Source organism: Felis catus, chromosome F2 (assembly GCF_018350175.1).
Source record: "Felis catus isolate Fca126 chromosome F2, F.catus_Fca126_mat1.0, whole genome shotgun sequence".
NCBI classification, from domain to species: domain Eukaryota; kingdom Metazoa; phylum Chordata; class Mammalia; order Carnivora; family Felidae; genus Felis; species Felis catus.
The window spans coordinates 11,220,018-11,292,106 of record NC_058385.1 but is presented as its reverse complement, the minus strand read 5'-3'; the positions used below and the strand labels follow the sequence as shown (position 1 = coordinate 11,292,106).

Sequence of the window (72,089 nt, the reverse complement as noted above, 5' to 3'; positions counted from 1 at the left end):
CATTGAGTTGGGATAGATTGAAATTATGCACAAATAAAGAAAAATGAACATTTTTGCAGTTTTCAGTATACCCAAACACTAACACATTACAGCCCCCCATTTACTTTAGTTTTCTTTTATGTTACTACTTAAAGATTAACAGATATATTTTCTAAAAAGTCTAGTGTATTTCCTGGTAAACACTTTTTCTAGGAATATAACTTTGTTATCTTTGCTTTTAGATAAAAAAAACCCTACTAATTAAAAAAAGTACTGATGTAGTCATAACGAAAAATACGTATACCCTACGTATACAGCTTGATGAATTTTTCCAAACTAAATCTACCCATGCAAACAACAGTATCAGATTAAGATACTGAATGTGATCATACTTCAGAGGCCATACTATACTTCCTTCTGGTCAATATCCCAATCTTGATGACTGGTCACTATCCTGGCTTCTTACAGAGTAGATCAGTTTTGTCTTTTTATAATTTATATGAAAGAAAGCATTCTGAGTATATGTGTCTGACTTCCTTTATTCAGGATTACATAGATGAGTTTCATACATACTGTTGCATGTGGTTGTAGAGATTTCAATCCATACCCTTGCTGTGTATTAGTCCGCTTTATGAATATATGAAATATCGAATTCTACCATTGTTAAGTGTCATAGTTTTAGTCTATTATGTATAATATTGTGTTGAGTATTTTACTCAATGAATTTTGACGAACTTTTTTGGTGCATTTATCTTGGGTATGTATCTAGAGGTGAAAATGCTGGGTCATAAAAATACATATGTTTATCCTTAGTAAACATTGCTAGTTTTCCAGAATGCTTGTGCCAATCGGCACGGTCATGCACAGCAACATAAGAGGAATCTGTTTACTTCACATCCTGGATGACAATGGGCATTTTCTGTCCGGTTGTTGTGTAGTGGTATCTCATTGTGATTTTAATTTGCATTCACTTAATGTCTAATAAAGTTGAGCTTTTTTTTTTCCTATTTTACTGCCATGTTGACAGTCTCTTTTGTGACATGTCTGTTCAAGCCTTTTGCCATTTTAAAAATTGCTTTGTCTCTCTTTTTATTAGTAATTTGGAATTTTTTCATATTTTCTTAAAATGAGTCTTTTATTTGATATGCTTTGTCTAGGTTCTGTGTTGTTTCTCCACCCTCTTAATAAGGTCTTTGAAGAAGTTCTTAATTTTTAGAGTTCTTAATTTTTAGAGTTCAATTAAACTTTTCTTTTATCATTACTGCTTTTTGAGTTCTGCTTAAGAATATATTACCTATCCAGGACCATATTTTCTCCTATATATTCCTCTGAGAACTTTGTTTTACCTTTCCTATTTAGATCTTCCGTCCATTTGGAATTCATTTTTTTTTTCTTTTAGGGTGAGGTAGGAGGTCAGGATTCATTTTTTCCAGAATGAATATCCGATCCATCTGGCACCATTTATGAATAAGACCATACTTTCTCTTATTACACTGTGTGTCATGTTTGTCATAAAGAAAAACAGTGGCTAAATATTCTAGACTCCATTCTGTGCCAGCGATCCCTTTGTCTATCTTGGGTTGATATTACACTATCTTACTATAACTTCGGGACAGGTCTTGGTAGCCGGTAATGTCAGTCCACCAACTTTTTTCTACTTCTTCTAAGATGCCTTGGCCATTCTCAGATTTTGCATTGCAAAGCTTTGCATTTCCATCTGAATTTTAAAACCAGCCGGTCAATCAAAAGTATTGCTGAAATATTGACAGGAATTGCCTTGAATCTATTGTTTAATGGGGGAGAATTAACATCTTTACAGTGGTGAGTCTTTCAATCCACAACTTTGGTGTATCCCTCAATTTACTTAGGTCTTTTAAATTTTCTTGGAATATTTTTTATAATTAATTTTTATAATTTTTAATACTTTTATATTTTTAATAATTTTTAAAATTTATACTTTTATAAATTTCCGTATAAAGATGTACATATCCTTTGTTAGATTTTTCAGAGTTATTTTATGTTTCTGGGTGCTACTATAAATGGTTACTTTTTTTTTTTTGCTGGCTGGTATATAGAAATACAATTCATATTTGAACATTGACCTTGTATCCAGTGACTTATTATACTTTTCAACTCTAATAGTTTGTCTACAGATTCTTTTGGATTTTCTTGGTAAACAAACATGACTTCTGTGGATAATGACCTTTCATTTCTTCCTTTACAAACCTTAGATCTTTAATTTGTTTTTTATTTCACTGGCTAGAGCCTCCAGTACAACACTGAGCAGAAGTTGCATTCTTGTCTCATTTAAGGGAAGAAAGTTTCAGTATTGAATATGACACTTGCTATAGATTTTTAAAGATATTATTTTTTGATATTAAGAGCATTCTTTTTCATTCCTGTGTTGCTAACACATTTTATCATAAATGGATGTTAAATTTTATGATATACCTTTTATACATATTTTGAGGTGACCACATGTAATTTCTCTCTTGTTTTAATGCAGGAAATTACATTGTTTTCTAATATTGAAACATACTTGCATTTCTGAAATAGACATTAATTAGATGAGATATATTGGACTTAGTCTATATCACTGGATTCTTTGTTCTTATACCTGATTAAACATTTTTGCATCTCTGAGTTAATAAATTCACCTGTAATTTTCCTTTATTTTAATGTTCCGGTTAGGTTTGGAACCAAGTTTTGTTATTCTCATAAAGAGAGTTATAAAGTTTCCCTATTTTGCTAATACACTGAGAGTTTACGGTATGTTATGTCTTCCTCAAATTCCTGGAATAAATCAAATTCCTGGTAAATGCTGAGTAGTCTTTAATTTTTTTTTTTTATTGATGAGGATTTTAATTACAGATTAAATTTCTTTTGTACGTATAGGATTATTTAGATTTTCTATTCTATCATTTTAGTTATTTTTAGTGAAGATTGGATCTATTCTTTAAAATAATCAGATTTATTGATATTCTTTTAAAAAAATTTTTTTTTTAATGTTTACTTATTTTTGACAGGGAGAGAGACAGAGCATGAGCGGGGGAGGGGCAAAGAGAAAGGGAGACACAGAATCTGAAACAGGCTCCAGGCTGTCAGCACAGAGCCCAACGCGGGGCTCGAACTCACAGACCGCGAGATCATGACCTGAGCTGAAGTCGGACACTCAACCGACTGAGCCACCCAGGTGTCCCTATTGATATTCTTACATACTTTTATTTTCTTTAAAAGTTGGCAAATCTATATATAATGTCTACTTTAAATTTGTGATATTGATAACTTGTGTTTTTTCTTTTTTTTTTTTTTATATAGATCAGTCTTACGAAGGGTAAGTCAATTAGTCTTTCCATGAAAAAAAAAAACCAGTTTTTGGCTTTGTTTATTATTTTACTATTTATCCTCTTTACTTTGTATGTACCATAAATTTATATTTATTATTTATTTTTACTTCCTTAAGTGTGATTTGTTGTTATTTTTGTAGCATTTTAACATTGAAATTAGAAATACTGAGTTTTGGGGCACCTGGGTGGCTCAGTCGGTTAAGCGTCCGACGGGCTCAGGTCCTGATCTTGCAGTTCGTGAGTTCGAGCCCCACGTCGGGCTCTGTGCTGACAGCCCAGAGCTTGGAGCCGGCTTCCAATTCTGTGTCTCCCTCTCTCTCTCTGCCCTTCCCCTGCTCACACTCTGTCTCTCTCTCTCTCAAAAATAAATAAACGTTAAAAAACTTAAAAAAAAAATAAGGATTCAATCCTTAAACAAAATTGAGTTTCAACTTCTCTTTTCATATATATACATATTATATATAAATTAAATATAATATTTTTAAAATATGTTTTAATGTTTTAAATTTATTTTTAAGGCTAGAATGTCTTAAAAGTATTGCTTTAGCTGCATTCCATAAATTTTGACATGTGGTATCTTTATCATTATTTATTTAAAAATATTATTTAATTCCCATTTTGACTTTTTTTTGACCTATGGTGTTTCTAGACCTATAGCTTTAACTTCCAGACATGTCAAGTTTTTCTACTCATCTTTTGTTATTGATTCTATCTTTTTTGCAATCTGATCAAAAGACATAATCTGAAACTTTTTAATCTTCTCAAGTCTGTTGAGGCTTTCTTTTTTGCCCCGGCCTGATATCCTTTGATAAATGTTCCTTGCACCCGCTTGGGGAAAATGTGAATTATGTTACTATTAGATACAGTGTTCTATCTGGGTTAATTCAGTTAAGTTTTTTAAATGTGTGGGGTTTTTGGTGTTGTTTTTTCTTTGTGTTTGTATTTGTTCTGGTTTTTGTTTTTGATGTGACTACAGATTTAGCACCGTGATGTTTTCTGTTAGGATGACTCCTAAAATGTCTTTTTATTTCCTTATGTCTAGTGATGTTTCTTGCCTTCAAGCCTATGTTGTTTTATAATAATTGTCAAGAAGGGCGCCTGGGTGACTCAGTCGGTTAAGCGTCAACTTCAGCTCAGGTCATGACCTCACTGTCTGTGGGTTCCAGCCCCGCATAGGGCTGGCTGTGTGCTCACAGCTCAGAGCCCGGAGCCTGCTTTGGATTCTGAGTCTCCTTCTCTCTCTGCCCCTCGTCCACTTGCGCTCTGTCTCTCGCTCTCTCAAAAATAAAGAAACATTAAAGAAAATATCATAATTGTCAAGAACTGTGAAGGCCGTGAGACTTTGACATTTCTTGCAAGCTAACAAACTAGGCTGGGATAGTTTCATGGATGTCCGTAGAAGCCCTAAGATAAGAGCAGTAAAGGTAACCAGAGCCTCAGAGTTTTATTGGGCTGTCCCCCTGAACCCCAATTCCCACAAAGTGTTGAAGTCCATTGCATACCTCTTGATCTTAGCCTAGCCAAATCACTAGCACACCCTGCCTCGGCATTTTGGGGGAACTCTGTGAATCAAGGGGCACTTCGTACCCGTAGCTTTATTTCTGGAGACAAATGGAAGAAGAAGATGTGTCGGAAAGGAATTTAGCCTATTTGGGCTTCATTCGGCTTCTTAAAAATGTGGGTTGACAATTTTAATCAGTTATGAAAAATTTACACAGATAATGACTTCTTTTACATCTCCTTGTTCAACTTTTTACTAGTCTCCTTCTTTTCAGCCCTGCCTCACAGTTTCTCTTGCCTCCAATTCCTGAGCCTTTTGGGGGGTTATGCTACATCAGTTGGCTTACTTCTCATTAGCACGATCCTTTTGAGACACCTGATGTTCAGATTTTAAATTCTTCTAAAGTCTCTTTCTGCTTTCCACCTTTGAGAACTGTGTTGATGCCTTTACCCACTGTTTTCTTCTGTTCTCTTTGTCTGTATGCCTGTTTGATTCTTCTTTTCGTTTGAGGGAATTTCTAGGAAGATCAGAGATAAATAATGTATTGATGCCATCATATGCAACTGAAAATCTCCATCCCATTACTTTCAATTTTCCTCTTTTATTTGGGTTTTAATATGTCTCTTGTAATTATCAGTTAACTGGATGTAAATCTAGAATGAGTATCTCTATAATCCAGTTTAAACCATTCACATTACATATTATTCACATTTATCGTCACTGATAATTCATATTGATGGCACTTGTCAAATGTTGGGTGATTTTATATTTTATATTTAAATTCACATTTACAGTTCTTTGCCTCTGTCGGTTTCGACTTGGACAGTCATCCTATGGGATGGCTTGGGAACTACTTGAAGGTTGTGGTCCACTTTGTTTTAGTATCACTGCCTTGTCTCTCTTCCCCAAACTCCTACAAACATTCCTGCTGACAGTATGGTACCTCAAACACTGCTGTTTGGCCCCGGGGTTAGAGGTTGGTATAGGCCCATCTGTCTTTCTGGTTTCTCTCACTTTGTTATTCCGGTTGTGTCCCCTGCTCGTGTCTCTGGATGTTCTTTGCTCATGGGTTCTGCCACCATGGTCATGCCTAAATTTGCTACAACCTGCTGGGTCAGTACAGCCCTATAACCTAGACTGTGCTCAATATGCAGGCCATATTATGAAGCATACCCACCCAATCATTCTGTTTTTCAGTTGCTTATGGATTTTTCATACTGTGAACCACTAAGAGTATTCATTTCCATTTAGAGCAATGCTATCTATAAATTATTTATAGGATTTGGTGTGTGTGGGGGTGAGACTGCTGATGTCAGAGATGATCAGTCTGCCTTCCTAAAACCATATCTCTGAAGCGCAGCCATATTTAGATACTGGACAGCTCAGTATTTCATTATTTCATTAGAATAATATTTCATTATTCTTCAGTGAAAATTAGACTTCTGCTAAATCCTGCATTTTATATTGACGAGTACAGTTTGAGCTCTCTGTTCCAAAAGCTCTTAAGGATTCGATTAAAATTCTCTCATACAGTATGAATATTATATAAAACTATAAATCATTTGGATTCTCTATGATAACACGGCTGTGTCCTTCCCTTTAAGAACATACAGCACAACTTTAATTTCTAGATTAGATTAGACTGATGGCTGAAATCTAATGTCACCTGTGATTGGTTGCTCTTTTTTTTTTTTCAATCTCCGGAATCTTAAAATTCTTACTTATTCCTGATGAAAGTGCATTTTGAGAATGGTTTGGGAGATTGTTCTTATTTACGTTCTATTATAAGCTATTTTGGAGGATGATATGATAATCCATTTCTCTATTAATAAATTTAGGTCTTTTATTACAGTCATTAGTGGATTTAACTCTTCCATTTCCCTAACTTGTTTATTTTCTAGAAAAATAAATCAATTCCCTTTTTTCAGTTTTTTTCCTTTTAAAAATATCCTTATAAAGATTGTTTTCCGTTATATTCTTTCTCCATCCTTGGTCTCTAGAGGCTCTTGGAAGGCTAGACATGGAAGTTACTGTGTGCGAAGACTAGAAACACGTGCATCTCATGTCTGGCATTGACTGGAGTGTTGACAGTTTGTGGTAGATGCAGTGATATTAAATTTAGTCAGGTATAGCTATGCTCTGAGTTATAGAAGACCCAGCTGTATTTAATTTAAATTTAACCTACAAAAGAGTGAAGAATTTTTTTAATAGAATGTTTAAATATGGAGGCTTATAAGAGGCACCGTTAGGATTGCCTGTCAGGCAACCATGGGGGAAAAAGCAAAAGAAAGTGCAAGAAGATGGAGAAAAAGAATGAAGTCTAGAGAGCAAAATATTCTTACAAATCAGCTTCAGAACAGTAATGTTCTTAAATTACAAATTAAAGTGATCTTAATCAAGGGCTTAAATTTGGAGACACAGGTTGTATCTCTATATAGCTACATATAAATAAATTTCTATGTATGTAATCGCATAATCACATTATATATACACAAATGCTTTTGTATCAGTGAAGGTGGAAAAATATGTTTCTTCATATGACCGGAGAAGTACTTGCTGTTGAGAAGAGAAATGAGAAAAAGAGTATTGGTAGAGGTCCCTTCGACATTTTCCCACCAAGGCATCTGTATAGTAGACCGCCAGCCACCCTCATGTCAAAGCCTTCCTTGGACACCAGGTCTCTATGTTGTTTCTTTGTTCTATCTTTGTAATTGATATGTGGATAGCAACATGTCATGGATTATGTGTGTGGTCACATAGAGGCAGAAAAAAAATGTGGATAGACAGGGGCGCCTGGGTGGCTCCGTCAGTCGAGCGTCGGACTCTTGATTTCAGCTCAGGTCATGATCTCACGGTTCAGGGTTTGAGCCCCTCATTGGGCTCTGTGCCGACAGCGTGGAGCCTGCTTGGGATTCTCTGTCTCCTTCTCTCTCTGCCCCTCCCTCGTGCACGTGCGCACGATCTCTCTCTATCTCTCAAAAATAAGTAAACGTTAAAAAATGTAAATAGATATATCTTTTCCCTTTATGATGTTCTGGACAAACCCCTTACCTCTCTAGCCCTGTGCTAATGTACCACACTGGGGTCTTATTCAGAAAAAGTTAGGTCAAATTAAATGACGAATTCCAGGCAACTGTCTTAAAGAAGACGCAAGAAAAGTGCATAGCTGGTAAGTAAGGGAAGTTGGTGCACGTTTGTTAGGCCCCATACCCTCCATAACGGAACTACTAAGTTGCATTTGCCTTAGTTTCAATGTTTTTGTCATTTTTTTTCTCACTCTCCAGTTGCATAAAGCAAACAAAATACTATTTTGGAAAGATGTATGTTTTCCTCTGCCCATCACATGATTTCCCAGACACAGTAAAAAGGCATAATTGTGACAACTAGTTAGCCCCGGAACACAAATTTATCTACATTTACACCTCACTGAAATGTTATGATGAAACAATGTTATTTTTAAATGCATTAACAACATGAAACAAGGGTTAGATGCAGATACATCTGGGAAAAGCCAGCATCTGCCCAAATGGGAAAATGCCTAGCTGCCTCCAGTGCTCTGACTTCTAATTTATTTTAACTTATTCTGGCCCATTTACAACATTTCTATCTTTCTTGAAGCAGCTTCTTGGCCATGCCTAATCTCAACATCCTTTTTGTTTTCTACATCTGCTCCCTTCCCTACAAACAGATGTTTGAGGAGCAAGCAGGGTTTCTAAGATTATAGCGACCTTAGACCCCTAAGGTGTCCCTCAGACATATATCCTGGGTATCTTGATTTCTATAAGATTTTTAGTATTTTAATATTTCAAACATTTTTTAATTTAATGATATTCTAAAACAATTACACATGTATTATGAAAAATTTAAAAATGATGTTATAACAGAATAATGTTGTATAATTTCAGTGTTTCTGTTATCCTTATTGTCACTGTCCTGCTTGTGCCCAAGGAAAACATATATATCTCCATATATATATCTATATCCATATATCTATATCCATATATCTATATCCATATATATATCCTATATATATATATATATATATATACATATGGATCCTGCCACAACATTTTCTGTTCAAGTCACTGAACAACTTTGAGGTTTATATAGCATGATATATGACCATATATATATCCAATACCTGAAAGTTGTTCAGTGACTTGAACAGAAAATGTGATGGCAGGATTCGACCATCACATGACACACGCAAAGTACAAAGCAGAGCATCCTTTGTAGCCAACACTGTGGGTCACGTTTTGAGCGCCGTTCTTGAGCAGATACTCTTTTTGTATACCCCAATTAAATATGAGAATTGTAGGAAATATACAGTGAAACATTGTTTGGTCAACCATACTTTTGAAATTCGTTCACTATTGTACTTTGGATGCAGTATTAAATTTATTAGCTTATAAAATAGCTGACCAATGTTTAAAAACTGCCTCATTGCTAAAACAATAACAATAACCACGGTGACTTATGTGACTGTCCATTGCTAAAGCACAAAAGGACCAAGATGATAGAAAATGAAGCATCAGGCACAGAAAACTGAATTCCCTGATTATTACACCTAACTTAGGTAATGGATGCTTAACAGTGAAACCCCATCCACTACTGTAATGTTTTTACGTTGGAGCATAATCGACTTTGTAGTTTTGTCTTTATTTAATTTTTTAAATGAAAATCTCTAAGGTATGGAAGTACTGGTGAGTCTTATCACTTTTTGTTTGTATGTATTAAAGTTGCATCTGAAAACAAATATTGTGAGTTAACACAGGATATGTCAGAATTAATTTTATCCAAAGCGGAGCTACGTATTATGTGAGTTACTTAACTGCTCTGTATGGTTTTGCCCCACATAAAGAGTAAATTCGTCTTGAGAAGAGATAACGGTGCAGGTAAGTGGTGAATAGATCGTGAAGGGTAGCAGCGGAAGGAAGGAGCTTTATTTCTTGTCTTCTAAAAACTGTACTGACCTTCACGGAATTTGTTCTGTGTCCACGGATATAAGTTGCTGTTACATGGAAACTTATATGACTCTTGTAGAAGAGTTTCAGAAAAGTATGCATACTAAGTAAAAACTGAAGCACCTCTTTTGGCACTAAGTCAAATGTAATTGCACAGTCGTCTCTAATAAACTCTGAAGTCAAGGACAACACCTATTTCTAATTTCGGAAATATTCCTTTCATGGTGTTAGTCACATGTGGGGCCCCAGGTGGTATAACAGAATGAAGATGAGCTTAGGTAAAAAGATGGGTAATGCTTTATTTTGGGAGCAAAGTTAACTTACAGACACAAGTGAAAATGCTTCCCAAAGAGCCTTTACATTTGGGTGGAAAAATAGACGCGTGTTATTACTTTAATTTTTTTTTAAAACCAGAAATCGATTTTTCTGTTTTTAGTGAGTAAAAAATCCATTTTTGAAAAATGCCTCAGGGGAGTTTCCCAAATTATAGGAAATAGCAGTCTAGATAAGTTTACAAAATAAATGAATAATAAAAATATAAATGTCCCCAACTTTTGTTATAGCTTAGATTTAATGGATAATACGTATGTCAAAATTATATTATAGAAAGCAGTACAATTTTCGTAAAGAGAATTTATAATCCTGTTTTAGTCATTGGGAAGTAATTTAATGTACTGAAATTTCCTTTCTGAAATCAAATTTCAGTTCTAATCCAAACTTAGTGTAAGTTGTTTAAAAAAAAATCTGCTGAGTTTTTTGTTCATTTGATGAAAGCTGACTTTACTTGAGCGAAGCATCATTCAAGCTCAGAGGTTTTCTGTTTATTATTCTGAAAAATTATTAGACATAGGTGATGATAGAGTTTCAGGGAGAATTTTTAACTTTTTCTAGAACACTTCTTTACTACCAAATAATGAACACATTCAATTACTTGGGAAACAAATTTTTTTTTTAAAGAAGTGAACTTTAATTCACATGTCCACAAAGAAAGAAATTATTTCTCTTGAAAAGAAACAAGTCTCTTGGGAATGTAGCTCCATAGAAGAAAGTTCCAGGTATAAATATAATCAAATGGCTGATGGATCTAAATCATTTTAAAATTGGTGAAAATCACTGATGCTTCAGAACTCAATAACTGTTATTGGTGATAGATAAAGCTGAGGCATTTCAGATTAGTAAAGGGAAGAAATAAGATTGAATTGGGGCTGTGTGAAAAATAAAGGAAGCAAGAGAGGAAAAAAAAACAACTTCATGGATGAGTTTGTCATCTGTGGTTTCGCTATAACTTGCTCAGAGTTAAATCTGAACATTTGTGGCTAGCTATAGATTAAGGATTGATCAAATTTCACTTGATTAAAAAAATAGAGTCCAGAAAGAAAGAAGCTCGCATCACAATCACAAAAGATTTGGGAACTCTCAGCAATGCTTCCTTTAACTGCAGTGGTGAGAAACAGAGGAAAGTGACACGCCATTTCTGCACACCACGGATGTGCCTTCATCTCACAACTTTGGCTATTCAATGTAAATGACGCTTTACTGAATGTCACCTTTTCAGACCCTTGCACTTCACCAACACCTTGCAAATAAAATGAACTATTTTATTTGGAGAAATCAAGAGCAAGGCGTACTAAAGTACTGATTTTATTCTCATTCTTACAGAAAAGAAGAAAAATCAATTTCTTTATACAGACCAAAGTAACACACCCTCCTGGATATTTGCTCCCATCTGTTGTCCAAGAAGCCAAAGACAGTCACACCTGTAATAGCAGAAAAACAAACTGAAATTGCATTGGAGATCTTGAAAAATAAGACTCTCTACATTATTTGCATATCTTTTTAAAAACATTTTGAAATGTTTTTTTTTTTTTTAATTTTGAGAGAGAGAAAAGTCGAGAAGGGGCAGAAAAGGGCGGGGTGGAGAGAGAATACCAAGCAGGCTCCACACTGCCAGTGCAGAGCCTGCTGCGGGATTTGATCTCACGAACTGTGAAATCATAACCTGAGCCAATGTATCCAGAGTCAGACATGTAACCAACTGAGCCACCCAGGTGCCTCATGATCTGCATCTATTTCAGAGTTACACCCAACAGGTTTTCTTCTCTCCCAGACAGCAGAAGTAGTCTGCATCACTATTGATCCAGATAAGTAAATATCGTTACATTCCTTGTACATCAATTGTTAAAAATCCTTCCCAAACCGTTACAACTGAAACAGGTATGCACTGAAGCACTTACGTAGAACCTGTCACAAAATAGAAATTCAATAAATGCCAGTTATAATACTTTGAGTGTGAATTTATTCTTATAGTTTTATGTACATTTATGTGAATATATAGTTTTGAGGAGTATCTCCATATCTCTCAATAACACGGCTATATTGCTTATATTAAATTCTTCTTGATTTTTTCAATGTTTCACATGATTTAGGAACTTTCCATTCTATCATGGGAAGATTTAAACTTTGCTTTCTTTCATTCCTGTGTTTCTGTCATATAAACTTTTCCTATTACCTGTTCTCTGTGTCTTTTTATAGACACACGCATGTATAATGACATTAATAAATATAATACATAATATATGACATATAAATATATATATTATAGAGAGAATTCTGGTTAAATCAATATTTCCTTTTATATTCATTTGTAAATAAAATAGAAAAGATTTCACTTTATATATTTTTATTACATATAACATAATAGCATTGTTTTAATATTATATTAATTTTCTGATTATGATTCATTCAATCCTAAATCCAGCAGCTGCCTGACACTCTTCTCCCTGTGTTCAGATATGTGATATTTTTATCACTCTCTTTGGGGACCTTCCAACTTGACTCAGTATGGACTGGATCCTCACTTTGCTTATTAGACAGCCATTGTGTTACATTATTGCTTTACCATTATCCTGGATATATTGTTTTACTCCTATGTTAAATCTCTTGGCTTCTAATGCTCATATCTTCCTTCATCTTGAATTATCTTTTCCTTTAAAAAAATATTTTAGAGACAGAGTGAGAATATGAGCAGGGGAGAGGGGCAGACGGAGAGAGAGCAAATCCCATGCAGGCTCCATGCACCGAGCACAGCACCTGAGGCAGGGCTCAGTCCCACAACCCTGGGATCATGACTGGAGCCAGAATCATGTGTCCAACGCACAACCAACTGAGCCATCCAGACAACCCTTACCTATTCCTTTTAAAGGACTACACACCCTAATAACTTCCAGAGAAACAGTGCATGGGAAGTAATTTGTGTGTGTGTGTGTGTGTGTGTGTGTGTGTGTGTGTGTGTGTGCGTGTGTGCGTGTGTGTGTATGCATGTCTGAAAATGGCTTTATTTGATTCTCAGAATATTAAAGGTTTGACTTTGTATAGAAATCTAGATGGAGGGGCGCCTGGGTGGCGCAGTCGGTTAAGCGTCTGACTTCAGCCAGGTCACGATCTCACGGTCCGTGAGTTCGAGCCCTGCATCAGGCTCTGGGCTGATGGCTCGGAGCCTGGAGCCTGCTTCCGATTCTGTGTCTCCCTCTCTCTCTGCCCCTCCCCCATTCATGCTCTGTCTCTCTCTGTCCCAAAAATAAATAAAAAACGTTGAAAAAAAAATTAAAAAAAAAAAAGAAATCTAGATGAAAATTTATTTTGGTCAGAATTTTCAAGATGCCTGTGTAGTTTCCAATGTTACTATGGAGACATTAGAGGCGATAACCATTTATAATATATTTTTTAATGTGGCCTGGTATTTGTAATGAAAAGTTGTAGGAACGTTTCTTGTTCCCAGTGTTCTGAAATTCATAATGTCATGTGTTGATGTGAGTGTAGTGTCATCCATCTAATGAGCTGGAAACACAGCTGCACACAGGGCAAATTTTTAATCTAGAAAAGGATGTTCTTTGATTTGGAAAACATTTGTTTAATTATTTTCCTTTCATGTTTTTTGTTCACTTATGGAAATTCATTATTTGGATGTTGGAATTCCAGGACTGGTCTGGGAATCTGATTTTATTTTATATTACTTTATTTTTATTATTGTTTGAATTTTAAAACTTTTTGATTTACAAGAAAATTGTGAAGATAGTACAGAGAATTCCCTTATACCCCACACCCATATTGCCCTAATATTAACATTTACATTAGTAAGTTAGTAACAAATAGTACATTTGTTACAATTAATGGAAAAATATTGATTGATGCATTATTATTAAGTAAAAATCCATTATTTATTCAGATTTCCTAGTTTTTACCTAATGCCCTTTCTCTGTTCTAGAATCCTATCCTATCCAGAATACCACATTCTATTTAGTGAGCATGTCTCCGTAGGCTTTACAATTTCTCAGACTTCCCATGTTTTTGATGACCTTGACTGTTTTAAAAAATACTGATCAGGTATTTTGTAGCATGTTTATCAAATGGAACTTGTTTGATTTTTTTTCTTATATTAATAATGGAGTTTTGGATTGAGGAGGAAAACCACAAAGATAAAATGCCATTTTCAGCGTATCCCATCAAGGGTAGATGCTATCAATGACTTATCACTGTTGACGTTAACCTTGTCCATCTGAGATAGTTGTGTCACATTTCTACACTTTCTTTTCTTTCCATTTTGTGATCTTTGGAAGAAAATCACACGTGTAGAGCACTCAGGGAATGAGGAATTCTGCTGTACTTCCTTGTGAGTGGGGCATCTACATAAATTATATGACACTTCCTGATGTCAAACTGTACTAAAGCAATCATAGTCAACACAGTGTAGTACTGGCATAAAAACAGGCAGATAGATCAATGGAACAAAATTGAGACCTCAGAAATAAACCCAGGTATATACAGTTAAGTAATGATATTTGGCAAAGGAGCCAAGAACACTTAATGGAGAAAAGGCAATCTCTTCAATAAATGGTGCTGCAATAATCAGATATTCACATGTAAAAAAATGAAGATAGACCCTTATACCATTCACAAAATGATTTGAAATGGATTGAAGACTTAAATGTTAGACCGGAAATCATGAACTTCCTCGAAGAAAACATAGGGAAAAGATCTCTTTGACATGGATCTTGGCAATGATTGTTTTGGATATGATACTGAAAGCACAAGTAGCAAAATAAGAAATGACTGGGGCTACATTAAACTAAAGAGCTTCTGCAAAGTGAAAGCAATCTCAACAAAGTGATAAGACAACCTACAGAATAGGGAAAGAATTGCCAACCACAAATTTGATAAGGGATTACTATCCAAATTATATAAAGAACCCATACAACTAACCCAACAGCAACAATCCAAATAATCTAATTTTTAAAATGAGCAAAGGACCTGAATAGACATTTGTCCAAAGAAGATTTATGAATGGTCAACAGATACATGAAAAGATGTTCAGTATCATGAGTCTTTAGGGGAAATGCAACTCAAAAACTCAATGACACAAAACTCAGAAATCTCATGCTTATTAGAATGATCATCATCAAAAAGACAAGAGATAATAAATGCTGGCATGCATTTGAGAAAGGGAACAATTTTGCACTGTTGGGATTGTACATTGGTATAGTCACTATGGAAAACAGTACGGAAGATCTTCAAAAAATTAAAAATAAAATTATAACAGGACCCAACAATTCCACTTCTGGGAATATATCCAAGGAAATGATAACTAACTTCAAAAGATAACTGCACCTCAATGTTCAAAGCACCATTATTTACAAGAGCCTAGACATGGAAACAACATAACTATCTACTGATGGATAGGTGGATAAAGAAATTACATATATATATATATATATATATATATATATATATATAATGAAATATGAAGAAATTCTACCACTCAATGGACATTGAGTGGGCATTATGCTAAGTGAAATAAATCAGACAGAGAAAGACAAAAATGGCATAATGTCACTTATATGTAAACTCTAAAAAAAAAAAAACAACTCAGAAAAAGATCAGATTTATGGTGATCAGAAGTAAGGGGGGTAATGGATTAAGGTGATTAACGGCACAAAATTCCAGTTATAAGATTAAATAACTATCAGGGATGTGATGCACAACATCATAACTATAGTTACCACTGCCCTATGATATATAGGAAAGTTAAGAGTAAATCCAAAGATTTCTCATTACAGGGAGAAATTAAAAAAAAATTTCCCACATCTTTTTATTGTATTTATTGTATTTTTATTGTATGATGGTGGATGTTAACCACACTTCTTTTGGTAATCATTTCACAATATATGTAAATCAAACATTTATGATGTATCCCTGAATCTCATACAGTGATGTATGTTAATTATACCTTAACAAAACCGAAAAACAATTATTTCGAATTTTTCTACATGTGAAATTTATCTTTTCTCCCCATTAACTAACTTAGTCCATCATTTATTTATATCAGGACTCAGATATTTATCTTATACTTTGTGTTATAATCCAACACTACTTTATTTCTATTTCTGAAATTGGTGCAGCTTTGCACGTTGTCTATGATTGCATTTTATCCAATTTAAGCATTCCTATTAGTCCTGGTTCCAGCTGAGGGCATCTTCTCCCGGGCTTGTGCTCCTGGTGAGCTGTGATTCTCTGTATTTTCCTGTTTCTCCAATTTTAAGTGTGCTAGTTTTCCATCACTTGAGTGCTCGCATGGATCTTAGAGTTGTTGACTCTCAGCTTTTCAGGAAAACTTTTCAGTTTTTCTTGTTATGAGGGTAGGATCGATGCCTTTCAGGGTCTTTACGTATCTGATTAGAAACTGGAAGTTGACCGTAATTTTTTGTACATACTGTCTCTATTCTTTTACTGGGGTTTTGGAAGGAGCGAAAGACAACATGCATGTCAGTTCACTGTTACCTGACAGTCTGTATTCATGTTGTATACTTCCTTTCATCTCATTCTTCTTTTTCTTCCTTCTTTCTTCCCTCCCTCCCTCCTTCTCTTCCTCCCTCCCTCCCTCCCTTTCACCCTCTTTCTAATTTTCTGTTGCTAATAATAAGTGGTCTTTAACTAGACAACAATGCTGCATCTAAAAGGTATCAGTCCGGCTGGAGGCATGTAGTTTCCCAACCTACTCAGATGCAAACTAAAACAAGCAGGTTTAGCCGGTTTTGATTTATACACTGTTTTGGTAGCATACGAATCCTCATAAATGGTAATTTTCATAAACACTTAAATCATAACAGGAATCCGCTCAATCTTAAATGCTTTTGTTAAGCAAATCTCTGTTTGGCAACACTCGTCTGACAAGAGATACAAATATTAATGTTATAGCTCGATGATATTTAGAATCTGGGAAAGAAGACATACCTACATAAATGCAATGGGATGGTGTTGTAATGAGAACGCGAGTACTAAGAAGCTGGCAATGTCCTATTCCGGCCATCAGTCTATGGGGATACATTTACACAGGTGGAGCCATGTGAACTAGATATTTAAAGATAAAGATAAGCTCGCCAAAGAGATAGAGCAAGACCATTTTTTTCAAGAAGGAAAAGAAAATCTGTTTAAGAGCCGAAGCGTGTAGTCACATAATTTTTTTGTAGGAAGGTAATATGCTGATAGAAGATAAAGTTGGTAGGTGTCCTAAGATCAGAGTGTAAATTTTTTTCTTTGAAATGCTAAGTCGTTTGAAATTTCTCAGATAAGCCGGGGGACAGAGTCAAATATGATCAGTTTTGTCATTGTTTACCTTATTTTCGTGAAGAATGGAAAATATGGATGTGATGTAGGAACTGGATGGAAAGGGAAGAAACAGAGAGGGTGAAGAAAGCGAGGACACTAGTTAGGAGTCATTCATAGACCTAGAGCAAAACTGGAGGATTTGAATAAAAGCAACATTTTTAAGCGTGGTGGTAGAACCCCAGAAGGGGCTGCAGGTAGACCTGAGATTCAATTCCGACATAGAGTCAATAAGGCTTGGTAATGGATTCAGTGTGGACACAATGAGAAATAAAGGAGTTTCTGAAATTTCCAGTTAGAATGACTAGGTGAATGGCAAGGCCATTAACCAAGATTGAACTCAAGGAAGAAGAAGTTTATGCAGCTGTGTTGGGCAGAAAACTAAGTTTAGAATATGGTAATTATAAAAATATGAATGAATAAAAAGCAGTTAAAAAAAGGTTTAGGGGCACCTGGGTGGCTCAGTCAGTTAGGTGTCTGAGTCTTGATTTCGGCTCAGGTCATGATCTCAGGGTGGTGAGTTTGAGCCCCTGCATTGGACTCTGTGCTGGGTGTGGAGCCTGCTTAATTTTAAGATTCTCTCTCTCTCTCTCTCTCTCTCTCTCTCTCTCTGTTCCTCCCTCATTCATGCTCTCTGTCTCATTCAAGGAAAAAAAAAAGGTTTGAAGCTCAGGAAACCACCAAAACCAATCCTTTGTTTTTTACTTTGTTAGTTCTTAAGCATCCATTCCTGGCACCAGAATCGATAGATTTCCCTAAAGCTATTAAACTAAAATCTTTGGTGTTTTATTCTCCATCACGCAGGATTTTATCTTCCCCCGGAATGCTACTTGTTAAAGAACATGAATCTTACCTTATTTAGTTTCATTTCCTTCAGAATCTGGCAGAAAATCTGGCATTAGTAGATGCTCTATAAATATTTGACTGAATTGAGATATAATATAACTTCAAAATATTTTTCTTCTGCATGAGAACGGCTATTAAGCAGAGGATGGTAACGGACAATGCGGGCATTCTGGGACATTGGTCAATTGTCAACTGAGGATGTGAACTTTATTTACATTTATTTTGTTATGGAAGTATAGTTAACATAGAGTGTTACGTTAGTTTCAGATATGCACGATGATGATTCAACAATTCTGTACGTTACTCACTGCTCATCAAGATAAGTGTCCTTCTAGTCCCCTTTGTCAATTCCATCCATCCCCCATCTGTCCCCATTCATCCCCCCACCCATCTCTGCTCGCCCTCCCCTCTTGCAACCACCAGTTTGTGATACCCGATCAGATGAGAGTTTGCTTTTGTGGCAAATTGCAAGCAGGTCACAGTGAAGGGGGCAACCGGCCCAAAGTTTCCAAATTTGGCTACTACTGGTATTTTATGAAGATTGCTCGAAAGTTCGTATTCCTCAGGTTCTAGGCCACAAACAATGAGATTCTGATCGCTAAGGGAGCATGCAGTGTATAATCACACAACGAGCCCAATGCTGATACAGAATTTGAATAGTTTGCTTGGTTTCATAATGTGCTATGATTTTTCTGGTCATCTATATATGACCAATGATAAGTAAAATACAGTTCAACAGTTTTCTTTCCTGTAGAATGTTTCAGTTTTTAGTGTGTTAATTTCTTCACACATCTCCAAGGCGGGGACAAAGCACATTGCTTTTATCAGGGTGATTTGATCATCTTCTTCTGCTGATCACCTAATAGGACAAGGGTTTTGTGGAGAAATTCAAATCTGTGGTAGCTAGGTAGGGATCCAATTACTAATTTCAGAGCAGAATTATCAGCAAAGTTAATTTGGTGCTAAGTCAAAGGAGTTACCGACCCAGGGCTCTCTGGAGTTTCCCCTCATAGAAGCCAAATGGATTGTGGTTTGGGGGTGCTGCTTATCACATCAACTTCCTGAATTATAGAGATCTTCAAAGGATGGAAAGCAAAGGATGTCCCAGGAACGGGTGTTTGACTGCCTACCTAATAACCTTAAATCTTATTGTTCCAAATTAGTACATTCAGATGGAATAAAGAGAAGAAAGTTTTACACTATTAGAAAACACGGGGTGGTTCAGTCGGTTAAGCGTCCAACTTGGCTGGGGTCATGATCTCGCGGTTTGTGAGTTCAAGCTCAGAGCCTGGAGCCCACTTTAGATCCTGTGTCTCGCTCTCTGTCCCTCCCCCACTTGCACTCTGTCTCTCTCTCTCAAAAATAAATAAGCATTAAAAAATTTTTACAGAAAAAATGTAAAGAAAACACAGAAAAATGAGTGTAATTTTAATGGAGAGTGTTTTAGGACCAGGACATAATGATTATAGAAATAAACTCACTACAAGTGATCTATCATGCATCAAGATGATACTTCTTGCCCAGAACTAGCAGAGCAAATATTTCATAGAGAGTATTGATAAGTATTTATAGGTTAAAGTAGCATTACAGGGAATAGAAACACTTTTTTTCTCTAGGGTTTTTTGTTTTTTGTTTTGTTTTTGTTTTGTTTTGTTTTGCCTTGGCTTTGTACTATTTACTATCCACATGATGAAAGTACCCCAAACAAATGGTTTATTTTCACATCTTAAGATACGAGATGATGCTTGGGATGCCTGGGTGGCTCAGTCGCTTGAGCTTCCGACTTCGGCTCAGGTCATGATCTCACAGTTTGTGAGTTCGAGCCCTGCGTCAGATTCTGTGCTGACAGCGCAGAGCCTGGATCCCGCTTTGGGTTCTGTGTCTCCCTTTCTCTGTGCCCCTCCCTCACTCTCTCTCTCTCTCTCTTTCTAAAAAATAAACACTAAAAATTTTTTTAAAAAGATACTGGATGATGCCTAAATTGTCTTCATTATGTCCTACTGAGTGCAGCTCACTTACTAAATGAAACTATGAAACTAGCACCTTCAGGGGCGCCTGGGTGGCTCAGTGGGTTAAGCACCCAGCTTGGCTCAGGTCATGATCTCACGGTTGATGAGTTTGAGCCCCGCCTCATGCTCTGTGCTGACAGCTCAGAGCCTGAAACGTGCTTTGGATTCTGTGTCTCCCTCTCTCTCTGCCTCTCCCCTGCTTGTGCTCTGTCTCTCTCTCTCTTGAAAATAAATAAACATTAAAAAAAAAAGCAACTAGCACCTACAGGAATAGGACATGAAAAATAGGATGATTTATTCATAGGAAAAATGCTTTTCCATTTGTAGTAAACATAAGCTATTAATTAATCTGAAATGCTGATATTACTTTTTATGTTACCCCTAAATGATGTTACAATATTATATTAATACACATTAATGAATAAAAAGGTGACCGTTTAGACCTATTTAATCAACAACATACTAAAACCCTTGGGGTTTGAAATGATCTTTGATAAAGTTGAGAAAAATTAGAAGATTAAACTCTTAATCGATGAGCTTAATTGCCTATTTCTTGGGCAAAGGTAAATAATGTGTGGTCAGTCATTTCGTAATAACACCCATTTTAAATCATTTCATAAACTGTCCAAATCAGCACAACTGTTCTCCCACAGTGAGTGAAGAATGTATTCAACACATCCAAATATTTTCTTTGTGTTTACCTCAGGACCGGCTACCAATAGAATTTATGTAAGTGATAAAAATAGCAATCTAAAGCTGCCCCCCAATAAACCATATTTCCACTCCCCAAACCTGGTAAAAAGATATGGTATTAAATTTGTTAAAAGTTGTCACTGAAGATATGGAGATTAGATTTTATGCCATAGCCAAGACCTCGAATGTAAACTTGGTTATAATACCATATTGCCTCATTACATAAATCCTCAGCATCACCGTTTTCCACTTAAAACAAAATCTTTGGAAAGAAAGACACATTTAAGGGTGAATAAAATATTATAACTATAAATACTCAAGTTTTGCATATATGGCTTAAGTTAAATATTGTCTTTTCTGGAATTGTTTTAATAAATTGATTTTAACATTAGAATCTTAGTGTAAACTTGGCATACAGAAATAAAATCTTATGGCTGTGATTATTTTTCTCATCACTCTATGTTATAAATTTCTAAAATGGAAACCATAGGGCTTCCACAAGAAAAACGAGTTTCTAGAAATATGACCACAGGAAAAATGTTACCCGCTTCAGTTTATGTTGTTTTCCCTGGAGGTAATACTTATTTGATAATGAAAATACATTAGAAAACCTATAATGTCGTCAGAGGTAGGTAAAAGTAACATCTTTATATTGCTGAATAGAGCAATTTTATTTTTCACTACAACTTCTTTAAAATATATATTTTCAGTCATCATCTCCTTTAGACCTCAGGTTGCTTTTAAAGCACAAAACCAAATTCAATGGAGTTAAGTGTTACTTGTGATACTTTACAAAGCCAGATTAATCACAGCTAGCATATTAAATTATATCATTCACGCTGTTTATTCATAGCAGATGTTGAAATTACCGTAGAGTGAATATTGGACATCCTTCTTGTTCTCTTCCCTCCTGTCTGTTTTTCGCTCATCAGTTATTAAAAATACACACTTAAATATTAATAAATATTTAAGGCTAGTGTATTTCTTTCACAGACCAGGTTCTTAATAAATATTTTAAGTGGATGAATGAATAATTAAAAATCAATAATAAATCCCAAGAAGGTATTTTTTATGGTACTAGTGGTATTTTGATTATTTAAAATATAAATAACCTGGAGATTATTACAGAGTCATAGTAAAGTCATAGTGTAATATGTAACTCTCAGGTTACCCTCCCTAACCTGAGGAAGGGCGCAAAGCATAAATACTGAAAGTTGAGGGAAGGGTTAACTATAATATCAAGTGGAATGTCACAAAACTGGCCAAGCTTTTGTTAAAAGACTAACTTGGACGACGTACAAAATTTTTAGGGATAGCAAGGAAGCTAATGGGTTAATCTGCGCTAAATGTGAATCTGCTAATGGGTTAATTGCACTAAATGCCTTATTCAACTTTATGTGCTTTTTAATCCTTGTTTCCTTTCCATCTTTATAGATTTATTAGTAGAAAAACTACGTTTCTCTGGCCTTGCCTTCTCCTGTTCTATTAGAATGCTACCATGACTTCCTATACTTAAATGATCTCCTATTCCAACTTACCCTGAAAAGTTTTCCATTGTTGCTGATGGGCCAAGAAGTGGTTGTATTGCCAAGACCCTCTAAGGGTACCACTATGGTGCTTGCTGGGATCTATCAGCGTTTTCTCAAGACTTTAGGTGCTGAATGATGGGGATTCTTATGTCTGTATCAAACAGGGATATTAAATATCTTTCATTGGTGAGGGTATTCCTGTTGCTACAGATTCACATCAACGTCTCCTCACGTCTGTTTGTTATATGTGACATCAAATATCCCGCCATTTGCATGGAAAGCAGCTCTTCTGATCACTGCAGTACGATGCCTTCTCTTATTTTGGTAAAATAATTAATTTTCAGCGTTTTCTTGTTTATTCCTTTGCTTTATCACTGAGGCATGAATCCCTACAAGCTTGATCTGGGAGCAGTACGGAACAGACATGATGCCACGTTTCAGAATCACTGACTTTTTCTTCTTGGAATAAGTTGACTTCCCTGACTCGATCTTTAACACACACTCCTATTCAGGCAGCACCGCAATCTCTGTGTCCATAGAGCCCTAGCCGACCCAAAGGATGGGTTCGCCAGACATCCCGGTATGACTTGAGTCCTAGGGTGAGTCGAGATGGCACTCAATGCAAGAGCATCTGCTATGTATAAAATGCTCTCCAAAACCCAAATCAAATTATGAAATCTTTTATTGCCATTTATTCCTTTCATCATTAGCAATTATCATACCACTCTAACTATAAAAGCGTAACTCACTGAAAACACAATCATAATTTTAAGTAATGGCTAATTAGTAATGTATTTTAATACTGTAGTTTTGCTCACTCTCATTCATAATTAAACCTATTACAGTTCCCTTCTTCTGCCCATAAAGCTGTTATGGCTAAAAACAAATATGGGCTAATATCTGTAAGCAGGAAGGACCAATTAAAAGTACTTAATTAGGTTTTGGTGAGCACTTATCTTCTATTGGTGAGCATCTATTCATCTTCTCAGTGTTTGAAAACCTAACTGTTAAATTCACAGATGAATTTCATTTTGACACAGGTAACGGATTCAGATAATGTTTCCACCTATGATCATGCAGATACATGGTATTTACGCTCCAGACTAACTCTCTCCTCTTCCAACCTCTCTATGGGTGCAGGCTGAACAACATGATTACATTGAAGAGGTGCCTTAGAGAAGGTCCTTGACTTGGGTTTAGCTAATTAAGCTAATTTCCCTGGCAGAAAATTGGGAGGAAGGAATGGAGTGAAGTCAGGGTAATTTATTCCTCTGGTTGGCTGTGTGATTGCTTCTTGCTGGTTATGTCACTTGAAGACTGAAGGTACTGCTTCTATCAAGGTGGTCTTATATGCATATTTCTCTTCCGGTAGGTTCCAGTAACAGCCCATTCTCTGGTCCTTTTGGGCTTATGGGTAATGACAACTTTTCTTTTTCTAGCCCTGAGTGACTGTACTGTCCTTTGTAATTCCTCCGTATTCCAGCAACATTTTGTAGATAGTCCCTTTGTAAATGAACTCTTCTTCAACTTTCCTTGGTTGAAGACACAGTTTTTCTTACTGGGGCTCTGATGAATACTCTGAGCTAAAGCATAGGGTCTTAACATTAATACCAGATTATTAAACTTACATTAGAACTGTACATCCTAATCGATAAATACATCCTCGATGCACACATTAGTCTCTGTGGAGTTCTCAGTCCCCCGGTATACACTCGACACTTTCTTGATGCTGGAAGAAAAATAAGGCGGTCATTGGAAAAGAAATCTGATTAGGAATTTGGTTTCTTCAAGCTGATTAAGGTTTTCTGGTCAGTCACAATCATGTAAAGATACTTTATGCACCTGTTTGAGTAGCGACTCTATTGTGAGAGAATTCAAATTTAGATAACTACTAATATTTAAGATAGCATTTTTTTAAGAAATCTCCATTACCAATGTCTTCACTCCTTATGAGTTTCTTACTCTTCGTCCTTCTGCTGCCATGACAGAAATATGGGTTTTGGCCTCATTCTGTGCTCCTCTTTCTCATTACACAAATCTAATCTAATCAACTGCAGTATCTTATTGGTTCTGTCTCCTGTTCTGGAACTAACTCTCCAACTCCCCTGCTAGCAACCTAGTTTAGGCAATGCAGAATAAATTCTAAAATTGCAAATCTGTTCACCCAAGTCTCCTTAATACCATCAATAATTTCTTTGCCCTTAGGATAAAATCCAAATGTCATCACTCAGATTGTAGGTCCTAATGATTTAGTTCATAGCCATATCTTAGCTTCATTTCTCAAAATGTACATGTTAAGTTCCAACCATATTGAATTTCATTCAATTTTCCATCGTTGCTGTGCTTTCTCCTTAATGTGGGCTTTCACATTGCTCTGCAAATATCTTCCCACACTTGACCCCATAATATATATTCTCCTTGCAAAATCCTGAATTTCGTTGCAAGTCACTGTAGCGTAGTGGTCTACACCATATGGATATTTATGGTTTACTAGAATACCCAGAGGTAAACAGGTCCAGTTTCTGGTTAGGTTTCTGCCTCAGCCAAGAACCCTAACTCTTTCTATCATTCTGTCGTTTCACATCTTCACACTGTCTTCCATCCGGAAATGTGTTGCTCTCTGTTCACATGTTACATACTCCAGTTCCTAACATCAGACAGTGAACAACTGTATTCACAAGCAGGAAGGACAGGGGCATCGGTCTGTTAAGTGTACGACTCTTGATTTTGGCTGAGGCCATGATCTCGTGGTCGTGCGATTGAGCACGGTGTAGGCCTCCATGCTGGGTGTGGAGCCTGCTTGAGATTTTTCTCTCCCCCCTCTACCTCTCCCCCTTCTCTACAATAAAAAAACTAATTAATTAAAAAATGAATTTAAGAAGGAGGGGGGGCAGCATGAGAAAGAGACTACTTTCTCTTCACCTCACTCACCTTTCTAGTATCCGGGAGAAAACCTTCCCCTGAGTCTTCAGCTGAGTTTCTCTTGTGGCTTGTTGACCCGAATGTGACCCTTTGCCCACTGTTAACCAGTCATTTGCAGAAGATTGCTGTGGCTGGTTCATATTAGTCACGATTCACTCTGTAGGACTAAATACAGTTGGGCTTGAATAAGCATGGAGATCTTTAACAAGGAAGAACAAACGATTGAGTTAGCAACTGGTGATGTCTGCTGAGCAGACTTTAGCTCTGCAGCCTTCCTCTTGCTGTTGCAGGATTCATCTCCGTGCTCCCTATCCCCTCAGTCTCTTTCTACCTCAGCTCTATATTCCAGTTATACTGAACTTTCTTCAGTGCTCTTCCATGTGCTCTTGGCCTCCAGGCACTTCTGCACCTGATGCCTACAACAGTTTTCCTTTCCCTTTGCCCAGCTAACATCTATTAATCTTTCAGGTTTCTGCTGTGACATCATTTGCTCGGTCATTACATTGTGCACAAATCAAGTAAAGGGACCCTCCTTGTAGCTAGAAGTTCTCCCAATTGCAGATCCTGCTAGACTACACTGTCTATAGACGATATTCTGATGTAACTGAGAAGTTCCCCTTCCTCCCTCATATTTGCATTGAGCCTGAGATCCCCTTCCTGTTTTGTCAATAAGGAGTTTGTCTCAGGAAAAGGCTATTACAGCAGAGAAAAGTCTTTCGCGTTTCGGAGCTAGGGACCAAAGGAACTCAGAAGACAGAGAGTTGGAGTAAGGACTCTGTCCCAAAATGATTTCCTGGATTGGGCAGGAGGAGAGTTTGCAGGGACGAGGGGCAGCCAGAGAAGATGTGTGCTGACAGGTCTTCCTGCAAATGGAGTTATGAGCCCGACAGCAGAGGGGACAACAGGTGCTTCCCATGGGTCTGGGAGAAGAGAAACCTTGCTTGGCAGACCTGAGAAAAGTGGCAAGGCCTCAGTTTCCCCACATGCGGGTGTGGCTCAGATGGCTCCAGTGTGTGGCTCTTCATTCCAAGTGACATGGGGGCGACAAGGTGGCACTGTGTACCTGAGGGGGATGGCAAAGGGGCAGAGAGCCTGAGAGGGCTATGTGGCCACAACAGGGTCCTCAGGGTGACAAGTGAGGATGGATGAAGGAACATTTAACAGAAGGATATCTCAGGAAATGCTGCTTGCCCAGGGGACAGCCGGAGCCAGAGCTTCCTGGTGATCCCTGGGCGCCACATGAATCCCTGAGGACACCGGCAGCCCCGGGAAAAGCAAGGAGAGAGCAGTAGGGAGATGGTGATAAATTGATTAAATTTCTAGTAACTAATATAATGGGGACTTAAAAGAGAAATTAAATCATTATGGACAAAAAGTTATGTTCCAGCTTATTGAGATTCCTTCCTGCAATACCTTAGCCCCTGCCTAAGTCATAGGGTCCTTGGGCATAAGCCTGCACCTCTTGAGGTTGCTGCTGTAAAGGCAGAACCTGGCACAGGGCAGATGAATGCTTGAAAAGCATTGTGTGAATCAACCAGTCATAAGATAACATGGTGGTAGATCGTAATTTGCAATGTCTGGCAGAGGTAGGGAGAATTGGATGAAAAGGAGTAACACTGTGGATCAAATCTCCATTTAGTTTAGAAACAACATTCAGATTCTTCCCGCTGCAACTTCCGCTATATCGAAATACTTACAAGAAAAAAGTCACTTACACATCAAATGCGTTTGTGCATTTCTATGGAATTCATACTTCAAAGAATATGCAAAAATGCTCCAGAAAGCCACGATACATGTCTTACGATGGGGCTTGTACACTGAAGATAAGCTTTTATGCAGATGTATATGTATATGTATTTTACAAATGTGTACGTACTATTGGAAAGGAGACAATTACACTACATGCATTCATTCTTGACTGAATTTTAGGCTAGAGAAATAGAATAATTTGAGTAGAAGATTAAGCTCTGGCTGAAATACCATCATGTCTCCAATAAAAACTGAGCAAATTTCACAGTTTGAAAAGAGTTGGATATTACGGAAAACCAGCAGCCTAGTAACCAAGATCACGTAGGAGTCCAATTCAACAATTCCTTGTTACGATCATTATGTACCCAGTTCTGTGGTTACCCTTTCTTTACCTTTCACATGGAGGAAAAGAAAAATTATGAGTTCCTGTTCAAAGTATTCCGAAAGAAAAATAACCCACCTGCTTCGAATAAACCTGTTTCCAATCTGAAAACATAACATATTTGGATTGTTCTTCCCAAAATGAAGAAAAAGAACTCAGAAACAGAGGAGGAAAGCAAACAAGCAAAAGAGAGGAAGTAATCACACAGCATATTACAACTTCCCGGACGATGTCAGAGTATTGCAGGAGAGCCAGCTGGTGAAATTATTGGTCTTTCGCTGTTTTCTCTGCTAGTTTCAAATTTGGTTTGAGCCTCTAGGGAAATGAGTTTGGACGTCTCATCTCATTCCTAGAAGCAACAAATCTCAGGGAAAAAAAAAATCAGTTCGGTTCTAGGAAGGAATTTGCACTGAATACGAAGCTATGGAAGGCGGGCAGTGTGTTCAGGGCTCGCCCCGGTGTCTTGCATCCGGGTCTGGTGGGGCCTAGGTCTGTGCCTGCGTGAGTCTTTGAAACAACTAATGAGCTCCTCGGAGCCTCTGCCTCTCCACGTAGATTCGTGGGAGGTCTCCTCTTCAGCGGTGCTAGCACATGCCAGTCTGATGGGGCGCCCTCTCCCGCGTCACTGCTTCCCTCCGAGAGAATGAGTGATGTTTGGCAAAATAAAACAAGACTGGGGTGGATGAGAGGAGAGAATGCTTGTGAGCATTCTCACAGCTCCCGCTGTCCTTCCTGTCCTCCCTGAGGGCCTGGAAGGGGCCTCAAGTTAAGTGTTTAGCCATATTTTAATTGTTTCATAACTGTTACTTCCTTTAAATGTCTGCAGAGCATCCCCATGGGATGAGATACTACTGTTCCTCTTGTCTCATTTTATAGTTGAGAGAAAAAGCGATTTGCCCACTTAATGCAGAGTCAAATAAGAGTTGGCCCGCTCACTCCGGGGCCAGACGTCTCTCATGAGGCCGTGCCGCAAGGTAGGGTTATTTCCGCGGATTCACCAAAGAAGCCAGATATGTAGAATGTGAGTTAAAAGCCAGTAATACATTGCCTGCTGGGATAGATTGCTGCAGTGCTGAACACGCACTAATGTTAATAAAAAGAACGAGATGCCGGGGTGTCCGCGTGTGTTCGGAAATTCGTCTGTGCAGGCCCAGCTTTTCAGCATCAGGTCAGAGCTCGGAGGGCTGTTCAGCCAGGAGCTCAGGAGTACCCGAGGACAGCCATACTTTTCGTGTAATTACACAACCAAACAAGACTACTCCGCGCTGATATTTCTTTCTTCAATTATGTAATTGGATTGTGTTTGAACATTGGCTCCCAAAGCCTGAGCTGTGGTCAATTATTTAAACAACAAAAAGCACAGAGAAATACATTTTTGTTGAAAGAACAAAATATTTCCCATAAATGTGTGAAGTGTTAGCTGAGCCTTGCAATGAATAAAATATGCGAAACATTCCATCAAGGCAGTCACATCTGAGCCATGCCGTGTGCAATATCCTTTTGTTGCCTAGAAATCATTGTTCCATCCTAATAAGGAAATGACTCTGGGTATAATGATATGTTTTTTCCCCCCTTCTTGGTAATGAGTATATTAGTCTGATACGAAAGGAAAATCTGTTTTATATCCTTTCTCTGGCATGAAGCTATAAACAAGTACTCCAGTACCACTTATAAAGAACTTAGCAAAACTTTTGTGTTTTGGAATGTGCAACATTTCTGAGTCATTACATTCCACTGGACTTGTGCAGAGTAGCATAAGCCATGTATTTTAGTCCTAAAGCTATTCAAACGGCATAGGTCTACTCAGTCTGTCTTGACCTTGAGTCACCCCCCCCGCCCCGAGACTTGCTTCCTCTCTGTGTCTGATAAGCAGTTGGCAAAGAGGTTGTGGAAGATGTCAGAGGAACCACTGTCCCCCGGAAGCTCCTTACTCCCCGTTAGCTCCGGCATCCTCTGAACCAAAATATCTTGCACGTTATCATAATGATTCTTTGGTGGTAGTAGAGGCCTTGAGGGTCGTCCATGGAGGCAAGCGTTTATGGTAATCTGTTTGCAAATATAAAAATAATATAATCCTCAGGGCACCCACAGGCATGGTAACTTTCTATTATCTTTGCTAATGACTATTACCATTATCTCAGCCTTACCAGAGTTGTAGCAGGCTGTAAAGTGATGGGCCAATGGCAGTCCCATCCTTCTGGAGGATAACGGACACAGAGATGAAACCGCAAGGTCAAGAATGAATGAAGACACGCAAATACCGTGATTAACTCTGCTGAACATGGAGTAGCTAGGCACCTTGACCTGAGAGTCCACCCTCAGGGGACATTTTTCTGCAACAAGGAAACTGTTTTCTTCAGAGAACTACTGCAATTTGTTCTGAGGGTGCTCTATTCTGCCTTTTGCAGCAAAGGCTCTAACATCAGAAAGGAAGGAGCTTTCTTGTGGAAGTTGCTTTAGCTGAGTGAAGAATATATCTTAGCTTGGACTGCTGTAACAAAATATGGTAGCCCAAGTTGCTCAAATGACAGAGATTTATTTCTTATAGTTCTGGAGTCTGGAGGGTCCAAGGTCAAGGTGCCAGCACATCCATTTCTCCGTGAAAGCTCTCTTCCTGGCTTGCAGAATGTTGCCTTCTCTGGGTGCTCACTGACCTCTTTGTGAGTAGGTGGAAAGAGAGAGAGGGTGAGTGTCTCTTCTTCTCATCACCTTATTGAAACCTGAGTATCTACCAAAGGCTCCATTTCTAAAGACCATCACACTGGGGATTAGGGTTTCAATATATGGATCTTATGGAGACACAAGTTAGTCCACAACAGGTGTGGTGAGTTTTGTGTCACAGAAGGACTCTATCTGTCACAGGTGTTTCCTTTCGGATACAGCACTCCCACTTTCCACAGACACAGTACATTCCACTTCGCTGGGCATTGGGATTCTGGACAGCTACAAAAACAAAACAAAAACAAAAACACAAAAACAAAAGTTTTATACAAGATTTCTAGGTTGATGTTACTAACTCTTCTTCTGAAGAGTTTAGGACTAATTTCATGCCTGTCACAGGGAGAAGACTGCCCTAACTCTATCACTTTCTACTTCACAGAATGAGAGCGTTCTGATAAGATTGTCAGAACCGGGTGAGCATGGGCACTGAAAGGTCTTTAAAATAGCAGAGGCCAGTTTCATAACTTGGCAAGGACAAGTTTTGTGATGATGACAGATGGCTTCACACCCCAAGAGATATGCTATCACTTTATTTACAAATATCAGACTCATAATTGTCAACATGGCAGAATGAATCACATTACTTGGGTTTTCATCTAATCGCATTAAGCAGAAGAAAAAGCAAACATTGTTATAGACTTTACAACACTGGAAACATCACACACCAAAAACATTTGCTCAGCAACCGGTTGGCCCAGGCCTAGGCTTTATGAGTCTCTGGGTAGTATATCTAACTTTTTCCCCCCATTCCTTGGCTTTAAAACTTTATAATGTATTAGAACTGGAAAGGAACATCATCATCCAAGTTTGAGTCCTGGATTTTGCCGTGATACCCTGACTCTTTGACCTTGGAGCTGAGTTGTTCAGGGGAATCTGCTGGGAGGGGGCCAGTTGATGGATAGTCTCCAGCTGCTTTCCCTTCAGATCTACCTCAATGTTCATGCTGAGTCCTCAGGGGCTCCAGGCTGCTCCCAGTCAATGAATGTACACAGTGGGAGTCCTAGACTTTGCCATTTCATGGCAATGGTGGACTCCTCAAACTAACAATCTTGGCTCTGGGTTTCCCCATCGACCTGGCCAAAAATGTCTTGGAGCTCCCCTTGCATTTTGGAATGCTTCTTCCCTAATCCTTCTTCCATCTTTTTCGTTTCACAGAGGTCAGACTCGCACTGCAGCTTGAAGGCTCTGCCCCCCTGCTCCTGCTCCCTTTCACCTTGATCTTTCACAAGTTGTCCCCTCAGCGAGTCTCTGCATATCTAATTTTGTCTTGAGGTGTGCGTTTCTCAGAGGAACTGATGCACTCCCCCAGCTACCATTGGCTCAGCCTTCTTGTTGACTCTCCTTCACAACACTCTAGGTTTGTTTGTTCGTTTGTTTGTCTCTCAGGACCTTTTGAGACCAAGGACCTGGATAGTGTCTTAGTCAGTTCTGACTGCTGTAAGAAAATACCGTAGACTGGGTGTTTTAAACAACAGAAATTTATTTTCTCAAAGTTCTAGAGGCTGAGTCAAAGATCAACATACTAACAGAATTGGTTTCTGGTGAGACATTTCTCATTAGCTGGCAGACAATACTTCATCACTGGGTCCTCACATGGCCTTTTTTCTGTGCGTGCATGTGGAGAAGGAGAGAGCTTTGGTATCTCTAACTGTTCTTATAAGGACAGCAGTCCTATAGGATTAGAGTTCCACCTTTATGACCTCATTTAACCTTAATTACTTCCTTAAAGTCCCCATCTCCAAATACAATCACATCAGGGAGTAGGGCTCCAACATATGAATTTTTGAGGGGACACAATTCAATACATCACAAGTAGGTGCTACAGAGTAGAGGTTCCCCCTCTTAACTGAATTGTAACGAGCCACATGGTTTTGGAAAGGGCATTTTAACTCTGATGGCCCCGGTAAAATAATAGGATTGAGTTGGCTACCAAGCCTATGAGCACTAAGGGGAAATACTCTTCCAGAACTCAAGCTCCCGAGAGAGAAAACTAATGTGGTTACATAATTTTCTCCATTTAAGCAGGGCTGAGAATAAACTGGATAAGCTAGTGCTCAAATGAACAAGGTTCTTGCAGCTTGGAAAGCCCACCTCATCTTGTCACAATGGAACAGTACAAATTTCATTGTGAGCAGAGCATTTTTGTTTCTTGAATTCTCTCCAATGTATTGCCTTGCATAGTTGCTGTTGGGTGATGGACTATTAAAGCTAGTTGTGTGTGTGTGTGTGTGTGTGTGTGTGTGTGTGTGTGTGTGTGTGTGTGTTTTAATAAGACAAGTTGCCTATCCAATGTCATGGAACAATGTTAATGAGTTGGTCTTTGCTCAAAGATGAAGAGATGTTAACAATTAATGCAGGTGTCATATTTACCTGGCTACTAATACCACGCTTTTGTTGAGAATGTGGACAGCAAAATAGGTGTTCAGCATGAAGTGTATACTCTGAAAGTGGTTACTGAATGAATAAAAACTGAGTGGTGAGTGAAATACAGTGAGAGCTTTTATATTTCAGATAAAAACCAGAAGAGACTCAGGACTATAGATGTAGGAGTAACTGTCACAAGGTTTAATACATACACATTGATTGCTCTTCAATTTTTAACTGCAATTAGATGATGTCTTTATCCATTGTCATTTTGATTCCGTGACTTTGCCTAGATTTATTAACTCCGTGATTGCTAAAAAAAAATATTAAGCAATTAGAATAGACCAAATGGTCTATTTTGCCATCTTGCTACTCATTCCTGTATACAATCCACAGAATATAAAATCTCAATAATGGATCCCATTAATTAATATAACATGAAGGTAATTATATTCTTTCTGTTTCTAGCAATATTTAATCGATGCATCCAGAGAATTAGAGAATTTAGTAGCTAGATGCAGAAACTTGAAAATGAGAAATGAAAATAAAATATTCTTTTTCTCAGATCTGAATCTTTTTTCTTATTAGGATCGCAATTGCTTTATATTAAGACAGAAAGCAAGGCTGGGTAATAGGGACTAGGTAATAGTTTCCAAAACAATTGAATGAAATGTTGACGGTGGCCTCTATTTCCTTTCACGCGGGGGACCAATCACGGAAAACTGGTTAGGCCAAGATAGACTCAGAAAGCACCCTTTTTCTCTTAAAATGGCATTTGAAGGCAGCCGATGATTCAGATAGAGGAGAATCCTTAGGAGCCTATGATGAATCACTCCAAATGTACTCCCCCCCCCCCCACTTTTCATTGGAACCACTGTGGAAAACTTTCTCTAGTAGGAGTAATGCCAAGAGAAAGAGAGTAAATGAAACTATTTCTAATGTGTTTTGGTATTGTAAACATACATGCATTATATTCAAACACTCAGGATAACTTACTTACTGCACAAGCCAATTAGATCATCTGCAATCACATGTGGAAAGAGCTCAGGCTAATCTAATCAGTTCAGGGATGCTCCATTTCTTTCTGTGTTTCTGATGCCTTTATAATATTACAAACTGATCTGTAAACATGCTCTCCAGTGAGGAGAGCTCCTGCTCTTAGAAATAGACGTTCAGCAGAATTCAGTTTGGAGAAATGAAATCTTGTCATGGTTCTCAACTTTGGAATTAAAAAGAAATCATTTTCTTGAAGTATGACCGTCATACAAAAGGCTGGACATAATTAATGTATACAGTGTGCTGAGTTTGGAGAGAAGTATATGCCTGTGAAAGCACGGCTACAATCTAGACTACTAGAATATCCATCACATCAAAAAGTTTTCTTCCATCCTCTATTTGTTGTTGTTGCTATTTTGATTATTATTTTATGACGATAATTTTATGACTTTATTTTATGATTTTATTTTATGACTTAACATAAGATCTATCCTCAGCAAATTTTTAAATATGCAATACAGTATTGTTAACTGAGTTCTATACTGTAGAGTAGATCTCTAGACTTCATTCATGTGGCATAACTGAAACTTTGCACCCTTTGACGAATACCTCCCTGTTTACACTCCCCCCAGCTTCTGGCTACCACCAGTCCACTCTCTGCTCCTAGGAGTTTGACAATTTTAAATTCCTCATTCAGTAGCATCATTGTATTCTCTGTCCTTCCGGGTCTGGTTTATCTCACTTAGCATAATGCCCTTCAGGTTTATCCATGTTGTCACAAATGGCAGGATTTCCTTCTTCTTTAAGGCTGAATAATATTCCATTATATTTACATACCACATATTCTCCATCCATTTACCCACTGATAGACATTTAAGTTTCTCTCATATCTTGGCTATTGTGCTGGAATAATGCTGCACTGAACGTGGAATGCAAGTGTCTATTCAAAGTTTTAATTCCTTTGGATTATATACCTAGAAGTTGAATTGCTGGGTCACATGGTAAAGTTCTTTAACTTTTTTTATGTTTATTTATGCTTGAGAGAGAGAGAGAGAGCATGAGCAGGGGAGGGACAGAGAGAGAGAGGGAGACACAGAATCTGAGGCAGGCTCCAGGCTCTGAGCTGTCAGCACAGAGCCTGACATGGGGCTCAAATTCATGAACTGCTAGATCATGACCTGAGCTGAAGTCAGACACTCAACCGACTGAGCCACCCAGGCACCCCGGTAATGTTCTGTTTTAACTTTCTGAGGAAACTCCATACTCTTCTCCAGACTGCCTGCATCAACATACGTTCCCATCAACATTGTACAAAAGTTCCCTCTTCTCCACATCCTTGCCAACACTTGTTATCTTTTGTTCTTGTTGTTTTTGATAGTAGCCATCCTAACTGGTGTGAGGTGTTATTTTATTGTGGTTTTGATTTGTATTTCCCTGGCAACAAAAGAAAAAAATTGACAAGTGGGATTACATCAAACTAAAAAATGGGAGGGCAGGCAGAGGGAAGGCAACAATCAATGAAATGAAAAGGCAACCTACAGAATGGGAAAAAATATTTGGAAGCCATATATTTGATGAAGGGTCAATACACAAAATATATAAGGAACTCCTACAATTCAGTAACAAACAAACAAATTTACTAAAAAACCCAAAGAATGGGAAAAGAAAGTTAAGAGAATTTTCCCCAGAGAAGACATCGTATAGGGTCAACACGTATAGGGAAAGGTACGCAACATCACTAACCATCAGGAAAATGGGATTAAAAAAAAAACTCTTATGAATACGATTTCTTTCTAGAAAGTGTAACATTAGTTTATCACTTAACTAAAAATGTGGGCTTTTTCAGATTTCATTGCACTTTTCTGACCATTTGATACTTTTTTCTACACGATTCTTAAGGCAAATAGGAAGAGGGTTGTGAGGAGGGAAAAAAAAAGTTACACTTTCTAGAAGCTCAGCGACAGTGGTAGGTACTCTGCCCAGATCCCCTGGCTCTCTAGATGTTGTGAAACCTTCTCTTTAGAAAGGATTGAGGTGGGGCGCCTGGGTGGCTCAGTCGGTTAAGCATCCGACTTCAGCTCAGGTCACGATCTCGCGGTCCGTGAGTTCGAGCCCCGCGTCGGGCTCTGGGCTGATGGCTCAGAGCCTGGGGCCTGCTTCCGATTCTGTGTCTCCCTGTGTCTCTGCCCCTCCCCCGTTCATGCTCTGTCTTTCTCTGTCTCAAAAATAAATAAACGGTAAAAAAAAAATTAAAAAAAAAATAGGATTGGGGTAAACCTTCCATCCAGAATACTTTCAATGGCCAGTATCTGTACCTCTTAGGAGGTGTTCCTCAGGCTGCTGGACCCACTTTGTTTGCAGGGGCAGAACTGAAAGGTAAGCACAGTCCATCTCTGAGTAGAGGACCCCTCATATTTTGACTCTTTGTCAACGCTACTTCGCCATCACTTCCTTCCCACCATTACTAATCCTTTCTGTGGTCTCAGGGGTAAAAAACTCCTAGAAGTTAAAACAAAATTTACATGGAGGGCCTGGTTTTCAAGATCATGTTCTTTCCTTCCCAGGCCATGACACTTTAATTAGGTAGCATAAGGGGTTGTGCGGAGCTTTGGGTTGGGCTAAGAGTCAGCTAGGAAATTCAATTTCTAATCCCATAAATCTGGTCTTTTTCATTGGCTTTACATTTAAGAGGAGAGAATCACCACTTAAATATACATCTTAGATTGTGGTCAACTGTTTTTGCAATATATTATATTTGACAGAATAATCATGTAGTGGTATTTGTTAAGAAATGAAGCATTACAGAAAATAGGAATAATATTGTTCTGGCAGGACTTAATTTGTTTTTTAAAACTCTTTTGGCTAAATTATAGAATTTTTAAAGGCCAATTTAAAAGTAACTGGTTTTCTAGACAGGTGCATGGACTACAGGCCTTTTGAAAGTTTGTCTAATACACCAGTGTCAGGGCAGTGAAAACAGACGATTCATGTCCACACAGTGGAGTCTATAATGACACTAAGCATTTGCTTATTTTTTTTTTTATTCAGGAAAGCAATAATACTTGGAAATCAAGTAGTACATTATTTATTAAACCCACAATCTCAGTTCAATAAAGATCTGGGGGGAAAAATAAAAAGTTGCAAATCTAAAAACATAGATTATTACTCAAAAAAGTTTTAAAGATATAAACCCCTATACACATAATCCAACGTCAGGAGCAGTGATGAATAAATTTGCGTTGCTTAGGATGGTAAAATGTTATTATACAGAGAGCTTATAAAATGTTTGTCCCACATTATATTCAAAGCACCTCAGGAACAAAGAGACGTCATAAAGATGTCTCCCTATAAATGCCAACTAATAGGTAAGCCTCAATGAGATGTGGATGCAGAGTTGAGGAAACTTTGTAGTTAGATAGCAATGATAATACTGTGAATTAGTATAATAATCTTTACTCTTCAAAGGGTCTCATGGAAACTCACAGGAGGCAAATCTGGTGCAGAACAAGGACATACTCTCTCATATGTATATGAAAATTTTCATAATGTCAACAGAATATAAATATTACTTTTATTGTTACAAAATAAAAACACTTTTATGAAAGAAAGAAGTTAATTTGAGAGGTAGCAAAATAAGTCCCCTTAAATCCTTTCTTAATGTGCTTTTTCACACCACATTGATCCAACGACTTCCCACGCACAATCCCTGAAAGATAAAAATCAAATGTATCATTTGATAAAAGGGTAAAAGGGTTGGAAGTGACCTCAGACGCTACTAATATAAGATCTCCTGTGATGTTCATGTCTTTTCTATTACATCAATATTTCATTCATTCTCTTGAGAATAAAACAACAATCGTTGACTGTAACTATATACGAGGAGTTAGCACTAGGTCTAAGTCCTGAAGATCGGAGATGAATAGATCTTTCAAGAGGTCCTGGACAAATAGAAAAGACGTACGTAAGTATACATGCTCACCATGGAATGGCATTCATTCCAAAACAAGAAAAAGAAAAAGAAAACAATGAAAAAGAAAACAGAGAGAGAGAAGGAGAGAGAGAGAGAGAAGGAGGAGGGAGAGGTGATGAGGTATGGTTGACTGGAAGGTAGGACAGCTGGGATTTGGGGGTAATAAGGCTGAAAAGGAAGGAAGACTGGTATCTTTCATTAACATAGATGCAAAAAGCCTTAACACATTACTAGTGAATGGAATGCAAAGAAAACATGAAAATCATTATATACACCTTAAGCCAAAGTGGAATTTATCCTGGGTATGCAGGGTTGGTTCAATATTTGAAAATCAATTAGTGTAATCCATCACATCAATTGAACATGAAAATAATGAAGGCAGAGATTTGAGAGCTATTTAGAAGGAAAGACTGACACCCTTGGTAGCCAATAGGATAGGAAAATGAGAAATCAAGGATAATATCAAGACTTGTATTTTGAATGAAGACTTTCAGGATCGTTTGTTTTATCAAGAGAAAATTACAAGAGTAGGAAATGTTTATATTGGATGGGGATGGAAATGGTTGGTAAGTTGACACTGAATTCAGTTTAAACTCCTGCTTTAAAAGCATATACTAAAATTCCCCTCCCTTTTGAACTTAGCCTTCATGAGACATCCTAGAAAAAGTTAAATAAATCAAAGATCCCTCCCAGCTCTTGTCACCCTTCTCTATTCTCCTCTTTATGAAAAGTGAGAAAGAATTAAAGGTTTCAGCCAAGATGTTGTTTGCAAACTCCACATATTTATAGCTCCAATCACTTAACATTTTGTATTTTTAAAAAAAAAAAACTGATCTCTTATTGCTTCCTCCTACATATAGATTGCTTGAAAAAAATGGAAAGTTAAGTTAATTTTGTCAAAAAAATATTTTTCAGACTTCTTTTGTGGTAAATATATTTTAAAAATTACCATTTCGCCCATTTTAAGTGTATCATTTAATTTCAATAAGTACTGTCACAAAGTTTGCATAACAAACACTATTATCCATTTCCAGAATTTTTTTTATCGTCTCAAACAGAAAATCTCTGCAACTCAATATGGACATATGATCTACTTAAAAGTTGTGTGTATTTATTACTATAGGCAGCCTCTAATGTGGTCCTGAGAGTTCCATAGTTCCATGGTAACATAGACACTACCATGGTGAATGTGGTCCTGGGTGACCTCCACCACTTGACATTCACTTCTTGGAGAGATTCCCCTTAGCCCTGAACATGGGTTGGACCTGGTGATATACCTCTAACGAATATAGCAAAAGTGGTGGAAAGTCCCTTTGAGATCATGGTACGAAAAGACTGTGCCTTCCATGTTGAACACCCTTTCTCACTTTGTCCCTCATTCACTCTATGGCCAGCCAGTTGCCATGATGTGAGCTGCCCTATAAAAAAGCTCATGTGGATGGCAAGGAGTTAAGATTCTCGGTCTGCCAGGCCATGAAGAACTATGGATTTTTTTTCAAGATCCACGTGAGGGAGTTTAAAAGCAGACCTTTCCGATCATGTCAATTCTGGAGAAGACTGCAGCTTCTACCTGCAGCCTGAGAGCCACATGATGGAAGACCTGAGCCAGAGGGACCCAGCTAGGCTGCATTTGCTTTCCTCTCCCATGGAAACCTTGATGAATACTTGCTCTTTTCAAGCCGGAAGTTTCTTTCTTCTTCTTTCTTTGAGAGAGAGAGAGAGAGAGGGGGGCAGAGAGAGAGGGAGAGAGAGAATCCCAAGCGGGCTTGCATGGTAAGCGCAGAGCCCAAAGTGGGGCTCAAATTCAGAAATCATGAGATCATGACCTAAGCCAGTATCAAGGGTTGAAGGCTTAACTGACTGAGCCACCCAGGTGCCCCTCAAGCCACTCATTTTGGGAGCAATTTGTCATGTAGCAGGAGATAACAAAATACACTATGCTAATTATGTAATTTTATGTTGTGAAAAATACACAGCACATCAAAACGATGAGATAAACAGGAAACACTATTTTATAATATTTTACTTTAATTTAATTACATTTTTGTCCTAATTAAAACATTCAGTAGGGTGATTGAATATGATTAATACTTTTTTTTTATCTCAAATTAACCTTTTGCAATGCCTGGTTTTAAATTCGGTTTATTTTGATATTTGATTTTAACTACTATCATGAATAAAAAAATAGTTTCAAAACAGGTTAACATAGAATATTGTTTGCACTTAGCAAACCATGAAATTTATTTTTCATTTTTCAATATAAGGTTTTTCTTTACAGTTCCTTAAACTTTTTCCATCTTTCTTGATAACAGTCTTTGATATAAAAACTAATGTACTTCTTTATTTTGATTAAAAATATCTTTTTGTACTGTTTTTATTTATTTTTGGGAGAGAGAAAGAGACAGAGCATGAGTGGGGGAGGAGCAGAGAGAGGGACACACAGAATCGGAAGCAGGCTCCAGGCTCTGAGCTGTCGGCACAGAGCCGGACGTAGGGCTCAAACCCACTAACCGTGAGATCATGACCTGAGCCAAAGTCGGACGCTTAACTGACTGAGCCACCCAGTCACCCCTATTTTGATTTTTAAAATAAGCTATGAATTTTTCCTCAAATTTCTTAGAAGCATACTGAATATTTACAGTTTCCACATATTGTATTTAATAATAAATAACATAATGATGTAATTGTTCTTGATACTGACTGGAAAACATTCTTCCAAAAAAAAATTAACATAAAAACATTCTTTCATATTATTTGTTTCATTTTCTCATTCATGGTAAAAATACTTTTCTTTATTCTGAGGGGCCCAATTAAATGTGTTTATTTTTAAAGTATATATTTATTTGCGATTTGTTTTCCTTAGATATCACCACCAAATAAATCAACAGAATTGGAACTCTTGTTTATATATATTATATGTTATATAATATGTAAATTTATATATTATGTGTTACATATTATTAAATATTATTCATATAATATATAAACACATAATATATATGTAGATACCAACTTTAAATTAACAATTCCTTTTAACTCTTTTGCCATAATAGAACCAGAGAAAAATCTTTATTTGTTTCAAAAGATGTTAATGGGCATTCTAATCTCATAATAAAGTATTTTAAAGATTTTCTTGTATTTTAAAAGACTGGGTTTTATTAAATTAAGGGCGGTGATCCTCCCATAGCACTTCATACACCCCTTTGTTGCAATAATGTTTCTGTGAGTAAAGCTGTGAATAATTTCACATCTGGTGCCATCTCTGTAAACTTATTTTAGAAACCTTTAAATAATATTACTATTTTTATTTTTGTCACAGCAGCTCTTCCATCAGTGGCTACATTTACACAATTTTTCTCCTTCAGATATTGTTTCACCTTCTCCAGGACCTCTTTTCTTTAGTGACTTAAAATAATTACTTCTATATGCATTTTGTGTTAGCACAGATTCTAGCAGACAGCATGATACAGACTAGAAACATCTCTGCTTTTATTAAACTATACAGCACACCTTTCAGACTACACACTTTTTTGTTCTTATTTTTTATAAACATTCAGACATGCCCTATACATATATCATCCAATAGTGAGTAAAGAATGTGTTTAGTTTGTTGCCATGTTTTCTATTCAGTGTTACAAATACTTTACCATGGCAGAAAGAACAATTGTTTCCCCCAATGGTATATATCTTTCTTTCCACTGTCATTATAACTTTAAAACTGCAACCATTTTCAAATATTCGACATTACGTTTGGTGGAATTCTGTGAAGTATTGGATCAAGGCTTGCATTACTTAAAAGTAACTTGAAAGACCATAATCATTGTTTTCATGTTCTGGATAAAAAGTTTTAAGTGTGTCTTAAGCATAATGGGTTCCTCTTACTATCGGCTAATATTACAATAGACAACTTAGGTGAAAGTTATACTTATTAATAGTGGATATAAATCTGTATTTAAAACATTTCTTTTTGATAACTCTATAATTTGGGGGAAATTTTTTCATCCAGTTAGAATATAAATAGATGTGTGTGTGTGTGTGTGTGTGTGTGGTATAAAACAATTTTTAAGGTTATTTACTTATTTTGAGAGAGAGAGAGAGAGAGAGAGAGAGAGAGAGAGAGAGAGAGAGAGAATGCAAGCAGGGGAAAGGCAGAGAGAGAGAATTCCAAGTAGGCTCCATGCTGTCAGCACAGAGCCTGAGGCAGGGATTGATCCCACAAACCATGAGATCACAACCCGAGTGGAGATCAAGAGCTGGACGCTTAACCAACTGAGCCACCCATGTGCCCCCAATTTTGTAATATGTCTGAGAGTTTACACCACGCGTAGAGTGTCAACTCTGCCATTTCCTTGCGTTTCTTGTGTTTTCCCGTGTCGGCATTACTCACATCTTCCTCCGGGCTGGAAATTGGAGGTTGATACTCAGCAGCCATTCCATTCTCTATTGGACTTGCCCTTGTGCTGCAGATCCGGAAAGCTTTCCCAGACTCCCTTGCAAGCAGGATTCTCTGTACAGTTTAGGTTCTGCCAACAAAATGCACTTCAGTAGACTTGTAGGGTGGGATGTTGTTCAAAGTCAGTCCATCTCCTCCAGGCGGGGGTGGGTGCTTGGGCTTTGGCAGCTGAGGGTGGTGACGATGGCTGGCCACATGGCATCTTCTTACTCCCATCGTCTTTGCAGGCCCATAGCCAGTGGGAACTGTGACCTTGGTCGCAGATTCCTACATTTCCTAATCTTTGATGGCAGCAGGACTTCCTAATTTTCAATATCAATATTGATATCAATTTCAATATCAATTTCAATAACAAGTGGAAACTAGTGGTGATCTTGACTTTGCTCTTTCAGCCCCTCCAGTGGTCTTGTAGTCACTTCATTCTCTGAAATAAGTCCATTTAATACTTGCATACTTTAATGCTCGGAATACTTAGAATGGCTTCTTTTTTCCTGACTTAACCTGGGATTACTTAAAGCCATTTGTCCATTTTGACAGATTTTATTTCATTAAAACTGGACAAAGCCAGGCTCACAAAAATGGCAAGACAGCATAAAATGCTCTTAAAAAGGCACACTGAAATGCTTTCCTTAAGGTTTCTTGTAGGGACACCTGGGTGGCTCAGTCAGTTGAGTGTCTGACTTCGGCTGAGGTCGTGATCTCATGGTCTGTGAGTTCGAGCCCCGCGTTGGGCTCTGTGCTCATGGCTCAGAGCCTGGAGCCTGCTTTGGATTCTGTGTCTTCCTCTCTCTCTGCCCTTCCCATGCTCACCCTCTGTCTCTGTCCCTCTCAAAAATAAATAAACATAAAAAAAAAGATTTCTTGTAATGTAGAAGCTTAACTGCTTCCTTACCTTTTTAGATAAAAATATGAAAAAAGTTTTATTATTTTCTCACCATATCCAGGAGATTATCTTGTATTCTCTAGAATGAGTGAATTTCACCTTATTTAAATTTTCTAGACTTTCTAACTCTTGTGATGCTTTAGGCAAAATAATAGGATGAAAACAGTACGGCTTCCTTCTTCCATTTTCCTTTGAGTTTCCTTTTTTTTTTTTTTTTACATGTTTCCCTTCTAATCCAATTCTTACCAAAAGATCCCCTCCCTTATTTGAAGCATCACTCAGACTTTTGTGCCCTGATATTTAAAAAGTTCTGAACAATGAACAGAAAACTTTTTAGTTCTGATTATAGAAATCATTTGAACTAATTCCCCTTAACTCAACGTATATATAGACTATTTTCAGTTTACATGGCACGGTACTTGGCGAATTAAATGCTATGGGCTGAGTGTGTTCTCCCCAAATCCACATATTACAGCTCCAGTCCCACATGTGGTGATGTTTGGCAATGAGGTGTTTGGGAGTCAGTTAGGGTTAGGTGAGGTCATGAAGTCATGTAAGCACTCAGCGAGGGGTGGCTGTTTACAAGTCAGGAAGAGACCTCTCACCAGACACTGACCATGCTGGCATCCTGACCATGGACTTCCAGGCTCCAGAACTCTGAGAAAACAAAGGCCTGGTTTTTAAGCCACCCAGTCTATAGGATTTTCTTGTGGCGGCTTAAGCAGACTAAGACAGTGAGAAATTCACAGGGCTTAATGAACTTAAAATGACTCACAACACAAACAACACAATGTAGAGTAACAATGCAAGGTAGACTAGTCCGCGATTATTACAGAGATTTAGAGAAAAGAGATCATTCTGGTCTAGGCCACAGCTAAAGGCATTGCCAGATAAAATTTTATTTTTAATGGATTGTGCTATCATCCAACAGATGACAAGGAGGCATAAAGCTTCAATTTATTCCACAAGTGAGGGCTCTTCCCTGTAAAATCCATACCCCTCTCTTATTTTTTATTTCTCTTTCTTTTACATTCTCATTTCTCTTCTGACCCATTTGTACTCACCAGCACATTTCAGCATGCCTCTGAGATGTGACTGATACTGTGATGGAAAAAAGATCCACTAAGAACAACGGTGCTTACTTTTTTATTTTAATGATGAATCTGGAAAGCTTCCCGGATGAAACATTTATTACACTAAGTGTATTCTGCTGAGGAGGAAATTGACCAGAGAAGCATCGGGCAACTACATGTATTTACAGTACGTTGACCTCTCTTCTCCCCATTTCTGTGAAACATCTGTGAGTGATCTTGCCAACATTTTTGGCCCACGACTGGTATTTGAAATCAGACATTTGAATTTCAGATATGTGCATTTATATTTATGTAGCCAATGAGCCATCCTCACAAGACGTTTTGAGATAAAAATGCCAGTTGCCTTGTTTAATGGAAATTGACAGAAAGTTAGAGTTTTGTTTATTTGTTTGTTTTGTTGTTGTTGTATATTTAAGTCATATTATTTTGTGCAAAGCCCTTAAATTTTATAAGAATAATGGTAATGGTGCATTCCTTACTTGTCATGCATGCAGAAGAGAAGGTACTCGTTATACTGTTAGGCATTAGCAGACAACCCTTGGGCATTTTTCCTGAGGCTCTAGGTTAGTAGTTGGGTTAGGAGAAAAGATCATTTCATCAGCTCATGGAGGGTCTATGTTCTGGGAAGAATGGGAGAGAAAGTAATCCTGAGAAGATAAGTTTTTTTTTTTTTTTGTTAATGTTTATTTATTTATTCTGAAAGGGAGAGAGAGAGAGAATCCCAAGCAGGCTCTGTGCTGTCAGTGCAGAGCCCAATGCAAGCCTGTCTCTCATGAACCATGGGATCATGACCTGAGCCAAAACCAAGAGTTGGACACATCTGAGTCACTGAGGCGCCCCAAGATAGGTTCCTTTGGGAGGGAAGGTTCTGAGATAATACTTGAGCCAATATGATTTGCCACTAATTTTACATGGAGTTTTCGAATCCTCCCTTGAGTCAACCGGGAAGGTAAACTGATCGCACCTTAATCTACTTTACAGTATTCTTGAGGCCAGGTCCATTTTCCATAGAATTGCGTTCCAGATTTCTTTCCTTTTTTTTTTTTTTTCCTGAATGGAAAATAATCACATGACATACTAGTCATCTAACCAAATTAAGCTTTAAGTGGACAGAAGGATAAAAAGCATAACTGCCAAAAACCTCATGTGATTACGGACTATCAAGACGGATGGTAGTGTTCTGGAGGCGAAATAAGGTGCTTTGGGGATCACTGGGTTGGTGTCAGACGTACCCACCCTTCCAGAATGAGAATCCCACTGTACTCAGCTATAATAACGGGAAGGAAAGTACAGGGAGGCTGTGACCCCCAAATTCTCTTTGAGTACATATGCATACAGTAATCGCGTAGAGTAAATGACGCCGGAGCAAGCAGAGATGTGAAGTTGCTGTTTATGTTAAGTCCCTTGTGCATGCATATGTGTGTTTATCGTCATGGTATAAAACTGCCTGATGAATCAGCTGTGTCTACAATCAACGTGGCAGCGAAAACAACATAAATAGCCTATGATGCTTTTCTGGCAAAGCATTTTTTTTTAATTCTAATTTTTCTGAAGGAGATGCAATTCTTTGGTCAGCGATACTCACTTTTTCATGAGTCTCTTTTACACAGGACCTTAGGGCAACAGTTGGGAAGGGCATTGAATGTCTCCAATAACGTACCCCGTCTCTGTAAAGTGCCTGAAGTAAAGCACAACATTTAAGTTCTGGGCTGCTCTTCAGTTGAAATGTAATGATCTGGACTTACAGTATGTTAAAAACTTTTGTCGTTGAATAAATTCCACAGTAGGCAAGGTATATCGTACGTCACAGGACATTAAAATGATCATTCAACCAAAAGAAAATAATAAACTGGTTAGACCATAAATCTCAGGCACCCTCAGTGACTATTAAAAATCTGCCAAAATTCACTGTCTAATGATGTGATTCCAATCAACCCAATTTATCAACCTTATGGGCTGATTAAAACTATATTACTCCATTAAGATTAACTCCTCACTTCTGGGAAATAGAATTTCGTGAAGTAAATCACCAGACTGAGAGCCTATGATCTGGTCACTACAGATTGTTCATAGGAGTGGTTCTTAAAGCTTTCACCTGATTCAAGAACATGAGTGTAAGTCTTTATGTTTGCACGTTCAGAGTATCCTGTTATATATCTTCTATAGTTTAAAAAGCGTGCATTTCTCCTGAAGCAGGTTCCTTCTAGACTTTCCATTTTCAGAAAAGATACAATTCAGTGCAGAAACACCACACCAAACCCCTCTCCCTGTGTCTGTAATCTTTGAGCTCCCTCAGGTATATAATCAGGAGGTGTCTACTTACGTGGGCGGGGGGAGGTCCATTAATCACAGAAAAGCATTCTTTATGCAGAAAAAGGGGTTCACCCCACACTTCTCCACATAAAGACGTGACATTCAAGTAGAAATGGATGGAATTTGTTTTTATGAATAGGGTCCTTGCTGACTAATTCTTTTCTGGGGAGGGTAATGGGCAAATGCTATCCAGATGCATTCCTCTGGAACGATTCCCAGTTTGGGAGAGTGAAAACTACTGTACTTGCAGGAAAATACCAGGCAGTCAGAGAAACATGGTATCTCCACAAATAGGGCAGTACTGTTCCCTTCCCCTTGTCTGGTGCCACAGGGGTTCTTCCATGGTGCCCTGAGGATGAGATTCGCCCAACCACCTCTACTCCTTCCTGAACCCATTTTCTAGCAGCAGTGGGATGAGATCAACATGACCCAAATTTACTCAAACCCGAACCAGAAAGGAACGTTCCAACATCTACTTGTGTGTTTTCCTAATTCAACTTGTAGGCAAAGGAAGACAAATGACCCCCCCCCCCGCAGAAACTTTCTTCTCACTTCTCACAAATGCTCCCCCAAATCTATCCCTCCACTTCTTGGTTTTCTTTTCTCTCTGGGTCTCATTCCTTTGCTTACCTGTTGAATTGGAGGCATCCGTATCTCTATTCACACCTCTCACTGTACAGCTTCTCCTAGGCCATCTTTTTCATACCTAGAATCCCCACTGAACCATTCGTTTTTATGACCGTCTTATTGCCAAGGAATATATTATATATAGCCTTGCTTTATTTATGCGTATATTATTTATATATGAACTTAAATATTTGAACAATGTATATCGTTTGTTCTTTGTTCTTGCATGAATTTAATTATAGAGAGGCTGTGGAAGTTTTAATAGCAACTTCTGCAGTCCTTCCTCACGGCACACTGTAACGTTGTTTATCACCCTTATTTAGTGGGGTGAAAATGAAGTATTTCTGGTCTAGGGTGGAATCAAGTGTCCTGGGCTAGGATTCCTGCTTATTCGCTTATTCGCTGCTTATTGTTTGTGTGGCTGTAGTCACGGTATTTGGCCATTCTGCCTCAGTTTCTGCTTCTGAGAAAGAAGCAAACACTTCACACTATGCATGGAAAAGCCCCACGCTGTTCCTGGGAGACACGACATGGAGACTGATTTCTGACACTTCTCCCAGTGTATCAGTCAGCACCGGTGTCCATAACAAATGCCACAGGCTAGTGGCTTACGCAACAGAAATTTAGTTTCTCACAGTTCTGGAGACTGGAAGTCCAAGATCAAGGTGAGAAGAGAGAATTTCCGGGGAGGCTTCTCTTCTGGCTTGTAGATGGCCACTTTCTTGCTGTGTGCTCACTTGGCCTTTCCTCTGTGTATGGGCAGAGGAAGAGAGCTCCTAGGGTTTCTTCCTCTTCTTGTGAAGACACCGGTCCTATCACATTAGGGCCCCATCTTTTTGAGTTCATTTAATCTTAATTACATCCTTAAAGATCTTCTTTCTAAAACAGTCACATTCTGAGGTACTGGGGTTTGAATGAGGGCAGGGACATTTACATATTCAGCTTATAACACCTCGTAAAATTATTAGACTTTAAATAACAGAGTACATATCATAGTACAACTGGTAAAAAGTATACAAATTAGCATATTTGGATGGTGCCTCAAGTGACATCTCTAGCTTCATACTCTCGCCAGAGCTCCACGTCTAGACATTAAATTGGATATCTTATCACTAATGTTGCTTGCACACTTCAGGTTTCTTCTTCTGTCCGTTTCTTCTATCCCATCTGCCTCGTCTCCACTATCTAGTTTCTTCTGAACTTGCTGGCTGATCTTCTCGCCTATGGAGATCCTGCAGAAATCCTAGTCTCTTAGTGCCTATGCCTGATAAAGCATCAAGCATCGCCAATGTTACCTCCAAAATGCCTGTTACACTCTGCACCTCCCCACCTGTGAGAGTCGTTAACTTTAAGTTAGTATCATTGACTTTATGCTAAAAAAATCAATTTTTTTTGTAAAAACCATACACTTTCACTGAAAAAACGTTAAAATAATTCTAAAAAGTGCAAGAAATATTTAAAAACAACTACTCAAATATTATCGATATTTTTAGTATTTGGGGTATAATATTTCCAAATATAACTTCCTGTATGCATATTATATATACTTCATAATTATTTGGTACTTTATATTTCATAATATATTATTAAAATATAGAGTACTTTCTAATTAGATGTATATTAAGAATGGAATACAGATTATATATTGTATAACAAATGGAATGGATATAATACTTTCTATTATATGGAAAGTACGTATATAGAGTGGATGGCATATATGGAATTATAAGAGAGTATATAACATAAAGATACATCATAGTGTAGTGTCCTTTGGTATGATAAAATCCAACATATAAGGTATTCTATAATAATATAAAGGTACTCTATAGCTGCTTTATAATTTAGTATTAGGTAACCAGGACACTCATCATTGATACCTCTGTCTCCCATGTGTCTCTCATTAATCCAGAATCCATTTCGTGGACAGTATTAGCAGATCTCAGGGATACCTCCCTAGACTTGAGGATAAAGTCCATGCTTCTTAGCATCGTTCCTTAATCAATGACGGAAGAATAAATGGATAGATGGATAAATGCAGCCATTTACAATCTTCCTTGTTGATCTTTCCAGATCAGTGTCTTTTTGCTTCTCTTTGCATTCTGTGTTGCACCAACATTAGGCTACTGGTTATTTAGTAAACCCTTAAACAACTTCAGTTAACAAATCTGTGTCTTTTCTTACATGTTTTCCCCTAACTAGAATGTTCCTTTCCATTGTATCTAACTAGCAAATTCAGATATGCTCAATATTCTGCCTAGATCTTTTCTCCCCCTGTGTCCAATCCAACACAATCATGGCCGTTAACTTCTCCAAATTCATTTCTCCTACATTCAGGGGTATTTTCTGTTAACAAAATTGTCTTGCACATGATTACTTTTATACTTTATCTCTCTTCCTTCTCTTTTTCTATTCTGTAGCCTCTCTTTATTCCCTGAAGCTAAGAGAGTGTGTAGGTTAGCAAAGACAGTCAAATGTTTGCCAAATCATCACTAAACTGATTTCTAAATAATTGGAGAGGATTTTAAAAGTCATTCTTCAAGCATTCTAAATATCTATCATTGGGATGAAACTTTTATGAGATTTCTATAACATAGATGATTAATAAATACTAAAAGATTATGCATTCTCTCAGTGTTGTTAAATACAATGAATATTCATAAATTCTAAATAGGCATTTGTTCTGTGGGTGAAAACTATCCTCAAGATGAATGCAATATTGTATACCTCCATTCTGACAATGATAACTTTCTAACAATACGGAGCATTTCTTAGACCTAGAATTTCACAGAAGCATTGGAATTTTATAATGTACAAACTTTTTCCCTGAAGCTCGGTGGTGTTTCAAATATCATGCCTACAACCTCATTCATCTAGCTACTATCCTTGTTAAAATATAAAAACTTCTATGACGTTCACTGTAACAATTTAAGTTATTGTAAGCCCTAATGAAAAGTGTTGATTTTTAAGAGAGGATAGAAAACATTAAGCCACCTCATCACCATTTTGGCTTATGAGCTGATAAAAAGTCTGATATAAATAGTAAAATTAACCTGTGACTATTCCCTAAATCTTATTTATTCTTATTCTTAGAATTCATAATAGGATCTTATTGAGATAAGTGGGTAACATGAAGTCTCGTGAGGACTTTTTGTTGCTCCAGATTATCTGACACTAGAACAAAACAGACTGTTCATTACTTGGGGGTAATAATGTGAAAGGTGTGAAGAAAACCCTTTGTTTATATTCAGTTAGATCAATGCAGGCTTTTCTTTATGTTCAGGAGGATACTTACTTCATTCCAGTGTTTATACCAAAGCCTTAACAAATCACAATATATTGAAAAGAGAAAAAAAATCCAAAATAGACTATATGCTTCTCTCCACAGGAAGAGGATAGAGTTTTTTGAGAGATGGAAAAGCCACTTGATATAAAACCAACCCCCTAAGAAGGACTTAGTAATTAAATCAGTAGGAAACAAGAGGAATAATCCACAGTATTTTCCAGGAGTCAAATACGAGTCAAGTTTGCTTTGAGATTTGTCTATTTAAATGAAGTTATAAAGCCAAGATGAATAAAAACACATGAACAAAGTGTTAAAACAAAGCATAGTTTTGTGATATGGAATTAATTGAAATCAAAGTAACAAGGATATTTAGATACCTAAGTATAAATATATATCTAAAGAAAAATAATCTATTTAAGTAACCAGACACTAATGAATGATTTAAATATGATAAAACAGTTTGGGACTATTTTTGTGACTGGGAAGCCAATATATGACTAATATTGCTATATTATCAGAAACAAATACATGTAAATACAAGAACAGTAATACATACTTCAAAACAGTACTTTTCCCTAAAATAGTGAGAACTGACATCCCAATTCTATACCTCGGTTTTTGAACTCCTGTATTCTAACTGTGGGAAGAATAGAAACAAAAAGGGATCACCAAGTCAATGCACCCAGTCAAAATCCCCCTGAGGTATTAATGCTGATAGAAGAAGAGAAGGGGTCACAGGGTACAGCACCAGAGGGCCTGAACCACTTCTGAAGCAAATTATTTGTGACTTCAGAACTTCTTGATTCCGACATGTTATTTATCCTTTCCACTTGGTGTTGGATTGCCATTATACACCTTATCATGCGATGTGCCCAGGTCTTTTTATTTCATAGTGTGAAGTTCACTTGTGCCATAGTCATGGGTTCAGTCTCCTGTAGGTCTTAGTAGCAAGCGAGGAGATATTTCTCCAAAGAAGAAACGCAAGTTACCTGCAGAGGAAGACATGTCTTAATTCCAAACTGTTGGTGCTGTGATTCCTATTAGAGCTCGCTAAAGGCTCCATACAGCATTCCAACTGTCACTCACACTTCAAGTATTTGAGGGCCAGAAGTCCCGAGTGGGGGAGCAATTTGTGCTGTGGCCTGGACTTGCTACAGAAACGGATCTGTCTCTGGATCCCACACAAAACCAACAGACTTAAACTGCTATTTCATAAATAAGTCAGAGCAGCATGCTTGAAGCTGGTGTATTTCCTTTAAAATCTGAAAATCTCTCTTTTTAATGGTAGCTATTGTAAGATACAACAGTCTTTTCCTATGGAAAAAGTATCCTAATGTGCTTTAGTCTAATGCTTCTAATGGTAGGACCCCTCAATTTTCATAGTTGACTTCCCACTCTTTGGCACAGTCATGTTTGACAAAGGTGTCTGTGATACTTAATGTTTGCTACTTTCTGATTATCACCAATTCGGTATGATGCTCACTGTGTGGTAGACCAGCGATGTTTTGTGGGATGCTAAGAAAATGAACATCTCCATCATATAAATCATAGATTTCACATAACATCAAGGCAAGGTAGAGAAAGTATATTGTTGTCTTTGCCAGGTAAAAGCCAATGGTTTCGGTAGTCTACAGAAAGACACTAAATACATAACAGAAAACACACACACTCTACTCATAAAATGAAGAAACGTCCTGATAGGGTGATTCTATCTCTTATTGTCTTACCCTTTATTTTGGGCCAGGCCAGAATGGGTAAAGTGTGCTGGACCAGAGAAGGTTGTAGAAATTTCTTGACCATCGCTATGAGAAAAACATGAAATTTAATGTGATTTCTGTCTGAGAGAGAGCATGCAGGGTCAAAGCCAGACGAATATGTGCAAACATGTTCTTAACACAAAGAAGAACTGAGGAGCCTCTAGGTGAAACAGAAGATAAAACAAAAAAATAGCAAGTCAATAGGGCTGTCATAAAAGGAATATGAAAATGTATAGTGAGGTTTTTATATTCTCTTTAGAGCTTTAATATACATATTTATAAGGTCTTGGACAAAAAGCATATACTTCTGTATACATAGTTCATTAAAACATGTATTCTTAAGGTGCCAGAATGGCTCAGTGACCCAATTTCAGCTAAGGTCATGATCTCACGGTTCGTGAGTTTGAGCCCCGTGTCGGGCTCGTTGTCAGCACAGATCCTCTGTCCCCCTCTCTCTCTGCCCCCCACTCTTGTGTACTCCATCTTTTTCTCAAAACTAAATAAACATTACAAGATGTATTCTTAAACATTTAATATTTTAGAGGCAAGTTCAAAATGAAATTTTGAAAAATAATATTTACCATCTTTTTCTCCACCTTTTGACATCTAAAAGACTAAGTTGAAAGATAGACAGTGTTGATTACAGAATTTTCCTTTGAATACACATTGTGCATATTACTTAAATTCTTGGATTTAAGTAGTGGATTCAAGTAGCCTGTGATTGTACCAAGTGTGTGCGTGTGTGCGTGTATGTGTGTGTATTTGTGTGTGTTGGAGTATATCCATTTATGAGACATACACACTTACATACACATACACGTATGTGTCTATATACTCAAATGCATATGTGTTATAAATTGATACCTAGTTTTCTCCCAAAATGCAATATGTACAAAATGGCTGAGATCACTTAGCCATCTCCTAGCCTTCAAACACAAGTAGACAGTCATGAAACTATTACTGTAAAAAGAGTAAAATTAATTGTAGAGGTGATGAATTGTAGAGGTGTAGAGAATATCCTTTTACTCAGTTTTCCTTTGGCTGCTGGAATGTAAACTCATGTATAACAAAATGTATAATTATACACTTCTCCAATGAAAATATAATTATTAATTCTTTCCACATTAATGTCAATATTAAACCCATTCAGTGAACTGATCAAATGGCTTTCAAAAAAGGGAAGCTGGATATGTGGAGAGTCTGAACAATGACTAATACCAAGCACAGTGGGAAGGAAAGGAGCCCATAGATCTGTGGTAGACTGAAAAAATTATTCTTCTCCTGCTACTGGCTATGCTCCAAAATATTCAGCTCATTTTTCTTCATCCACCTTTCTTCTGTCATCCTGTAGGAAAGGCTTCTGAAAGACATAATTGACTGTGTCTACCTGTGTTTCCTTCACTGTCTGCTTTTTGGGAGTCCTCTTATGATGCCTTCGTGCTTGGGACACCGGCATCTTAAGTTTCCTAAATTTAGGGATTGGCTACATATTCTCAGAAAAGGCGTTGGTTGTCCAATAGGCATAGTAACCACAACCTTCAGTGCTAACAGTATGCCCCACTTGGATACAATATCTATCTTTGTGTTCAGAAACACTGGTACCATGGCTGGGTCAGCACACAGGTGGAACACAGAAATGAGTGAATCAACGGCAGCTGTAGAACCCAAAATACCCAATTATTTCAAATCATGAGAGGTATTATAACAAGTTACTTGGCAAATATAGCAGTTCTAGAAATTTCACATACACACACATGCAAAACCTACCTTAAATTTTTACTGGTGATGGGTCATTAGAGCAACCCTAATTTAATTAGCAATTTTTGTCTGCATGCTTGTGTTGGACAAAGAGTGAGCTAATGACATATCTAAGATTAGAAATCTAAGCCCATAAGAAATACCCAGGACATTGCTCACTTCTCAGAGCTACTTTTTTTTTTCTATAGGCCTTTTAGAAGTTTGTTCATTTTGGATTTCCATCAAATCCTTGGCTTCTCAACTGAAACTTTAATTCTATGGAAATATTCCCGATGCAACTATCACTGCATCATTTAAGAGCTTAGGGCTATATGTGGTGCTGATTGCACTGTGGATATCTGGCTATAAAGTAAGGACAGAAACTATTAAGTTACCTTGTATGATTCACAGAATTTCTATCAGATAGTAACATGAAATTCAAATAAACATGTTAAATGATAATGGCTCCATAATCCATCACCAATCTCCTGAGTTATCCTCTTCCCTACTGCTTAGCTAGTAAAGTAAATGTGCCATTGATCCATGGCCAAGAAAGGTGAAGTGCTATGGGATGGAACTGGAAATTCTAATTCTTTTTAATTGGACATGGATAGAAAAATATTAAATTTTTTTTAATGTTTATCTAGTTTTTAGAGAGAGAGACAGAGAGTGTGAGCAGAGGAGGGGCAGAGAGAGAGGGAGACACAGAATCAGAAGCAGGCTCCAGTCTCTGAGCTGTCAGCACAGAGCTCCACGTGGGGCTCAAACTCATGAAATGTGAGATCATGATCTGAGCCGAAGTCGGACCCTCAACCGACTGAGACACCCAGGCGCCCGGGATAGAAAAATATTTTAATATGTAGTTTTCAAATTAGAAATTGGTGATTTTATAATTTAGAATTATAAAATGTAAGGTAACTATGTGCCACTCAGAACAAGATGAGACCGCATATAGAGTACAATTTAGAATCCCTTTCCAAAACAGTTTCTATGTGAATTTCCCCCAAAAGGACCATGACTGGTCTTGCTTGGCTCACATGTCCATTCTCAACCCATAACTGAACACAATTATGTATTTCCACTTCTGTGGAGGAGGACATCATGCCTTTTAATTGACAGCCTTGCCCCCACTCCCCTCTAACACGTAAAGGCAGTTATCACAAAGAAGGTAGTGAATATCTGCCACAACTCTCAAGAGACCTAGCAAAATGGTGGTATGCTAGAACCTAAAGAGAGATCTAGCCAATGAGAAGTTGCCCATAATGAGTATGATCTAATTGTAAGAAAAGCCGTATCGTGGGTTTGATTTACACTTACCTCCTTTTCTGGGAAATGATGTAGAATGAGAATTCTATGCCCCAAAGTGAGTAGAGGCCAAAATTTTGGTTTGAAAGTAGAGTATAATAGATTTCAGCATGGATTGTTTCAAGGACTGGCACGAGAAAAACCCTAATTGTTCTAGAATACACCTTGAGTAAGATGTCCTTGGATTTGGGGGCAGACGTTAAATATTGTTTTATGGATTAAAATCATTTAGACAACGGACACATATTTTTCTGGCATTTTAGTGTATTTGGGGAGAAAGAGAAGACTTATTTGAACAGTCTTCAACTATAAGAATTTACTTCCACCAGTTATGCCATATTCTTCTTGAAAGGAGATTTAATGGATAAAATTTACACATTTTTAGAACTGTATTTACTATACTACAATAACTATCAGTCCATACCTGAAATACAAAGTGCTTTTATATCTAAAAGTGAGATGTGCTTTGATCTAGAACTCTCACATATTTTGAGTATTATATTGCTTATGAAATTTTGTGTTAATACAATTCTAACTTTCCTCTGTAGTGAGCACATCTAAGAAGCAATGATCAGAATCCACAGGTAATGAGTTCTTTCACTATCATCTGCAATAAAAATATAATTTCAACATTTTATGGTATATCAGTTTTTTTTCAAGGCTAATTGTTCTAATGAGTTAAACTATAAAGACATTTGTTGTATGGGTTGGATGACAATATTATTCCCCAGAATCAGTCAATTTTTAGTCTATGTAATTCTAAGCAAAAAAAAAAAAAAGTTATATTCCCATCCTAGGAATAGTCAGCAAGGCAAAACAAATTGTTTTATGTTGTGTACCATATTTGTGACCTTTACTTAATTCAGTACATTCAGCATGCATTCAAGGTGCTGATTTCATATTTTACTATTGTATTTATTGGTAAATTAATAAAGTTAAACACAGAAATAAGCATATATATCTATAGAATTTAATTCAACCCCTTTCTTTTTTTGCTAAAATGTAACATTTCCAATGTATTCACAACCATGCTGATAAAATAACCTAAATGATAAAGAGGAAGTGGGTTGTATCTTTAGAAGAAACGGAAGTTCTTCATAAACATAAAATTAGATAAAAGTTCTCAGAAATTTGTGTTGTTTAGAATTAGTAAAAATGAGGGGCTAGTCATTTTTAAGAAAGGTATTTCCTTAGAAAATCTATTGATCTTTTTCCTCTGTGAACAAAGTAGGTATTCCGTAAACTGAATAGCAGTCTAAAGAATCTAATTTCAAGGAAAATTTAGCTCAGGAGATTTGATCTTTTCCATGAACCCTTTTCAGTTCCTTTTCTGGATTCAAAGAAAAGTGTTTTAGACGTCTGTCCCAGTACTTTTAGGAAGGCAATATTCATTTTAGGTACCTGCTTAGGTAAATTTATTGTACCACCCTATAAAATTTTGGAAAGCCGGGGCACCTAGGTGGCTCAGTCGGTCGGGCATCTGACTTCAGCTCAGGTCATAAGCTCTCAGTTTGTGAGTTTGAGCCCACATTGGGCTCTGTGCTGACAGCTCGGAGCCTGGAGCCTGCTTTGGATTCTGTGTCTCCATCTTTCTGCCCCTCCCCCACTTGCTCTCTCTCTCTTTGTCTCTCTCTCTCTCTCTCTCAAAAATAAACAAATATTAAAAATTTGGAAAAAAAATTGGAAAGCCAATTACAACTTAAAAAATAAGACACTTTCAGTAAATTGATTCTATCAATCATTGGCTGTATTAATTAATACTTCCTTCAGTAGTGTTTGAGAATTTCCATTGTTCTACGCCCTTGTCATATTTTAAAAAACTGGTGGTAGATTTTTAAATGTTTGTGAATCAGGAGCACCTGGGTGGCTCAGTAGGTTAAGTGTCTGACTTGGATTCAGGTCATGACTTCATGGCTCGGGAGTTCAAGTTCTACCGCGGGCTCTGTGCTGACAGCTCGGAGCCTGGAGCCTGCTTCCGATTCAGTGTCTCCGTGCTCCTCCCCTACTTGTGCTCCCTCTCCCCCCCCCCCAAATAAATAAACATTAATTTTTTAAAAAAATAAACGTCTGCTAATCTAATGATGAAATCGTATCTTGTTTTTTAATTTACATTTTCTTCCTTTTTAGTGCAGACTAGCATCTTTTCACGTATTGATTTATTTTTAAATTTGAAACTTCTTTGTGCTCTGTTCTCTTTCTTTCTCTGTTTTTCTCTCTCTCTAGAGAGAGAGAGAATTGTCAATTTTTTTTAATTTTTTTAAGATTTATTTATTTTTTGAGAGACATAGAGAGACAGAGCACAAGTTGGGGAGGGGCAGAGAGAGAGAAGGAGACAGAATCTGAAGCAGGCTCCAGGCTCTGAGCTGTCAGCACAGAGCCCGTCGTGAGGCTCAAACTCACAAACCGTGATATCATGACCTGAGCCACAGTTGGACGCTCAACCGACTGAGCCACCCAGGTGCCCCAGAGAATTGTCAATTTATATATACATAGAACATATGTGAATGACTTTAATTTGTGTGTTATATAAAAATTTCAGGTACTTTCCCCACTATAGCATACATTTTTAATACTGTTTAACATGTTTTGGGTTATACAGATTTTTTTTTTCAGTTTTATTTTTATTTATTTTGGGAGACAGAGAGTGTGAGAGTGGGGAAGGGGCAGAGAGAGAGAATCCCAAGCAGGCTCCATGTTCAGTGGGGAAACTGATGAGGGACTCGAACTCAGGAACTGTGAAGTCATGACCTGAGCTGAAATCAAGAGTCAGATGTTTAACCAACTGAGCTACCCAGGTGCCCCTGTTATACAGATGTTTTATCTTTTAACTTTAATATAGTGACATTTCTGTCTCTATTCTTTGTAGATTGTACTTTTTTTGTGTGTTTTATGTAGGAAGCCCTTTCTTACCCCAACGTTTTTTCAATTAAATGAATGTGTACAGTTTGCTTCTCAAAGCAATATTCTTACTTTTTTTTTTCTGCTTCATCTGTTAATGTTTGACAAATGTATACTAAAATATCTTAAATGATAGTGGATTTTTAAATTTCTCCTTATGCTTGCCTCAATTTCAATATTATCTGAAATCATCTTTTTAGTAATGGCCTGACTTATCTTTTCTATTTTTTTAATTTTTGTATTAAAATTTTAAGTTTCACATATTTTTAGATTGAAAAATATTTATTTGACAATCTTTGCATTTTGTACAGATAAATTAATTTTTCTATATTTATTGGAATTTCTATTCTGTATTTTGGAATTGCTATTCTATCTTTCTGAGTAATCTGTTCATCATTTTTCTATTCTTTCCTGCCTTGTGTTCAGTGTATTTCCTTTTTTCTTCTCCTATGCTAATTTGGCAGTTAAATTTTGGTCTATATTGTTCTGTTATAAACTTTGTAATAAACTCTGTATTTATAAGTTGCACAAAGATATTAACATAATTGCCCAATGTATACCAACCCCCTTTCCTCTTCCCATCTTGTTAAGGTTTTGGGCATATAATTTGAGTATTACCATTATCCCATAATACAAAAGAGGTTTCCATTTGACAGATAAATAATTTCACAAATATTATTACTCAGTAGTCCCCCTTATCAGCAGCTTCACTTGTTGCTGTTTCAGTTACCTGTGGTAAACCATGGTCCAGAAGGAGGTGATCCTCTTTGTCAGACGGTCAATAGTAGCCTAACACCATGTCACAATGCCTGCATCATTCACTTTGCTTCATCTCATCATGTAGGCATGTTGTCACCTCCCATCATCACAAGAAGAAGGGTGAGTACAGTATAAGGTACTTTGACAGAACATTCACATACTTTTATTACACTGTATTGTTAGAATGGTTCTATTTGATCATTAGCTATTGTTGTTAATCTCTTACTGTACCTAATTTAAAAATTAAATTTGATCAGATTTATATATAGGAACAAAAACACTCTACATATGTAGAGTGTTGGGTACTATCTGCAGTTTCAGGTCTGGGAATATATCCCCCGTGGATAAAGGGGGAGCACTACTGTACTGATTTTCAAGTTCTTTTTGAAAATTTTATTTAAAATATTTATTTGTTTGTTTGTTTATCATGATACATGTCATCACCCTAAAAAGTAGCTCCATAGCCATTAACGTAGATTGTTCATTCTCTGTACCTTCAGTCCATGAGAAAAACGAATCCACTTTCTGTTTCTATGAACTTGACTATTTGGGATATTTCATGTAAATTAAATCACATAGTATGTGACCTTTTTATCTGTTTTTTTTTTTCACTTAAGGTAATATTCTCAAGGTTTTTTACATGTTGCAACATGTATCAGTACTTCATTCACTTTTATGGCTATGTAATAGTCCATCGTATAGATATACCACACTTCATTTATCCCATTTAAGTTATTTACATTTAATTATCCAATTTAAATTACTTAAATCACTTAAATTTTTTGGCTCTTATGAATACTATTGCCATGAACATTTGTATGTAAAGGCTTTAGGTGAACATATGATTTCAACTCCCTGGGTATATGTACACATGGAAATGAAATTCCTGGGTCATAAAGTAATTCTGTGTTTTACTTTTTCAGGACTCACCAAACTGATTTCCCAGGGAATATATATTCCCTCTAGGAATAATATACATCCTCACCAACCATTGTCATTGCCATTTTCTTTATTATAGACATCCTAGTGGCTATGAAGTAATATTACAAATTAGTTTCAGTTTGCATTTCTCTGAAAATCAATGTAATTGAATATCTTTTTATGTACTTATTGGCTCTTTGCAGATAATTTTTGGAATAATATTTATTCATACTTGCCAATTTTTAAATTTGTTATTTTCTTTTATTTTTGATTTGTAAGAATTCCTCATATATTCTGGATGGTCGTCCCCTATCGGATATATGGTTTTCAGATATTTATCTTTAACTTTCATGGTAATCTCCTTTGAAGTATGAGTTTTTAAATATTTTAAATGAACTCCAGTCTTTCTATTTTTTTCTTTTGTTCTTGCTTCTGGTATTTATATCACAGCTAAGAAACCATTGCCTAATCCAAAGTCATGAATATTTTTGCCTGTGTCTTAAGATTTTTTGTGTAGTTTTGTTTCTTATATTAAACCTTTCCAGTCATCGGGAGTTACTATTTTTGAGTATGGTATAAGGTAGGGGACCAGTCTTAGTTTTTTTGCAGGGATATCTTATCTAGTTCTTCTTGGACAATTTGTTGAAAAGACTCCTCTTTCTTTATTAAATTATCTTAGCACTCTTGTAAAAATTGATGATGAATGTAAAGATTTATTTCTGGATTCTCAATTCTAATCCAATGATTTATAAATCTACCCTTACTCTATGCTGGTACCAATGTCTTGATTGAGTACTATCTTCATTACCGAAATGAGTTCTCCAAAAGTATTCTTTTTGAATTTTTTTTTTCAAGGTTTTTTATTTATTTTTGGGACAGAGAGAGACAGAGCATGAACGGGGGAGGGGCAGAGAGAGAGGGAGACACAGAATCGGAAACAGGCTCCAGGCTCTGAGCCATCAGCCCAGAGCCTGATGCGGGGCTCGAACTCACGGACCGCGAGATCGTGACCTGGCTGAAGTCGGACGCTTAACCGACTGCGCCACCCAGGCGCCCCTAAAAGTATTCTTTTTGTACAAGGTCGTTTAGGCTTTGCTGGGTTCCTTGCATTCCCATGTAAATTTAAGGATCAGTCTGTCAATTTCTACAACAAAACCAGTTGGTATTTTGATAAGGATTATGCTGACTTTATAGATCAATTTGGGGGACTATTATAATTTTATCAATATTAAGTCTTCCAAGCCATGAGCATGGGATATCTTTGGATTTATTTAGGTCTTCTTTAATATCTTTCAATGATACTTTGCATTTCTCAGTATACAAGTCTTGTACTTCTTTTGTGAAATTTGTTCTTAGGTATTTTATTCTTTTGGATGCAATTTTATATAGAAAAATTTTATTGATTTCAATTTTAGATTATTTCTAGTGTGTAGAAATGCAACTTATTTTGTGTATTGGTCCTGTACTATCAATGCATAACAATCTAAGTGGATAATTTCTACATTCAATGCTATACATCAAAGCCTCAAGAATAAAAGCTTTCTCTAAGTGGAGCCAAATCTAAATGATCATACTCAATGCTCCTAATTTTAGAGTAAGGAGTATGATTAGGTAAAGAAAACCATATAATGCTAGAAAGAGCATGTTATTCTTTCTAAGCATCATTTTTAAAAGCAGAATTATTGGTTCAAATCCTCTGAGAATGTCTATAGAACAGCCAGATAGCTGTTTCTTTGCCTGGGCCAACATATTTTTCCCACAATGAGGAGCCCGCATGTTCAGCCAATGAAATAAACTGTCTGGCTGAACATCCTAAGGTGCTTTAAAATTCAGAAAATAATACTAATCACTTCCATTTCAGTATTGATATTAAAGGCCCTATTCATGCCAAAAACAAAAACAACAACAACAAAAAAACGGAAAGCAGCTGTTCTGTGCTTTCCTTTAGAATCTGTGTGTGTAAGTCATAATGAGATATATGCCTGTATTTTATATCATTTGTATTTAAGAGGTTTAAAGAAGGCGTGCATAACGACATAGTAGGAACTTGAGGAATACACCTCTTTTGGTTCAGAGAGGGGGTAACATGGAGGTGGGGCTATGATGTGATCAAAAGTGGAGGGTTTCTATTTTTAGAAGAATGTTGAATGCATCGAGCTTACCTTGAAATTTTAATTGATTGATGCTGTTAAATGCATCTTTGTAGAAATTTCATAAATACTCTTAACAGTCATACGTACCTGGTGCAGCAAAGAGTTTCTAGATATGTATTGCATTTTTTAAATTTAAATTCTCAACTTTATATTCTCATTGATCCACTGTAATCGTAGTAAAAATACATTCTGTGTTGAGAGATTTCTTTAAAATGTCCTTAACCTTTCAAAAAATTATTCCTTGATCACACCTTCTAATTTGTACGCTTCCTTGGTTACTGTTTGTATTCATTTTAAAGCTCCAGCTCAAATTACAACTGTCACGCATTTAATATGTGTAAACACTGGTTTCTTTGGTGTTTGAATAAAAGAGCAGGATTTTCCGGAAACATAACTATCTGTGAAAAACCAAATTTCTATTTCTTCAGTCAAGAATTATTTCTTTAAGTTTCTTTCGAGGGGTGCCTGGCACGCTTAGTGGGTAGAGCATGTGATTCTTGATTTGGGGGTTGTGAGTTCAAGCACCATGTTGGGAGTAGAGACTACTTAACAATTTTTTTTCTTCTGAAAAGCACAAGCCACATTTTAATTTGGTTCTGCTAGAACAAAGCCTCAATTACAATAATAATGAATGGAAATTCTTTACTCTTTACTATATTTCTTGCTTTTTACATACCCTTTGCCCTATGAGGTGATGGGGAACACGAATAGTTGCCCAAGTTCACTTGACTTTAAGTGTAAGTGCCCAAGCCTTTTCTTCATCTTAAATGGATAAAAGTCAATTCTATGAAAAAAGGGTCTGAGAAAAGTGGCCAAAGATTTTCTTATGAATTAGAGAGGGAGTAGAACACAAATTGCATTTCATCTTTCCTTCAACCAACCCCCCTGTACATGAATCTCCAACACTATTCTCTCCCGGCCCGCTGTCTCCCCATTCACCCACCCTGCTCACCCCCACATCCCCCAGTCCCACATACACCTACCCTTTCCTCGCTGTGTGATGAAAATAGCCAAGAAAACTGCATAGTGCATTTTTTAACCTACTGGTCTTCAATATTCTGGCACATGGAGCCCATCATTTACTTTAACACCCAAACACAAGGCGGAAGCTTCCGTGGCACACAGCAGAGGAAGAGCATCATATTTCTAAATACTTTGAGGTTGACTTCTGTCTTACCTTTTCCTCTCCATTTCTATCCCTCATTGGATGCTGAACCCCCCTTGCTACCTCACCTCCCCGCAGCCATTATCTTGACTCTACCCATATTGTCTCAAGGGTGGTTACTTGCGTTTCTCCTCCTTCCCTAAAGCGCCACTGACACAAAGTTGTTTGGATGAGAGATTTTCACTACAGGTTTGAAAATAGCTGCGGCTTATTCTAGAACAGAAGAGCACACATTTTCCAATTGAATCTCTGACATTGCGTTTTCCCAGCAACTCATGTCACAAGTAAACTCCTATTAAACCCTTCGGGTCCAATCTCCCATGTGCAACTGAGGCTTGCTTGCCTACTTTGGTATTTTTCTCACCATCGAACATCAGGAAAAGTCTCCAATTCCTGCTATATTATATTTCCTTCATTGAAGTAGTGACTCATCTGACCTAACCATGGGCTTCGCCAAACAGTTTGAACTAAAAATGCCATCAGGAGTTTCTGCAGATGGCGGTTGTCTGTACCAGTTCTCCACAGGCCTAGTGACACAAACTGGAAGTCCCTTAAGATCAAATTTTTGCTTACACTGACTGCTCTGGTAAAATTCTTAGAGATGAGAATCCACATATGTATGCATTCTTTCAAATCAATAAGTCAGTGGAGGGCACTTTTTCTACCTGTCTGCAGCAGGTCTTGACAGTTTTGGTTGTCTATCTTCAGATTTCGTGGCTTTTTTTCCAACAGGTTGACCCTGGGAAAATTTTGTCTTAGATCGCTTACCCAAATCATGACTTCCTACCTTGTGAGTAACATAAATTTGATTTTGTTAACCATATAATACCTCCAAATACATGTATGTGGAGAACTCTTATTTATTTTGCTACAGACTATGTGTGGTTTATGTTCAGATTTGCCGAAGCCTTATGATCCTCTTGATGTCTCCAGAGTCTGAGGTGCATAGATGGGAAAATTGAACACAATTCTGTGCAACCCTCTGTTTTCCCTTCCTTACCTGATTATGCTGTGTACTGACAGATCCTTTGTTCAGTGAACATAAACCAATGGGGTGGACCCTGTAGGAGAGGAAGAACTCCTTTCTTCTACCTATCTTGGGTTCTCCAGTGCCCTGTAAATGACAGTGACCAAGACAGATTAATAAGAGAGTAACAAACAGATCTATATCTCACTTATTCATGGTAATACTCAGAGATGAGTAACTCAAAGGTGTGGTTAGGTTGGGGTTTTGTAACTTAGGTTAACAAAAAAAAAAAAAGAAAGAAAGAAAAGAAAGGAAAAATGAGTTCTGGGCTGGGAAGTCAAGTTACAGGAAGATAAACAGGAAAAGTTAGGGTAAAGAAGGATTGCTTAGTAAGGTTTTCATGCAACCTTCTTCCGGTAAGGAGGTCAAAGACATATCTACAAATGGAAACTTCCTATATGAATGTAAATTTGCTTTACAAAAGGGACATTTGTGCCCTGTTTTTGGAGCTTTTCTCCACTCAATGGTTTTCAATTAAAAAAGAATCCAAAGGCTAACGATGCATCTCTTGGGGCAGTGAATTATGGTTATGGGTTCCCTGCAACTCCTTAGGCCTTTTCTTTCTTTACTAGTACATAAGGAAACATGACCATTTAAACACTGGCTTTTAGGCAGAGTGCCTCAAGCCAAAATTAAATTTCCAGGGACTGGGCTGATATTTTCAGGTAGTATGGGCCTTCTGGTACTTCTCAAATCATGGCAATAGGGAGGATACATACACATTTAAATCTTAGGATTGTTTATACCAACTTTGTCTTATGCAGACTGTCAGCTTCCTGGAGGTGAGTAGTCTTGTCTTTTCAACCTCTTTTATCTGACACATAGCAGAGTCCCTGTGGCCAAAGATATTGAAGGAAGCTTTTGATAATGTATTTTTGCCAACTGGAAGTCTCTTGTTTTAAAAATTTGGACACCTTATTTTTAGAGTGAATTGGCTAAGTAATAATAATTACCTCTCTGCTGACATATGGCCAAATTACTATGGTTTACTATGTATGTTATAAAGGGTAAGTAATTTCATACCAGTATGTATAAATATAGAAATTTTCCTCGAAGATGGCTAAATATATAGGGCTAAATATATATATTTTAAACACATGGAAAAAGTAAAGTAATACATCAACTTTATTGATTTTTTTTGTGAGATATCCTTTTTTTATTCTCTAAGTTCTTCCTAAAGTTAATATGTGAACAATCTGAGGCTGCAATAGTCTAACACATTCTATTTTCTGCATGCATATTGCAAGAGTACGTTCAGGTTCACCCTATTTCTCCGTTGTTAGAAATACTTAACTGGACAAGCCTAAAAGGGTTAATCCAGTTGCTAAATCAGTATGAATCGAGATCAGTGATTACATTATACACAGAACGATGTTGTCCCATTTGCAGAAATAGGAAAGAACTGAGTGTTGAAACCTCACAAGCAATTGAGTGATGCCTTTAGGAATGCATCTCAGGTATATAAAAATTTTATAGACGTTGTCATTAAAACCTCTCATTCAGCAATTAAAACAATTTGCTTCATAGAAATGGACTTCACTTTGTTGTTTTATGCTGTTCTGAACATTTTAAAACTTCCTGAATGCCAGTCTTTTGATCTATAAAAATGATAGAGATTTTAAGATACAGCAGAGAAAAAGTAGGGCATTTCACAAGAATTGTAATCTTCCAAATGTCTCTTTTTGTTAAAGTAACTATAAATGTTTTAGAAAACAAAATGTTTTAGAAACCTTTGTAAGGATTGCTGGGTGTCTATGTGTTCTCTGTGTCTTGTCTCTGAAAGAAAAATAAAAATCAATGATTTATAAAAATAACTTGAAAAAGATTCAAGAGAAAATTGACTTAAATTTAGCATTTTCTAACTTCTCCTAAAGAGAGAAAATCAAGTCTGCATAATTTTGTATGGGAATAAATGGGACAGAAATACCAATTCAACTAATGTATTTTGATCTTAATCTTCACCAAAAAAAAAAAAAAGAGTTTTACATTCTATCTCTGTCCTGGCAAATTTTCACTTTCAAACTTATCCCTCTATGAGAGATCCAAAGGGTTTATTTAAAGGGCCAGGCATATCTGATACTTTGGAAATATATACATAGCTTTCCAACATAATGAAAAGAAGTATTCAAATATTTAAATAAACATTTGGAAATGATAAAGTTTTAGTATTTCTTTAATGTTAGTAATCAAATTTCAGTGACTCAGCTTATAAAAGCCTTGTAATGTGCCATGTGTAACTTACTATATATATATCATAGACCTAGAAGGACATGATTCTTTTGTATCTCCTGACGAATAATGAGTCAATTAAAAAAAATTCATGTTTTTTAAATTTATTTTTGAAAGCGAGACACAGAGCATGAGTGGGGGAGGGGTAGAGAAAGAGAGAGACACCAAATCTGAAGCAGGCTCCAGGTTCTGAGCTGTCAGCACAGAGCCCAACAAAGGGCTCGAATCCGTGAACCGTGAGATCATGACCCGAGCCAAAGTTGGACGCTTAACTGACTGAGCCACCCAGGTGCTCTTAAAACATGAGTCATTAATATCTGTGACCCTTTGTGGGTAGTAATAAATTTTTATTTTTAAAATTAAAAAAAATATTTAAAATATTTATTTATTTTGAGTGAGAGAGAGAGAGAACACGAGCAGGGGAGGGGCAGAGAGAGAATTCTAAGCAGCCTCCACACTGACAGCACAGAGGCAGATGTGGGGCTTGAACTCACGGACCACGAGATCATGACCTGAGCTGAAATTAAGAGTCAGACACTTAACTGACTGAGCCACCCAGGTGCCCCTATGAGTAGTAAATTTTTAAAGATGACGTTACTTGGCAAATATAAAGCAGACATATTATGAACCATTTCTTCTATAGAATCATAAAATATTGGAAAACCAAAAAAAATTCATGGAAAAGATAGACTTATCTTTAACAACGGTGATTTCACAGGACAGTGAAGACATAAGTAGATCTGAGGCAGAGAAAGAGGAGAGGCAGAAGCCCAGGAGGAAGAGACAGAAAGGAATAGCGAGTTTCTGTGTCTTCTATGGACAGTTAATGAGTGCCTACCCCAGGCTGGCCATCACACTGGATGCTCGCTTCAACCATAAATAAGGCATGCTCCCTGCCCTCAAAGAGCTTAGAGGCCAGAGTGAAGGCCAGCATGTAAACAAGTAATTACAAAGCAACGAATTAATAAATGCTATAATAAGGTTGTACACCGAATACTATGGAAGTACAAGAAAAAGACAATTGGTAATTATAATCCAGCTCAGCAAAGTCACCAGAGAGGATTCTAGCAGATATGTAAGGTTCTTTCTATTTTTGCTTCCTTCTTTTTCTCTCTTTTAAAGCTATTTCTATAGCAGGGGGAAAAAAAGGAACAAGAGAGGTGGATTTATCTTCACAGTGAGGAGTAGGATAATTCCACCAACACGTTAATAAGAAAAGAAATTTCTCTTTCTGAAACAGCTGACTTGTCCCTAGAAGAGGCATTTTTATTTACTTAGCTCATCCTGAAACAATTCTGGAAAGAAGCCGGATAATTCTTTAAAAATGAGACAAAATATTGGCAAGAAGAAATATTGACACTCATTAGAGGCGAGAAATCGGTTTTCATCCTCTTCCATGTGACAAATGGTATCCTAGCCCCTTTATGTATGTTTTCTCATTTGAACATTAGAACAGAGGCTTTCCCTAAAATTAGCCCAGGTTGGCAGAGGACTCCTCCCATAGTCTGGCAGTAGGAAAACCCAGAAGACCTCTCCTTTTTTGTAAAGGTTGGACAGGGGTACCTGAGTACCTGAGTGGCTCCGGGGGTTAAGCGTCTGACTTGGGCTCAGGTCATGATCTCACAGTTTGTTGGCTCAAGGGTTCAAGTCCCACATCTGGCTCTGTGCTGACAGCTCAGAGCCTGGAACCTGTTTCAGATTCTGTGTCTCCTTCTCTTTCTCTGCCCCTCCCCTGCTTATGTTCTCTCCCTGTCTCTCTTTCTCTCAAAGATAAATAAACATTTAAAAAAAAGAAAAGGTTGGACAGGTGATGGAGAGGAGTGGAAATGTGAATGCCACATGAGTGCGATGACATCAGCTCTTGGGTGGGCAAACATCAGTCTCTTCACCAAGAATGCTCAAGTGTCGTATTCCTGAGTTCTAAGTTACTCACATTCCACCCAAGTTTCTAATTCTTAAGCTGTGCCTTTCATTTTAAACTCTTTTTCCTGGGGTTCCCAGATGGTTCAGTCACTTGAGCGTCCACCTCTTGATTTAGACTCAGGTTATGATTCCAGGGTGGTGGGATGGAGAGCCACGTTGGGTTCCATGCTCTGCTTGAGATTCTTTCTCTCTCTCCCTCTGCCCCTCCCCAACTTGTGTGTGTGTGTGTGTGTGTGTGCACACAGGCGTGCTCTCTCTCTCTGTCTCAAAAAAAAAAAATCAAGGCACCTGGGTGGCTCAGTCAGTTAAGCAACCAACTCTTGGTTTCAGCTCAAGTCATGATCTCACAATTCATGAGTTCGAGCACCTCATTGTGCACAATGCTGACATTGTGGAGCCTGCTTGGGATTTTCTCTCCCTCTCTGTGCCTCTCCCCTACTTGTGCTCTCTCTCTCTCTCAAAATCAGTCAATAAATAAAATTAAAGTAAATAAACAAACTTAAAACAAACAAACAAACAGTTTTTTCTTTGGAGAGAAGCTGGATGCAATCCTTGCAGGAAAGTTATTTGAAAGTTTGTCCTTTCTATTGTTCATCATCTACCTTGGGCTGCTTGGATCCAAACACGACGCCCCAAATACTCACAGGCAAAGATGTGTACTTCCCATTGTTAACGTGTGCATTTCTTCCATTGTTGCTTAGGTTAAAATTGATCACTTGTTTAAGATAATATGTGCCAGATCTTTCCATGTTAATGATACATTTTTCCTTTAGTAATAAATAAGTAATCTATGGAGGGTTACATGGAGATAGTGTGAATATCCTGTTTCCAACCATCTTTCACCCTGTGGTCTTAGCGTTTGTCAATAACCCTTTCCTAAACCATTTACACTGCATGCTGCAAACTGGTGCTCCTTTAATCCTATCATTCCTTCTGCATTTATTATCTGACCTTCTTCAGTATAGAAAAGATTTATCCTCTGTCTCACCACTCATATACACATCCTATGAATAGCACTATGAACTCATGGATTCATTTTTATTCAATATGTTCCAATCTCATCACTATCATTATTTTGTGCTTGTATTGTTCCAAATTTGGCCAGTGGGAGTTCTAGCAAGCCATCTCCTGAATGTCTTTTGACACTCTCCATTAATCTTTGACTACTTCCTATTCTATTTCACTTTGCATTTTTTCTGCCCCAGCCCTGGGATCAGCCATTTCTCTAAGAAAACTTAGACCCTTTATATGGGGAATTTGGTAATTGATTTTCTAATGTTAAACCATCTTTGCACTCTTGGAATAAATCTTAAGGAATTATTTTTCAATCTACTCTTTGTTCCTATTTTGCATAGAATTTTTAACATAAATATTAATGAGTAACTTTGGTGTATGGTTATCCCTTTTATGATATATTTATCGGGTTTTAAGATTAATGTTATCTTGCTTCATATAAAAATGTTAAAGCGTCCCTTCTTTTTCCTATCATCTGGAACAATTTAAATATTATTGGGTTACCTGTTCTGTAAGAGATTATAAACATTTCTCTGGAACTCTACAATTAATAAAAGTGGTAAAACCACCTAGGCTAGTTTTGTTTTTGTTTTTGTTTTTGTTTTTGTTTTTGTTTTTTTTTCATTAGGGAAGGGTGTTTGGCCATTTCTTTGATAATTGTTGTTATTTCTTCTATGAACATTGGTCCATTTCATTATTCTGTCTTTACTGAGATGACTTTTAGTGAAACTTACTTTTCCTACAAAATTATCTATTCCTTCTGGGTTCTACAAATTTATTTGCATACTATCGTCCCAAGAAGACTGCTATGAAATTTTTAGTAGCTCTGTTTCAATGGTTATTTCTTATTCCCATGTGTTGTGTTGATTACTATAGCTATTGGTTTGGTTATTTTGTGATTTTTGTAAAGGAAATAATATTTTAACTTATATAACAATAAAACTGCTAGTTAGTACCCTCTAAAACGATTTTATACCTAGTGGGTTGCAATTTGCAGTTGAAAAGGAACTCCTCCAAGATCTCTTCATTAGTCTTCAAAGCTAGAAAGTTAGCATATGCTTGAAACATTTTTAAAAGCTAAGACTTTTGGAGAATGTACTCACGAGGTGCAAAATTGCAGGCTGTTTTATGCCAATTATTTTTGGGGATCCAAGGGTGGGATCTAATGCTATTGTGTGTGTATGTGTATGTGTGTGTGTGTGTGTGTCCTTAATGCAGTTCAATTCTTGACCCTGAATACACTTTAATTAGTGTGGAATTATACTTAATTAATCTATATCTTTGCCTTCAAACCTGACTTATTTCAAACCAGTGAGAATCTTAGTCTTAAATGTCTCCAAAGGAAAGAGATTTTATTTTATTATCATTTTAAAAGCATAGATGATTTATTGATATTTGGCCTTGTGCCCATCCCCAATTTGGTAACAGGTATATGTTTAACTCTTCTTGTTCCTGTTAAATCTTCAACAACTACAACCTGGAAGACTGGGGCGGGGGGGGACAAAGGAAATGTGGATCGACTTCTCCATGCAGTAACTATGGTTTTCACTTATACCCCTCACTTGGCCATTGTTCGCTAAACCAAAACACCCTCTTCAAAAAGATTCTCAGCTGAAGTTCAGATATCAATAGAGCAAAATGTCTAAAAGGTCACTTTTAATAATGATAAAAATGAAGTTAAATATACTTTAGAGCTTTTATAATCTTGGCAGTCAAGGCAAACTACAGGGAACATGTAGTCAGTTGACATTTGTTCAACCGATATCCGGTCAGAGACCAAGTATTTAATGAATCTCAGCGGTGGTCTTCGTAAAGTGCAAGGCTAAGTTCTAGAGACAGCCAGAAAAAGAGAAAAAGAAGCCTGGGTGAGCAGCATTGATTACCCATTAATAATTTTTTGACTATCCAGAACCATATAGCAGCCTCAGCAGGGCTCCAGTAGTAAGCATCTTCTCGTTGTTTCTCACTAAGTCTTAGGTTTATGTCTTATAAGTCAGTCTTTTGCTACACGAACATATCTCTCAGTGTTTTTATTTCTATCTTCTTTCTTGTCTGTGTGTGTGTGTGTGTGGTGGGGTGGGTGGGTGGGTGGGACTGTGTACCTCTTACCTTCCTTGCAGATAATAGAAATTATGTCACGAGCGGGAAATTAAATGCATGACTAAATGTTAAATTTCTTTGCCTCTTCCATTTTAAAAACTATTACTTAGCATTAAGAAGTCTCCTAAAGTGAATGAATCTGATTTAATTTGGAAAAGGTTAAGCCCTGTGAAATTAAGTGGGTTTTTATCGCCTTATATTCTCAGCCTTTTTTCATTCTGCCATGGCCTTAATATATATTTGTGCTACGGCATTACCTTGGGTGAAACTATAGCAAAATATTAAAAAAGGAATGTTTTTATTTCATTTTCTTCTGCTTTTCCACTTACAGTATAATCTGCCACACTGTTATTAAAATTATGTAACAATTAGAGCTAGAATATTCCTTTAACTCTAATGTACTTCTCAATTTTCGGTACACAATAACTTACCCAATGTACAGCACAGCATTTTTTTTTATCCAAAGTAAATGATATTCTTAAAAATAATAACCTTATTTAACAGCTAGGTCTCATTTCATAAGTTTTAATGAAGATATCAAAATATGATGAATTCCTCTATAATAAAAAATAGAAATATTTTCCTTTTTATATACTCACATTTACTTCAGATTGATTTTTGTAATTACATAATTTTAAATAGCTATCAATTTTTTCTTTGGAAAAAGTGGGTTTTTTTCACTTTTACTCCTATCACAAAATTCATAGGAAAATACAATTGTTATTTTTTAGACAATCGGCAATTTTTTCTACTTGTGTTTTAATAGGTAAGATAAAGCATCAATTCAGATATAATTAGTGTAAACGGAAAATAAATT

At 37.1% G+C, this 72,089-nt stretch overlaps 1 long non-coding RNA gene across 1 annotated transcript; it reads right to left on the bottom strand.

Annotated features, from left to right (window-relative positions):
• Positions 1 to 50,902: 50,902 nt before the first annotated feature.
• Positions 50,903 to 58,855, bottom strand: LOC123383250. The gene is made up of 3 exons (XR_006592807.1): positions 58,712 to 58,855; positions 52,012 to 52,086; positions 50,903 to 51,273 (listed from the first exon to the last, which is right to left on the bottom strand). It is a non-coding gene; the product is annotated as an uncharacterized LOC123383250 (long non-coding RNA).
• Between the last annotated feature and the right edge of the window lie 13,234 nt (positions 58,856 to 72,089).